Here is a 51317-nt window from a genome sequence, read left to right as displayed (position 1 = left end):
AACCCCAAGATCAACAGTCGCATGCTCATCACAGCCGGGTGCCCCTATGGTGATGGTTTTTACAGGGACCCCCCCAGTTAATGGCAGGAGTTCCAGGCATTCGGGTCACCATAAGGTGGGCTGAGCCAGCCAGTCCCCCCTGTGGGGATGGAATCTTAAGGGCCTGACGATAGCCTGAGAATTCAGCATTCCCAGAGGCTTAGGGACTGGGCCAGAGGTCGCACGCGGAGTGATCCAGGACCCAGAGGCCTCACCCAGTGGGCCCGTGACTGCTGGCCCCTGGGGGCTGTGGCGGCCTGGGGTCAGGGAGTCAGGGTGTCCAAGGGCGGCAGCGGGAAGTAGCCCATCTTCCCACCCAGGACACTTTCGCTCCCCCCTACTGCTCTAGGAGATGGGCACTTGGTCCTGTCCTGGGCAGTTGGCCCTCCTCTGGTCTCTGGCGCCCCCCTGTGGCCTGTAGCGGGGCAGGCCCCACCCCTGCCCTGCCCTGCCCCCTGAGGAGTGCCCAGAATGCTTCAGGTGACAGAACACCACCAGCCCCTGCTCCCTCCCAGGGGACAGGGGCAGTGAAGAGATCCCCAGATCTGGGTTTGAATCCTGCCTCCCTTCTGTCACCTGACTGACTTGGGTGAGACAGCCTACTCCATTTCACAGACGCAGGGCACAGGGAAGCCACAGGGCAGGTCTCCGAGGAGACCAAAGGGGAGATGAGTCAGAAAGTCCCCTGTGTATCGCCAGGGAGGCTCAGTTCAGCTCCAGAGACATTCACGGGGCGCCTCCTCCCTCAACCTGACCGTCTGGACTCCAGGAGGTCTCAGTCTGAGGGGGGAGGCAAATCCCCAAAGAGATCTTTTAATGGAAGAATTTGTTGTCTAAAGCCACTAAAATGCCCCACCCTTTGATCCCTCCTCTTGGACAGGCCCACAGTCCCATGGCGCCTGGTCCAGCCCAGCTGGAGACAGCTGGGCAGAAATCAGAAATGCCACTGGATAGAATCAGGCCCTCCCCTCAACCACCTCCTCCAGCCCAGCTTCCACCTCTCCTTGGCCCCTGTGTTCCAGGCCGGCCGCAGGCCTCGCTCTCGCCTATGCTTAAAAAGCCTGTGGTGGAGTTGCCAGCCCAGCCCCACTCCAGGGCTTCTCCATTCACCTTCGTCCTTCCCAAGCCTCAGTATGTCCATCTGCCAAATGGGTGTAACCATCCCTGCCTCGCCTACTTGCCTCCCTAGTCGGCTGTAACGACACAAATAAAATGAAATCAGAAACTAGCGAGGTTCCCCCCCTACCTCTTGCGGAGGGGATTGGGGGAGGGTGTGTGCCAAGCGCGGCCGGCATCCCAGGGAGAGAGGGGACTACAACTCCCATCCGGCTCCGGGGTCGCGGGCGTCTCCAGCCCCCTTTCCCAAGGGGTTGAGGGAAGTTGCACTGCCCCGGGCATCTCCCACCTAGGTTAGGGGCCGGCGAAAGCCCCGGTAGGGCTGGCTCTGGGGCCACGCGGAGACCTAGGTAGCCTTCCCGGCCCCGGGGGGAGACCACCCCCCTTGGCCCGGCCCAGTCAGGAGTTTACTCTTCGGGACCCGCCCCCCCACTTCCTGGCCGAGGGTTTGGCCCGCCCCCGCGCGCCTCCGCCCTCCCACCTTCACTTCCAGTCGCGTCTCCCATTGGCCGGCGCTCACCTGCCCGTCCGTCGGGGGGCGGGGCAGAGGGCGGGGCGCGACGCCCAGGTGTGGGCGCGCAGGAGGCCGCGAAGGAAGGTGACAGCGGGGAGGGCGGGAGGGGTGGGGGGAGGCCGCGCTAACGACCCGCGGACGGACGGACGGACGGACGGACGGACGGACCGACGGGCCGGCATGCGGGCGGCCCGGCTCTAGCCCGGGTGCGGGGCTCCGGCTGCAGCTATGGAGCGGCGGCTGCGCGCGCTGGAGCAGCTGGCGCGGGGTGAGGCCGGCGGTGGCCCCGGGCTCGACGGCCTCCTGGATCTGCTGCTGGGGCTGCACCACGAGCTCAGCAGCGCCCCCCTCCGGCGGGAGCGCAACGTGGCGCAGTTCCTGAGCTGGGGTGAGTGGCCCGGGCTGGACCGAGGTGGGGTGGTCCGGGGGACACCGCGCCGGGACCCTCTCCGCCCCCCCCCCCGCGCCCTTCGCCCCCAGACCCTCCCGCAGGGAGCGGCACCCCCACGGGTTCCCCGCGCAGAGCCCGCACCGGCCCTGACACGTGCCACCGGCCCCTTTGGGCCCTCCCAGCTAGCAGCACACCTTCCCCTCGCTCAGATTCACGCACACTCCTTCCCACTGACAGAGCCTGGCGTGTGTGCACAACACACAACTTACACGGACACACACAAACTTGGTCCCAAGTATAGACCCCAGACATGTGCTGCAGAGTCGCGTCAGGGACTCCTGGCTCACATGTCATATACCTCATGACCCTTGAGAACAAAGTCACACACGCAGAGCCTTGTGTGTGTCACCCACTGACACGCATGCTTCCTCAGTCTCCCACATACCACACAGACACACGCAGATACATACAGCTCAAGGAGAGATCCAGGGAGCCCCGCACTTCACCCGGAAGACCACCGGAGCCACACTGGCCATTGCATTATACACTTGCCTGCTTCCACTCACAGATCCGTAGGCACTGCACGCGTGGCAGACGTTCCCACAAACACACACTTCTATGTCTCCGCATGCAAGACCACCCCAAACGGGGCACCGGCACCAACCTCAGCCCCTTTGTCGGTCCGAGTCGCTGGCCAGGCTTCCTGAGGTCTATTTCCCAAAGCCAGGGAGGGGGGGCCCGGCTGGGGGTGGGTCTGCGCCCCTTCCTGGTCGACTCATCCGAGGCACCGGAAGTGGGTGACCTGGAGTAAACCTCAACCTAATGTGGGCACCCTCACCAGCCCCAGGCCTCCCTGGTTATGCCTGGCCAAACCCGTGGAGGAGGGCTGACGGGCCTGGCCTGGAGAGCGGGGTGAGGCAGGTGTTTGCCCAGTGGGTGACGAGCATCCGCAGAACTCCTTAGCTCTGGGCAGGTGCAAGGCCTGGCCTCGGCACGGTTGGGGGCCCGTGACACATGCCGGTGAGCTGGCCCCCAGCCCAGCCCTCTCCTCCAGGGTGAGGGCAGCCAGGAAGCCCCTGCCTCTGGTGCCTGCCACTGTCCCCGGGGACTTCTGCACCTTATTCATGTGTATCTGACAGTGTTGTCATCACCCGCTGTGACGCCCACGCGCGCGCGCGCGTGTGTGGATGTGTGTGTGTGTTTGCACACACATGTGCTCCTCCCTGCCTGCCTCTGGCATCCCTGCCTGGGACCCCAGCATGGGGGCCTGTCTGTTGACATCTCCCGAGGTAACTGGCAGGGCGGTGACTCACTCTGCCCCTGCTCCAACTTGTCCCTGCTCCTGCCCAGAGCCCCCATTCCCTGCGGCAAGGCGAGGGGACTGGGCAGCCTGTCCCGGGAGCCTGGGTCCTCCTGACTCTAGGCCCCAGGTTTTGGTTCCCGTCTGGCGGATAGGGAGCCACCCTGGCCTCAGTTCCCCCCTGGAGCCCCGCGGTCGGTTGCTGCTCCCCAGCCGCACACACAGACCTGGGAAAGAGACAATTAATTTCTGTCACGAGGTTTCCACACCACCCCTGCTGCGGGGGTTCTGCCTGATAAACCTGTGGAGCAGCTCTCTGTCCCACCCACAGACCCGCCCAGCTGGCAGGGAGTTTACCTGCCGGCAGGGGGAAACTGAGGCGGAGAGCCAGTCTGCAGCTACCCCCGCCACCCCTACCGGTCACTCTTGCCTCCCTAAGTTTCCAGGCTCCAGTTCCCTCCCCCAGGCCTGTGGCTTCTCCAGGCCTGGAAAAGGCCTGGGACTGGCCGGAGATGCCTCTAAAGGGAGTATCAGGGACTGTGAGAGGAAGAGCTTCTTGGCCAGGTGAAGACCAAGTCCAGAGAGGGAGGCAGGGCCTAGAGTTGTTGGGCTGGTCAGGCCTGGAGGAGATCTCGAGTGTTTACCCCTTCAGGTGCCAGCGTCAGGCGCCAGGGAAAGGTTTTTTTGGCTCTGTTCTTGAGTCTTGTGAGAAGCTGGGCAGACCTATTTATGCCTCCAGACTGAGAAAGCCCCACACAGGGAGCCCAAAGTGTGTCCTCCCAGGGCCCTGCAGCACCGTATCTGACCTGTCCTCTGGGGCTGCCCCAGGCCTCACTCCCAGCCAGGTACCTCTGTGCCTACAGGGTCCCAAGACCAGGGCTCACAGCTCCCCAGTGGCAGAGAAGCCTCTCTGGGGACAAGGAATGTTGCCCGTCCAGTTTCCCAAGACAGGCCCAGGCCTGGTCCTGATAGGCGCCAGGAACTGGGAGCCGAGGGTGGGAATGGTATCCCCTTCCTCCCCAGGGTGACCTGGTCAGCCAGTATCCACCTGCAGGCAGGGAGGGATTACCAGTTCCATGGGCCCCTGGGATGAGGCCGCCTAGAGTCTGGGGACAGGGGTTCAGGGAACCGTTGATTTGGGGAGGTCTGGGGGCCAGGTGGTCAGCAAAGCCCGGACCCCCACCTTCCACACTTCCTACTCATGACTGAGTGGGTTGCAGCCCCTCTCAGCCCCTTGGCCAGAGGCCACCCCTGCCCCGGTGGGGGTTGCGGCGCCCGCTTTTCCCTAGGTAAGAGAGGGAGCTGGGGCCTCCCTGTAGGTTCCCTGAGCCCCACTCTGTGTCCCCTCAGCCGGCCCCTTCGTAGCGAAGGTGAAAGAGCTGAGGCTACAGAGAGATGACTTTGAGATCTTGAAGGTGATCGGCCGAGGGGCCTTCGGGGAGGTGAGCAAAAGGCACGGGGTAGGTGGGAGGAGGGGGTTCGCACCCAGGCAGAGCTGACCCCGGTGCCCCCTGTGGCCTCAGGTCGCCGTGGTGAGGCAGAGGGACAGTGGGCAGATTTTTGCCATGAAGATGCTGCACAAGTGGGAGATGCTGAAGAGGGCCGAGGTCAGTGTGGGGTCCGATGGGACTTGCGCACCCTACGAGTGGGCGGGGGGGAGGGTGTGCTGCCAGTGGGGCGTGCAGGGCATGCTAGGGAAGGGGCCGGCCTGGCCCCCGGGACGGGAGAGGATGCAACCACCAGCCTCCCCTATTGCTTCCCCACAACAAGCCTTTCTTAGAAGCTACTGTAGTTCCCATTTTCCTTACCGTAACACTGAGGCCCGGAGCCATAAAACACAGGCCGTGGCTCACCCGGGCAACTTCTATCCAAGCTCCTAGACTTACCTAGTCTTCCTCCACCCCCTGAGCTGGTGAGGAGGGCTTCCTGGGCTCTGATCCCACCCCCGCCCCTGCTCCCCAAACCTGCTGCAGACTGCCTGTTTCCGGGAAGAGCGGGACGTTCTGGTGAAGGGGGACAGCCGCTGGGTGACCACTCTGCATTATGCCTTCCAAGACGAGGAATACTTGGTGAGGATACTCAGCGAGGGTGGGGGCTGTTGCCCGGGGACAAAGGAGGAGGGCCTTGGGTGCCAGGGGAGCTGGGTCCAAGGAGAGAGAGAGAGACCCTTCCTACAGGGACCAAGAGGCTTCCACTGGCCACCCCTTGCTGGGCCCGGAGCCCCTGCCTGAGCTCTGCTGGGAGCCAGCTGCCCTAGAGCTGCTTGCTGGGAGACGGTCTTGCCTTCCCAGAACCCCTCGGGACCACGAGGAGGTGGGTGGGAGGCAGGGCCCTGGGGCAGATGCCCCCCACCCTCCTCCCTGTCTGATTCTTGCCCCCCCGCTCCCCCCCCAATCCCATCCAGTACCTGGTGATGGACTACTATGCCGGTGGGGACCTGCTCACTCTTCTGAGCCGCTTTGAGGACCGCCTTCCGCCCGAGCTGGCCCAGTTCTACCTGGCCGAGATGGTACTGGCCATCCACTCTCTGCACCAGCTGGGCTACGTGCACAGGTGGGGCCCCCGAAGCCCCTCCTGCCCTGACCAGCCCCTGGGGAAAGCTCTAGAGACAGCTGACAGTTGTTGAGCACACTCACCAAGCCCTATGCTGGGTGCTTCATGTGCACGATGCCTTTGAATCCTCAGGCCAAAAACCTCATGTGATGGGCACTGCTCTTGTCCCCACTTTACAGATGAGAAAGTCAGGGTTAGCACCGGTAAGCACCTGGCTTGAGGTGACCCAGCCGGTGGGCGCCCGGGTCGTGGTTTGCACCAGGCAAGTCTGACTCGTGTGTCCCCCACAACATACGCTGCTGCCTCCGTGGCTCATCCTTATGGGTCCCTTTTCTCCACGAACCACCTTTTTCCCTCTTGGCACCCAGGAGGCCTGGCCACCAGCCTTCCCCCTCCCATGTACATGCACACACACTGGTCTTGTGGACTCGCAGGAACACGTGTGACAATATACACGCTGGTGTGTGCATGCGCCCATGCACTCATACCCCGGAATGTGCCAGAACACACATCTACACACACAGGTCAAGCCCCGCTCTCTCCCTGTGCTCCCTCAGGGATGTCAAGCCGGACAATGTCCTGCTGGACATGAACGGGCACATCCGCTTGGCTGACTTCGGCTCCTGTCTACGTCTCAACAACAATGGCATGGTAAGACCCCAGAGCAAGGGCTGGGGACACCCGGCCTGGAGAGCTGCCAGGGGTGGAAGGAAGAAGGCCTGGGTCTAGGCCCCAAGTGGGGTCACCGGGCCAGCTAAGCCTTAGAGAGTTGGGGTGTCAGGCCCAGGCTTGGGCCTGTGGTGAGGGGCTCTAGGGGCTCTAGCCAAGCCCAAGGTTGTTCTCGTGGCCCCCCCCACTCCTAGGTGGATTCGTCAGTGGCAGTAGGGACACCGGACTACATCTCCCCCGAGATCCTGCAAGCCATGGAGGAGGGCAAGGGCCACTATGGCCCACAGTGCGACTGGTGGTCACTGGGAGTCTGTGCCTATGAGCTGCTCTTCGGGGAGACGCCCTTCTATGCTGAATCCCTGGTGGAAACCTACGGCAAGATCATGAACCATGAGGTCTGGCCGCCAGGCTCTGGGGTTCCGGGAGGGCAGCAGAGTCCCGAGTCCGCGTGGTTGGTATGCCCGCAGCTGGGGGTGGGATCCTGTACACCCACCTGCACCCCTCCACCCCACCCCCACCCCCACCCCCCACCTACAGGACCACCTGCAATTTCCCGCGGATGCACCGGACGTGCCGGCCAGCGCCCAAGACCTGATCCGCCAATTGCTGTGCCGCCAGGAGGAGCGCCTGGGCCGCGGGGGGCTGGATGACTTCCGGAACCACCCCTTCTTTGAAGGCGTGGACTGGGAGCGGCTGGCAACCAGCACTGCCCCCTACATCCCTGAGCTTCGCGGGCCTGTGGACACCTCCAACTTCGATGTGGACGATGACACTCTCAACCATCCAGTGAGTTTGGGCCCCGCTGCAGGAGGAAAACTGCCTGCCCCTTGCTGGCTGTGGGAAACCCCCAGAGGTTCTCCAGAGCGGTTGCTGGGCATAGGATGACGCCTTCACACCCCAGAGGCTCATGGGAATTGTGGTTCACGTGGGCCAGTTCACCTCTTCGGAGGTGGGTTGTGACAGGTGAAGGTCGTTTGACCTCGAGTGTCATTCTGTGAGCCAGAAGTCTTCCAAGGAGACTCCTGGAAGCACCTGGGAGGCCATGGCCGCAAGGGCTCATGGGAGTTGTAGTCTGTTTAGGTGGGGGCCACGTCACCCACCTCGGTTCCATTCTTAGCAGGAAGAGGTTGGCACCCCCAGTCCCGGGGAGTCTCCTGGGTCTTGAGCCTCAGCCAGGAGCTATGCCTGTTGAGTCTGACGCTCCTTCCCCTCCTTCTGCAGGGGACCCTGCCCCCACCCTCCCACGGGGCCTTCTCGGGCCACCACCTGCCATTTGTGGGTTTCACCTACACTTCGGGCAGGTGAGTCTAGTCCTCGCATACCTAGTAGGAGGCTGGGGGCTGCCTGGCCTGGAACCTTGGGCAGGTAGCCCACTGGGACCCTGGGAAAGGGGCTGAATGGCCTGCCTGTTGCCTGGATGTGACAGGTGCTCAGGAAATGTGCTCTGAGTCCTCAGGAAGACAGACCCTGTGTCCTGAAATTGTGGCAAAGCCATGCCTATGCCCCCTGTGGGACCTGTCCTGCATTTGGCCCTTAGAGTACCCTCTACAGCAGGCTGAGAGTGTCATGAACTTGGAACCAGAGGCCTAGAGTTGAAAGGGCCCCTCCCAGCCCCCCAGCCACACTCTATGCCTCTGTAAAATGGGTGGGATGATCTAGTTCCATTTGAGGGGCTGGCCTGAGACCGCAGCGAGGTCTTAGGCGAGGAGGTGTTCTGAGGTGGAAGCAAATGTGTCTTGACCTGCACTCTGAGCACCCACCGTGTGCCAGGCACGGGGGTAGCTGGCCCAAATCACTAAGTTCTCTTCACTATCCTTGGAAGAGGGCCTGTTATCACCTCCAATTTCCTGTGAGGAAACTGAGGCTCAGATATGTTAGGTTCACACAGCTTAGAAGGGCCAGGGCTTGAACCTAGGTCTGGGGGACCTTGGGGTGCTGCCCACAGGTATTCCGGGGGCAGGGTCTGGTCCGGTTCGTTTGTTCCACCACAGAGCCCAGGGCTGGGTACAGAGCTGGGGCACGGTGGGTGTTTCTTGGATGAATGAATGACCGGCGCAGGAGGATGGAGGAGCCTTTGGGGGGTGGGGGGTGGGGTTTCCGCCAACATGTGTGGCCCTGCTCTCCCCAGTCCGGGCCCTGAGAGCAGCTCTGAGCAGCTGCCTGCCCTAGAGCGGAAGCTCCGTTGTCTGGAGCAGGAGAAGACGGAGCTGAGCCGGAAGCTCCAAGGTACCGGGCAACCAGCTGGAGCAGGGTGGGGTGGGTCTGACCCAGGACTAGCTACTCACCTATGGGTGCCCCCCCACCCCGCCCGCAGAGGCCCTGCAGGTGTCCTCAGACCATCGGGAGCTGGAGCGGCTACAGAAGGAAGTGCAGACTCTACGGCACAGGCTGTCAGGTACCCGGCCCCCCACGCCACCCCGTCTCTCCCCCCTCACCCCGACCCCTCCCCCCAGAGGCTGAGCTGCTTTCCCAGCACACCTGTATCCAACCCGGGTTCCAGTCCTGGCCCTACTCCGTGGATGAGGTGTGATCTTAGGGAAGTACCTTAAACTCTCCGAGCCTGCACGTAGAAAGTGAGCCAAGGAGACCTGCTCCCCGGGCTGTGGTGAGGGCTCTGGGAGATGCCGCACGCGGAGTGCCTGGCTGAGGCCGTCAATGCACGTGGGCCTCAGTGACAATTCCTGGCAGAGACGCCGAGGGGCAGCAAGGCCTCCTTATCCCAGACGGATGGTGGTAGCCCAGGCCGGGACTCGGACCTACGGCAGGAGAGAGACCGGCTCCTCCGGGTGAGGGCCTGGTGGGGTGGCTGAGCGGCCCAGGGCTCCACGGTGAGGAGGTCTGTGCCCTGACGCCAGGCCTTGCCCTCCGACCCCCCAGGAGCTGGCCGAGGCTCAGGCAGGGCTGCAGGCCCAGGCAGGGGAACTATGCAGAGCCCAGGAGCGGCAGGAGGAGCTGCTCCAGAGGCTGCGGGAGGCCCAGGAGAGAGAGGCAGCCACGGCCAGCCAGACCCAGGCTCTGAGCTCCCGGCTGGAGGAAGCCCAGGATACCAGCAGGAGGGTGAGTGATGGGGATGGGCGGGGACAGCAGCAGAACACTGCCCCTGTGAACCCCAGTGTGGCCGTTGGGGGCCCAGGGAGCTCAGTGCTCAATGCTGGCAACACCACATGCCTCTGCGCCCCCACTGGGGCTGGCTGAGGCCTGAGCGAGCGGATGAAGGTAGGGTGGGCCGGGCCAGAGCTCCCCTGCCTGCATTCCCGCTGTGCCTGGCGGGGCCCGAGAGTCTGTAGCGAGGCGGGCAGAGGGGTGGGATGGACAAAGTCAGCAGTGGCCGCCTCTGCACCTCGTCACAGCTGCAGGCCCAGGTGGCCACCCTGTGCCGGGAGGTGACACAGCTCCAGAGACAGCGGGAGCGAAGCATTGAGAAGGAATCTTTGCGGGTCAAGGTAGTGAGGTCTCACCCCCTTCCAAGTGGCGCTTCCCTTGGCCTGACCTCCTCCGGGCTCTCAGGGCCAGGCCTTTGTCCCAGGGGTAGAGTGGGCCATAGCTTCTCAGGCCCCTGCCCTGACCCCTCTCCGTGTCCCTCAAGACCATCCACGCCGCCTCTGAGACCAACGGCACGGGGCTGCCCGAGGGCGGGCCTCAGGAAGCGCAGCTGAGGAAGGAGGTGGCCGCCCTGCGTGTGCAGCTGGAGCAGGCCCGTGGCCACGGGTGAGCCGGGCAGCCCGGGCGGGGCGCGGGACGGGGGCCTGAGCTGGGGGCCATCCCGTCACTCGCTCTTCCCCAGGCTGAGTGGGAAGGAGGAGGCTCTGTGCCGGCTCCAGGAAGAGAACCAGAGGCTGAGCCTGGAGCAGGAGCGGGTGAGCAGGGCAGACGGAGGGCAGACGGACCGACGGGCCGTGGGACAGATGTGGGGAGCCGGCAGGGTGGATGGTGCAGGCCGCCAGGGTCTCAGAGCAGGCTGTGTCCCCAGCCCCGCAGCACCCGCAGGTGGCCGGCAAGCCATGGCGGGTGAACGGGGGTGGACGCGGGCGGGGCTCGGGGGTGCCGGGCCCCCGGGGGCTGACCCATCTTGCTCCCGGGCCCCAGCTGGTAGAAGAGCTGGAGAGGGAGCAGCAGAGCAAGCAGCAGCTGGAGGGTGAACGGAGGGAGACGGAGAGCAACTGGGAGGCCCAGATTGCCGACATCCTCAGCTGGTGGGTGCCCGGGGGCTGGCGGGGAGGGGCTGGGCCCAGGCAGGGCTGAGGGCTCAGGCCGTGACCCGGAGCCCCCTTCCCAACCAGGGTGAACGATGAGAAGGTCTCAAGAGGCTACCTGCAGGCCCTGGCCACCAAGATGGCCGAGGAGCTGGAGTCCCTGCGGAACGTGGGCACCCAGACGCCCCCCACCCGGCCGCTGGTGAGCCCCGGAAGAGCCCCGGGGGAGGGGCTGGCAGCAGCCTCACGTGGCAGGTGGGGACGCTGAGTCCACGGAAGATCAGTGACTCGCCTGAGCTCACAGCGGGGTCGGGGCCAGTCTAGGATCTTGAGTCTGGCCGGGTGGTGTGGACAGTCTGGCGGGAGAGGCCTCTGAGGCTGCCGGGGGGCCCCCCCCCCCCGCCCGACCTGGGGGCATCTCACGCGGGCGCCCCCTGGCCGCCAGGACCACCAGTGGAAGGCACGGCGGCTACAGAAGATGGAGGCCTCGGCCAGGCTGGAGCTGCAGTCGGCGCTGGAGGCCGAGATCCGGGCCAAGCAGAGCCTGCAGGAGCAGCTGACGCAGGTGCAGGAGGCCCGGCGGCAGGCCGACAGGTGAGGCCCGGGCCAGGCCCTGCACGAAGGGGCGCGGGACCCGCGAGGAGGCCTGTGCTGAGCCCTCAACCGGTCCCGTCCCCGCCCCGCAGCCGTCTGCAGGAGGCCGAGCAGCAGAGCCGGGGCCTGCGGCAGGAGCTGGCCGCGCTGCGGGAGGAGCTGCAGGCCCGGGGGCCGGCGGGTAAGTGGCCATCTGCATGCCAGTCCCGGAGCAAGTCCCCCACTCGAGCCTCAGGGTTCCCCAGGGGGTCCCCCGACAGCCTCGCGGGACCGTGGAGATGAGAGTTGTTGACTCTGCCGCTCACCTGGCTCTCTGTCGCCCGGCACTTACTGAGCACCCGCTGTATGCGTACCCACCGGGGCCTGCTGTCATTTCTCCATTTTACTGAGGTGGAAACTGAGGCTCCTGCCGGCCCCCAGTTCCCCAGGAACAAGCGTTAGGGCTGGGCCAGGGACCCCCACCCCCGGTGACCCGTGCTCTCTGTTTGCAGACACTAAGCCCTCAAATTCCCTGATTCCCTTCCTGTCCCTCCGGAGCTCAGAGGTAAGAGGGCCTGCAGGGGCTGGTTGGGAGGAGTCCCGGACAGAAGCCAGGGGCCTTGATTTCCACCCTTATCCTCAATCCCCAGAAGGATTCCACCAAGGATCCTGGCATCTCAGGAGAGGCCCTGAGGCCCGGTATGGAGCCCGAGCTGAAGCCAGAGGGCCGCCGCAGCCTGCGTCTGGGGGTGAGGACGGGCGGGAGTCCCGCATTTGGGGGACCGGGCCCCGCCTTCTGCCTGTGCCCCCCTCACCCGTTTGCTTGCCCCCCCCCCCCCGCCGCAGGCTGTGTTCCCCAGAGCGCCCGCTGCTGTCACCACCCCTACAGAAGTTCCTCCCGCAAAGGTCTGCACCTAGAGGGGCGGGGCGGGGTGGGGGCACCCAGCCATTCTGCCGGGTCTCCAAGGACCTGCTTGAGTCCCTCTACGTGCATTAGTCATGGCTGGCAGACCACCCTGGGGACAGCGGCAGTGGCAATGAGTCTGAGTGCTGTGACAGACTCACTGGGGCTGGGTTCACACTGCCACTGGCTCATTCTCTGGTCCCACCTGACACTTCAGGGTGGCCTCGGGGGTGGGACGCAGGGACCCGGGAGGCCGTGGTCAGGCGTGGGTAATGAGCGTGTCCCCCTGTCCCCAGCCCGGCTCACACTCGCTGCGGCCCCGGAGCTTCCCATCCCCCACCAAGTGTCTCCGCTGCACCTCGCTGATGCTGGGCCTGGGCCGCCAGGGCCTGGGCTGTGACGGTGAGACCCCCCACCCCCACCCCACCCGCACGACTGCCTCCCATGTGCCAGCGCCCAGTCCCCTGGAGGAAGGAATGAATGGCCCGGATCCTGGCACATGCAAGCTTTCCTCTTGGTCTGGGCCTCATCTCCTGTTGCTCAATTTTTGTGGTTTTTTTTCTCACTTGACGGGGAATCGGTGACAGTCCAGGAGCCACCACAGCCTCAGGGAGGCGGGAACCCGAGTCCGGGTTCCAGGCTGTCCCCACCCAGCCTCACACCATCTGCCTTTCCTGCTTTCTCCACAGCCTGTGGTTACTTCTGTCACTCAGCCTGTGCCCCCCAGGCCCCGCCCTGCCCCGTGCCCCCTGACCTCCTCCGCACGGCCCTGGGAGTGCACCCCGAAACGGGCACAGGCACGGCCTACGAGGGCTTCCTGTCGGTGAGCTGGGGCTGGGGAGGGGGAGGCTGGCGTGGGCGGGCCGAGAGCCCGGCAGACCCCCCCCATGCCTGCCTTTCCCACAGGTGCCACGGCCCTCGGGGGTCCGGCGGGGCTGGCAGCGGGTGTTCGCCGCCCTCAGTGACTCCCGCCTGCTGCTGTTTGACGCCCCTGATCCACGGCTCAGCCCGGCCAGCGGGGCCCTCCTACAGGCGCTGGATCTGAGGTGGGTGCCAGGCAGTGGCCGGGGACGAGGGATGCGGGTCAGGGGGGAGGGAGGCAGCCAGGGGCAATGTGACCTCTGACCAGCTCCACGGACCTCCCAGGGACCCTCAGTTCTCAGCCACCCCCGTCCTGGCCTCTGATGTTATTCACGCCCAGTCCCGGGACCTGCCACGCATCTTTAGGGTGAGTCCGCCTCCGTGTGGCCCTACTGCAGCCCCTTCTGTCTGTCTCCTTCTCCGTGGCTGCCCTCTTCACCCACACACACACACATATGCCACCTCCGTCACCTCCACAGGGACGGCCACGGTTGCCTCCATTCCACAGCGCGGTGCACTTTCTGTACACGAAGCTGCCCGCATCCCGCTGGCCTAGGGCCCTTCCGTGGCTTCCCGTCACCCTCAGGGTGGTCCTGACTGTGGCCTTGAGGCCTTACATTTCTGACCCTGAGCCTCTTTCTGCTCTGGACACACCTTGCTTTCTCCAGTTCCCAAAGTGCCCTGTAACCACGAGCCCCTCACATCCTGTTTCTGCTGTGCAGCCCAGGCCAGCCCCCAAGCTTCTCCCCGACCTGGATCATTCCTGGTGACTCCCCTCATCCCTTGGGCACTGGCAGAAATGTCTCTTCCCCTGGGGTCCATCTTTTACTCCTGGCCCGGGTTGGGGATGCCCCGTCCTTCTCCCGCCACGGCACTGGTTCGGGGCCTGTCTGACCACCCTACTCCGTCTGGCTTATCACCCGCTGTAAGATGGCTCCTAGCGCTGTGCCCGGCAGCTCACGTTGGTGCGAACAAGCATCATCCGGTGGAGAGCAGGAGGGGGATGTCTGGCTCTCGGCCCACAGCCCTCCAGCCTGAGTCCCTGCCCACAGGTGACGGCCTCCCAGCTGACGGTGCCCCCTGCCATGTGCACCGTGTTGCTGCTGGCAGAGAGTGAGGCTGAGCGGGAGCGCTGGCTGCAGGTGCTGGGCGAGCTGCAGCGGCTGCTTCTGGACACGCGGCCAAGGCCTCGGCCTGTGTACACGCTCAAGGAAGCCTATGACAACGGGCTGCCCCTGCTGCCCCACGCTCTCTGCGCCGCCATCATCGGTGAGCCACATGCCAAGGGGGGCATCGCCCTGGGCGTGGTTCTGTGGGCAGCCTTAGCTAGGGGGCGGGGGGCTTGGCTTCTGCCACTCCATTTCTCTGTGCCTCAGATTCTGCTTTTTCTAAATGAGTCTTGAGTGAGTTGAAAAGAGCAAAGGCTCTAGCAAGAGACAGATGAGGGTTCCAGTCCCGGTGCTCTTACCGGCAGCGGGGTGGCCACAGGGAGCCTGGAAGCAGCCGAGCCTCACGCTGTCTCCTCTGGGGAGACCTCCGTGCTGACAGCCGGAGAAGTGAGGGAGCAGTGCCTCCTGGCTTCCCCTGGCAGTGGCCGGAGCCCCGAGCCAGCGCCTGCCCTGGAGAGCTGGGGCCTCCCCCTGCACTCAGAGTGGGAGCCCCTGGAGAGACTGTGTGGCTCCTCCAGGTCCTCCGTGTCAGTCGGGAGCTGGGGGGGACGAGGGCATTTATCGAGCAGGGACCGCTGTGAGCTGAACACACCCTGCGTTGCTTCAGCCTCAGAGCAGCTCTGGGAGAAAGGAACCATTACTGTCCCCACGTTACGCGAGGAGAAGCCAAGGCTCTGAGCGGTGACATGACTTACCCCGAAGCCCACAACTCAGGGTGGGGGCCTCTCGCCTGTGGGCCTTCCTCATTAGAGCCAGCCCAGACTTTGAGAGAGAAGCGGCCGGGGATGCAGGGACAGCGGGATGGCCATCCCTGTGTCCTCAGGGGAAACTGAGGCTCGGCAAGGACAGGCGGACTGCCTGGTCTCCGGCTGCCAGATGACCTCCCTGACCCCTGATTCTCTCCCTCCCTCTACTAGACCAGGAACGGCTTGCTCTGGGCACCGAGGAGGGGCTGTTTGTGATCCACCTGCACAGCAACGGTACGGGCCAGGGTGGGCCCGGGTGGGGGTCAGCCCCGGGGGGGAGAGAGGAGGATGGGCACGGGGCTGTTGTTCACCCTGCTGGTGACGCTCTCCCTCGCCGACCCCGAAGACATCTTCCAGGTGGGCGAGTGCCGGCGGGTGCAGCGGCTGGCCGTGAGCCCCACCGCGGGCCTTCTGGTTGTGCTGTGCGGCCGTGGCCCCAGCGTGCGCCTCTTCGCCCTGGCCAAGCTGGAGAGCGCGGAGGTGGCGGGTGCCAAGATCCCCGAGTCTCGAGGCTGCCAGGTGCTGGCAGCCGGGTGCATCCTGCAGGCCCGCACGCCCGTGCTCTGCGTAGCCGTCAAGCGCCAGGTGCTCTGCTACCAGCTGGGCCCGGGCCCAGGGCCCTGGCAGCGCCGCATCCGTGAGCTTCAGGCACCGGCACCCGTGCAGAGCCTGGGGCTGCTGGGCGACCGGCTGTGCGTGGGAGCAGCCGGGACCTTCGCACTCTACCCGCTGCTCAACGAGGCCGCTCCCTTGGCCCTAGGGGCCAGTCTGGTGCCCGAGGAGCTGCCACCATCCCGCGGGGGCCTGGGCGAGGCGCTGGGCGCCGTGGAGCTCAGCCTGAGTGAGTTCCTGCTGCTGTTTGCCACGGCCGGGGTCTACGTGGACAGCGCCGGCCGCAAGTCCCGCGTCCATGAGTTGCTGTGGCCGGCAGTGCCCACGGGCTGGGGTAAGGCCTGTGGGGGGTCAGCTTGGGCGGGGCCTGGCACCTACGGTGTGTCACACGTGTCAGAGGAAGACAGGGTCCTCCCGCCTGACCACACCCTGCTCTGTCCTCAGTGGATTGAGCCGGATCTTCCTCTCCCATGTCCCTGCTCATGCTCCTCCCCCAGCCTAAACTGTCCTTTTTATACCTGGCAAACTCTTAACCAGGTCCAGCCCCAATGCCGCCTCAAGGCCTGGAGTTGGAAGGCTCTCCGTAAATGACCACCATGATTTCTGTCATCGTCATTACTGCTCTCATGCTCCCTACCCTGCCTTCCCCCCGTCTCTGGCCCTTTGTTCCTCTTTGCTCCCCCACCTCTGTGTTCAGACCTCTGCCCTGCTGCTCTTAGCACCTTCCTATAATGACTGGTTTGGTACCGGGGTGGGGGGAGACTGCAGAATGGGCTGGGCCTGGTTTCTTCATCACATCCTGCACCCAGCCCGGGGAAGCACACCCTAGGGGCTACGAATGTTTGGAGGAAAGGGCAGTGAGGGAGTCCAACACATTCACAGGTAACTGGTGTGGTGGCGTGCCGGCAGACAGGGACCAGGCTCCCTTCATGAGCGGCGGCTCTTCCGGCGCTGGGCCTGTGGATTGGGCGTAGCGCAGACGGTCTGTGGGAGTGGGAATCAGACTGCCCAGGGCCAGTTCCCAGCTCTCGCTCATCACTGGGTGACCTTGCCCATTACTTAGCTCTGGGGTTACATTCCATCATCTGTAAGTTAGGGATGATGGTCCTACCCGCCCAGAGTTGTTTGAGAAATAAAGGGGAAAAAATACGCCAAGTGGCTAGAACTATGCCCGGCATGCGAGTGCTCCAGGACTGTGATCTCTGATTTGTTGCGGAGGTTGGGTGGGGCAACCTGGAGTCTTCAGAAGAAGGTCCTCTGGTTGGGCGTGGAAGTTACTGTGCTGTGGCCGGGCACAGGGTGTTTCCGTGACACGGAGGAGGAAACAAGCCCGCGGAGGTGCCTGACTTGCCAGGGGCTGCACAGCACAGTGTCCTGCCCTGCAGGTTATGCAGCCCCCTACCTGACAGTGTTCAGCGAGAATTCCATCGACGTGTTCGATGTAAGGAAAGCAGAATGGGTCCAGACGGTGCCACTCAAGAAGGTGAGGGCCTGCCCAGATCCCCTGGCCCTGGACTGGGGGGGTGCAGTCGAGCAGCGCGGCTGACCTCCGTGCCTGCCGCCTCAGGTGCGACCCCTAAACCCAGAGGGCTCCCTGTTCCTCTTTGGCACGGAGAAGGTCCGCCTGACCTACCTCAGGAACCGGCTGGCAGGTAGGAAGTGCGTGGGCACGAGAGTACGGAGTGTGTGCGCGTTCGCGGGTGCGTGTGTGACCCTGAGCTCCAGCTGATGGGGACCCTGGGGACTTGTGAGCACCGTCCGGCTCTCTGCTCCTCCCACAGAGAAGGACGAGTTCGACATCCCCGACCTCACTGACAACAGCCGGCGCCAGCTGTTCCGCACCAAGAGCAAGCGCCACTTCTTCTTCCGCGTGTCGGAGGAGCAGCGGCAGCAGCGGCGCAGGTGCGCGTGCGCGGTGCGCCGGCGGGGCGGGGGCTCGCGAGCTGGGGACGGGGCGAGGCACGGGGGCGTGTCCGTGTCGGGAGAGGGCGGGGGAGGCGTCCCCTTCGCCGCCGCCCCTACTCTCCCTCCGCCCGCAGGGAGTTGCTGAAGGACCCCTTTGTGCGCTCCAAGCTCATCTCACCGCCCTCCAACTTCAACCACCTGGTGCACGTGGGCCCCACGGACGGGAAGCCCGGCGCCAGGGATCTGCCCCCGGTGAGTTCTCCGGGACCAATCAGAAGCGTCCCTGGTGAGGCTCAGCCAATCACCGACCTTTCCGAGACGCCTGCCCCAATCGCAGCCCCCTGCTTCCCTGGGACCCGGGACCTCCGCGCGTCTAGGCTGGGGGTCCCCTGCGGTCGCAGCCCTTCGGTGCTGTCCCCCAGCAGGCTCCAGGAGGGAAGGGCCGAGGTACCCGCGGCTCCGGCCCGCAGCGTCCCCACAGCTTCTCGGAGGCCTCGAGGCGGCCAGCCTCTGTGGGCAGCGACGGGCTCACTGGAGACGCGGACGCCAGTAAGGACAGCCCCGCTCCCGCTGCTTCCATTGCCTCGATTTCCCTCCCCAAAGTTTACACCCCCTTTGGACTCCTCAAATTTGACCTTGGATTTTTGTCCCCTTCCTCATCCTGCTCCTGGAACAGTGAAGAGGAAGCCTTGGACCTCTCTGTCCAGTGAGTCCGTGTCCTGCTCCCAGGGATCTCTGAGCCCCGCAGACTCCCTGATACAGGTGAGCCGGTGGGGGCTTTTCCCTCCTCTGTTAAAGGACAGGTAGTTCTGTTCTGTGCTAGGCCCACCTCTGGGACCTGAAGCCAGAGAACAGGCTGAGCCCATCCCCACCCTGGATCCTAAGGGAAGCAGACTCGCCCCACAGTGGGACCCCAACAGAGGCGTAGAGGCAGGTTGGCCCAGGTGGAAATTTTGGTTCTGATGTCCCAGGCATGTGGCCCTGGGCGAGATGTCCAGCCTCCCTGAGCTTATTTCACCTATAAAATGAGGTTATTATTTCAGATTATTACGTAAGTGATGGCTGTATGAGGTGATGATTACTTCAGCGGGGTGCCTGGCACATGGGGGGAGTGCCACCGAAGGGGAGCTCTTTAGAGGCCCAGCCTGAGGTGGAGAGATCAGAGGAGGGGGGAAGGGGAACAGGGGAAGGAAGACGTAAGAGGAGCTGGGAAGGCTCCCACGCACCCTCCAGCCACTTCTCCACACCAAACCACTCCGATCCCCAGGGACTTACCATATTCTTCCACACCCTCAGGCTCTTGCCCCTGCCGTCCCCCCTGCTTTGAATGTCCTTCTATTAACATTCAGGCCACCCTCAACGCTCTGTGCTAATACTGTCCTAGGGCCTCCCTAGGGCCTGTGCCCTGCTCCCTCCACCTCTCCGTGTCAGTCCTTCTGTGCTGTGGCTTTCTTCTGGATACTAGCCCTCCTCCCCCAACCGCGGGCTCCTTGAGACTGAGGTCAAGTTTGTCTTCGCCTAACATAAAGCATGTTTGTTGGTTGATGAAGAATGGAGTAAAGTAAATGAGCAAAGGGACTTCGATTTGGGCTTAAGGGATATTAAATTGGAGCTCCCCAAGTTCTTCTCATGTAGCCCTACCCCGATCTCATACCTCCTCCAAGGGCCTCCCTGCAGCAGGTGATGGGTCGGGGGAAGACCTCTGGGAGGCACTGGTCTGGTGAGGAAAGGGTCCTTCCTTCTGTTTCCCCTCCAGGTCTCAGAACGGCCCCGGAGCCTGCCCCCAGCCCCTGAATCAGAGGGTTCCCCTTGACACCCTCTGGCAGGGCCCACCCCAATCCCAGGACTGAGACACATGAGTGAGCAAAGAGCTTGAGGAATGCCATGCTCCGGCTGGCCCGGGATGTGTGGAAATTCGGACTCAGGAAGGGCCTGGGCTGGACAGCGACTCAGAGGCTGGCCTGGGTTCCCAGGACCCAGGAGACCTGACTCTGAGCCATCATCCTGCCTTTCCCCTCTGCTCCTGGCCCCTACCTTTGCTAGCCACTGGGAATAGAATGGCCCCCTTTTCTGCCCTGGGGGCCCCTCTGCCCCTGGAGTCCAGGGGTAATTGTGCCAAAGTTCTCCTTCCCAGTGTCAAGCCTCAGGAAGCCTTAAGCAAGAGTCGGGGTGGGGGTGGGTCTCTGGCGGCAATCTGGGGTCTTGGCAAGGCACTGTCCAGCCCCCAGGTGAGGCCGAGGTGGGGCATATCACGGCCTCTGCTCAAGGCTGAGGTAGGAAAGACGGACTCTGATCCAAAGGAAAGGAGGGTGGGGTGCCTGGCCGGCTCAGTCAGTAGAGCCTGCGACATCTGACCTAGGGGGTGTGAGTTCGAACCCCATGTTGGGTGTAGAGATTACTTAAAAATTTAAAAAAAAAAAACTTTTTTTTCAAAGGAAAGAAGGGTAGACAAGGAGCAGGGAACATGTAGGTGAAGGAGACTGTAGGTGAAGAAGGTGAGAGAAGGAAGTAGAAGAGACAGTGCTAGTGGCTGGCAGGAGGAGGAGGAGGAGGAGAAGGAGGGGGAGGAGGAGGAGGGGGAGGAGCGGGGAGGGGAGGAGCAGTGAAGAGGAGCAGAGAGCGGATGGGAGCTGGGAGAAGAACACTACTGATAGACTGAGGGGCCTTTCTCTCTGGGGAGGAGCTCGGTGGGGTTGGGAACAGAGAGGGGCCCTGTGAGCCAAATGACATTGCATCTAATCCGCCCGGGGTTGGGGGGGTGGGTGGGGAGATCATTCCTAGACAGGGACAGGACAGGGAGGGTATTTATAAAGGCTACTTGGTGGGCGATGGCACCTGATGGGGGCCACTGGAGGGTCTCCAGGCACACTCTGGCCCTTCCCGGAAAGGGGGATGGTCCTTTTTCCCAAAGCCTCCGCCACCTGTGTATTATGGGATCATAGGGGGCATTTTATTATCGATCACAGTCACTATTATTGTTATTATATTACTATTTTTATTAAACGTCCCTCTGCTGACAAGTGGGGGGCAAAATAAGTATTTATCTCCTCAAACGCCATATTCCCGGGAGGGATTGACCCTAACGCTCTGTGAGTCAGTACGAAACCAATAAAGACAACTTTTTAAGCTGCTGGCCTCCATGCCTGGATCTGTTCTGCTGGGGTGCAGAAAATGGGGGGGAATCAGAGACGGAGGGAGCCATGGGGATGTCGGGGGCGGTCAAAGACTGAGTTGTCTTCCCCAGATTTTCAGGAATCCTATGACACATGCAAACAGTTTAGTAGCAAAGGGACAGCTTACAAAAGTGTGGCCATGATAATGGAAACCACCGAGGAGTGGCAGGGCCCCCGAGCCCTAGCAGCGGTGGGGAGCTGTTACCACCACCGGGCCACCTGGCAGGAAGGGGCAGTGGTGTCACCTGACAGGAGCTGTGGCCCTCAGTAGAACTCGGCTACGGTTGAGCAGAAAGGCAGCAAGCCCAGGGAATAAACTCCTCGGACCTCGCTCTGCTCCCTCCCTCAGTCTCCTGCCTCCCTTCATCCAAACACCAGCAGCAACCAGAGGACCCTAGAGCTCAGTCACTGCAGCCAGTGGAGGGCAACCTTGGGGGCACAGAGCGGGGTGGAAGGAGATCTGGAGGGCACACTAAGGGTATCCAGCACCCTGTTGCCCCACCCAGGCTGGGAGGCTTGGGAGGCAAGAGGGGGCCTGGGAGGTGCCTCATTTGGTCTTAAGCTCAAGTGTCCCTCGCTGAGCAGGAGCCAGGCCTTGAGGCTGAGCCGGATGAGGAAGGAAGGTATGGCCTGGGCCCTGGGATCAGGGCAGGCCTGGGCAACTGTTGGCTTTGCCCTGAGACTCATGGCCAACCCTAAACTGGGGAAAGGCCCAAGAAGGGAACCCAGCCTCACATCTAGTGGGAGACAGGGAATTCCAGCCTTGAGAGTCAGACAGCCCGAGTTCTAGTCTAGCTGTGCATTCATGGACAAGTTACCCGACCTCCCTCAGCTTCAATATTCCCATCTGTAAGTGGGGCTCATAAAGCCCACTTCATGGGAGGTCCTGGCAAGATTCTGGCGCAATGAGTGTAAAATGCCTTCAGCCCCCTCAGGAAATGTTTGCTTCTGCCTGTTGCGATGCAGAACCCCAAAGAGAGGGCCCAGGGCAGGGACGCTGAGGGCCCTTGCAAACTAAGGCTCCCAGCCATCTTCTCCAAATTGGGGAAATGACGGCCTCCCAGACACTCAGCAATGATTTAGCCAAAAGATTGTCACGTTTTTGAAAAATTAACTTTCTCCCAGGGTGCCTGACCGGCTCAGGAGGTAGAGCATGTGACTCTTGATCTCGGGGTTGGGGGTTTGAGACCCACGTGGGCATAGAGGTTACTTAAAAAGAAAATCTTAAAAAAAAAAAATGGGCTCAGTCAGTTGAGCGTCTCAATTTTGGCTCAGGTCATGATCCCAGGGTCGTGGGATGGAGCCCCGCGTCGTCGGGCTCTGCACCGAGCATTGGAGCCTGCTTGAGATTCTCTATATCTCTCCCTCTGCCCCTTTCCCCTGCTCACGCTCTCTCTCTCCCTCTCTCTAAAATAAAATTAAAATAAAGTAATCATAAACAAAAAATAAATAATAAACATTAATTTTCTCCCCGTGTTTTATGTTGACAAATTTCAAACCTACAAGAAGATCAAAAGAATATGAGCCCCTTGGGGCACCTGGGTGGCTCAGGCAGTTGAGTGTCCGACTTCGGCTCAGGTCACGATCTCACAGTCTGTGAGTTCGAGCCCCGCGTCGGGCTCTGTGCTGACAGCTCGGAGCCTGGAGCCTGCTTCGGATTCTGTGTCTCCCCCTTTCTCTGCCCCTCCCCTGCTTGTGCTCTGTCTCTCTCTGTCTCAAAAATAAATAAAAACATTAAAAAACAAAAAGAATATGAGCCCCTTGTACTCTTCGCCTATACTCACCCATTGTTAGCATTTTGCTGCCTCTGCTTTACCTCCGTATCTATCAATATCTACATATATACACGTACATAACGTATTCTGCTACCGTTTGAAAGTAAGTTACAGACGTCTTGAACCTAAATACTTCAGGGACATCTCTTAAAAATAAGGAGCCACCAGAAGCCACTGTTATCGTCTCGAGAGTTTTCATATTGATACAACAATACCATCTAATGACAATCTGTTATGGGATATACTGTGATCCCCCCAAATTCATATGTTGAAGTCCTAACCCCAAATACCTCCATACATGACCTTCCTATGAAATACAGTCATTGAAGATGTAATGAGTTAAAATAGTTCATCAAGGTGGGCACTGATCCGACATGACTGGTATCCTTTAAAAAGAGGGGAGCTTAGGGGCGCCTGGGTGGCTCGGTCGGTTGGGCGTCCGACTTCGGCCCAAGTCATGATCTCGCAGCTCGTGAGTTCGAGCCCCACATCAGGCTCTGTGCTGACAGCTCAGAGCCTAGAGCCTGCTTTGGATTCTGTGTCTCCCTCTCTCTCTCTGCTCCTCCCCCACTCGCACTCTCTCTCTTTCTCTCAAAAAATGAAAAAACGTTAAAAAAACATTTTTTGAATAATAAAAGGGGGGAAGCTGGGGCTGCCTAGCTGGCTCAGGCAGTAAAGTATGCAAATCTTTTTTTTTTTTTCAATCTTTACTTTTGAGAGAGAGAGAGAGAGAGACAGAGAGAGAATGACAGTGTGAGAGAGGGGAGGAACAGAGAGAGAGAGGGAGACAGAATCCAAAGCAGGCTCCAGGCTCCGAGCTGTCAGCACAGAGCCTGACGTGGGGCTCGAACTCACGGACTGTGAGATCATGACCTGAGCCAAAGTCGGACGCTTAACTGACTAAGCCACCCAGGCGCCCCTAGAGTATACAACTCTTGATCTTGGGGTCATGAATTTGAGCCCAACGTTGAACACAGAGTTTATTTAAAATACAAACTTTTCTAATTAAAAAAGGGGAAACTTGGGCACAGACACACACACACAAGGAGAGGACCACGTGATGATGCAGGCAGAGATCAGGGTGATGCTTCCACAAGTCGAGGACCCCCAAAGGTTGCCAGCAAACCCCCAGCAGCCGGGGAGAGGTCTGGACCGGATTCTCCTCACAGCCTCAGAGGGAACCAGCCCTGCCCATACCTTGGCCTCAGCCGTGCAAACTCCAGATGGACAGACAAGACATTTCTGTTGTTTAAGCCGCTCGGTTCATGGTACAACCGTGGCATAAATGTTCTTTATGGACTTTTCAAAAAATCGAGGATTTAATTCTGGATCACATGTTGCATTTGGTCGTCCAGGCTCAATTTCCTTTCACGAGGAGCAACTGGCCGCCTTGTTTTTGTTGCCTCCCTGATATTAACATGGTCTTAAGGGTCCAGGCCAGTTATTTTGTACGACGGCCTGTGATTTCCATTTGTCTGATGGTTCCCCCTGAAATTCATATTTTACTTTTTTGTCAAGAATATTACCTAGATGGGGCACCTGGGAGGCTCGGTCAGTTGAGTGTCCGACTATGGTTCGTGAGTTCGAGCCCCACATCGGGCTCACTGCTGTCAGTGCAGAGCCCGCTTTGGAGCCTCTGTCCCCCTTGGTCTCTGCCCTCCCCCACCAATTCACGCTCTCTCTCAAAAATAAAGAATATTTTAAAAAAGAATATTACATAGCGGATGCTATTTTAAATCAATTTTAATTACAATACTTTTTTTTTTTTTTTTTTTTTTTGGTAAATTAGAGGTGAGTTCCCCTTTGACTCTCTCCCTTCTCCCCATAAGGTTAGGTTATGGCGTTGGGTGCCATATATATCTGTACATATGTACTGGCAGACATCAAGAGGGACCACCCTCCGTCAGCCTCCTTGCTTCCATCGGTGGAAATCAAGTGAGAGCCTCGGGACCCTTCATGCCCTTGGCAGGAAGCTCTTGCCCTCTGTGCCCTCACGCTCACACCTGGCTCCCTGGCTCACTCCTGCTTCAGGACCATCAGAACGCATCCTGCAATTCCCTCCTCTTAAAGAACACCACCACAAAAGGACCTATTGGGACCTCGTCAAGATAAAAAGCTTCTGCACAGCAAGGGAAACAATCGACAAAACTGAAAGGCAACCGACAAATGGGAGAGGATATTTGCAAACGACATATGGGATAAAGCGTTCGTAGCAAAAAATCTGTAAAGAACTTACCAAACTCCACCCCCAAAAACCAAATAATCCAGTGAAGAAAGGGGCAGAAGACATGAATGGACACTTTTCCAAAGAAGACATCCGGATGGCCAACTGACACATGAAAAGATGCTCAACGTCACTCATCATCAGGGAAAGACAAATCAAAACCACATTGAGACACCACCTCACGCGGGTCAGAGTGGCTAAAATGAACCACTTAGGAAACAACAGACGCCGGCGAGGATGCGGAGAAACGGGAACCCTCTTGCACTGTTGGTGGGAATGCAAACTGGTGCGGCCGCTCTGGAAAACAGTGTGGAGGTCCCTCAAAAAATTAAAAATAGAACTACCCTATGACTCGGCAATTGCACTCCTAGGAATTTATCCAGAGGATACAGGAGCGCTGATTCGTAGGGGCACACGTACCCCAATGTTTATAGCAGCGCTTTCAACAATAGCCAACTTATGGAAAGAGCCCAAATGTCCCTCAACTGTAGAATGGGTAAAGATGTGGCATATATATAAAATGGAATACTACTCGGTGATGAAAAATGATGAAATCTTTCCATTTGCGACAACGTGATGGAACTGGAGGGTATCATGCTGAGTGAAGAAAGTCAGTCAGAAAAAACAGATAACATATGTTTTCACTCATCTGTGGAATTTGAGAAACTTAACAGAAGACCATAGGGGAAGGGAAGGAAAAATAAGTTACGAACAGGGAGGGAGGTAAACCATAAAAGGCTCTTAAAGACAGAGAACAGGGACACCTGGGTGGCTCAGTCAGTTAAGCATCCGACTCTTGGTTTCGGCTCAGGTCATGATCTCACGGTCTTGTGGGTTTGAGCGCCGCGTCAGGCCCTGTGCTGACAGCACGGGGCCTGCTTAGGATTCTCTCTCTCTCCCTCTCTCTCTGCCCCTCCCCCCCCCACGCTGTCTCTGTCTCTCTCAAAACAAATAAACTTTAAAAAAATATTTTAACAGAAAGAGAGAACACACTGAGGGTTGATGGGGGTGGGAGGGTGGGGAAAATGGTGATGGGCACTGAGGAGGGCACTTGCGGGGATGAGCGCTGGGTGTTGTCCGTAAGTGATGAATCATGGGAATCTACTCCCAAAGCCAAGACTACACTGCCCACCCTGGATGTTAGCTAACTTGACAATAAGTTATTTAAAAAAAAAAAATACTGGTTACGTATAACAACGACAACGACGACGCAACACCCTCCTTTGACCCCCTTCCCTCCCCCCCCCGGCTGCCATCTTGTTTTTCTCCTGTCTGTGCCACAAAGCTCCCTGAAAGAGTTGAGGATTGGCACCGTCTCCAATTCCTTTCCTCTCGTTTTTCTTAAGCCCAGTAACTTCAGGCTTTTGCTCCCCAAACTGCTCTTCGTGTGGCCTTCAGGAGTTTGCCCTGAGCCACATCCAGTCAGTCTTGGCGGGCTCAGCTTGCTGACCTACGAACGGCGTCTAACACTGTCAGTCCCTACCTCTGCCTCGGTGCACGGTCTTCTGCACAGCTGCTGGTCTGGTTCGCTTCCTACCTGTCTGGCCAATCTCCTCTGCTGGTTCCTCCTGGTCTCCTAATCTCCGTATGACGAAGTATCCCAGAACTCAGTCAGTGGTGACGTCATCCCCAGCCACTCTTGGCCCAGCTCCGCCTAATGTTAACATCTGCCACAATCCAGACGCATCGATCAAACCTAACTGATAAAAACCATGAAGGAAGCTATAGGCTTTATTTAAAATTTCACCAGTAGGGTTCCCAGGTGCCCCGTTGTGTGTGTGTGTGTGTGTTTTAATGTTCATTTATTTTGAGAGAGAGAGAGTAGGGGAGGGGCAGAGAACAAGGGAGGGAAGAGAGACTCCCAAGCAGGCTCCAAGCTTGGTCAGCACAGAGCCCGACACGGGGCTTGAACTCACAGACCGTGAGATCATGACCCGAGCCGAAGTGGGACGCTCAACCGACTGAGCCACCCAGGTGCCCCGATGACTTTGACACTTTTGAAGAGTACTGGTCAGGTATTTTGTAGACTGTCCCTCAGTCTGGGTTTGCCAGATGTTTTCTCCCGATTAGGCTAAGCTTATGGATTTGGGGGGGAAATACCCACAGAGGTGAAGTCGGGCAGGAATTTGATCTGTTTTACTCACTGCTACATACCCGGTGCCTAGGGCTGAGTGCCTGGCCCACAGGCACCAAAAATCTGTTTGCTGAATGAATAAGAAAGATTCACGGATGACTCTGGAGGAATTATTTAGTATTGTTTTGAAGTTTTAAAATGTTCTTAATACAAATACTATCTTATCATCCCTATTGTTCTGTAGTATTTTCCCTCAACAATCTGCTCTGAAGATCTATTTTGGGATGCATCCAGCAACCTCACTCTTCTTTTGCCCTATGACAAATAACGATAATGGTGCTTTAGATGTTCCTCTTTGCAGATGTGTTACAGTTTCTCAAGAGCAGAACTGGGTGGCTCAGTCGGCTAAGTATCCGACTTCAGCTCAGGTCATGATCTCACGGTTCATGGGTTCGAGGCCCGCATCGGGCTCTGTGCTGACAGTTCGGGGCCTGGAGCCTGCATCATGTTGTGTGTCTCCCTCTGTCTCTGCTTCTCCCCCACTCTTACTCTGTCCGTCTCTCCCTCTCAAAGATAAATGAACATTTAAAAAATAAAAAATAAAGAGCAGAGCTAGGGAAGAATTGCTAGACATTGAGGACACACATTTTCGTGTTGATGGATACTGATAAAAATTCAACTAAAGTGGCTCGACACACAGGACTCCGTGTCAGTATTTCAAAGTACCGGTTTTCCTCGCATCTTGACGACACGTGACAACCTAAGCGCAGCGACCGCCTACGGAATGCCTGCTCACGCCCAGGACTACATCTCCCAGAATGCACCGCGGTTCACGGCCTACCTGGAGGGCGTGAAATGGAGTGACCAATCCCTGAGGATCTCAGGGGGGTGGCGCAGGCTCCACTCTTCACCTACCTCCGGGGAGCCCGGAGCGGCGGGACTACCACTCCCATAAACCACTGCGGACTGCCCGGCCCGGCCACCATTTCAAGACGCGGCAGGGCCGGGAGAGGGCCCGGGACTCCACTTCCCGGCAGGCCGTGCGGCCCAAGGGGCGGAACTCCATTTCCCAGCAGGCTCCAGGCGGCGGGCGCCGTGGTGCCTTGTGTGGGATGTAAGCGCGGAGGTGGGCGCGGGGGACCCAGGCCAGGACTCTTCTTGGCATTTGGGGGGCTTGGGCTAGGGGCGCCTTCCGGACGGACTCTGGGTGCCCGGGGGTACGGTCGTAGGGAGGGGGCGGGGCGGCCGTGGAGGGTGCTCAGCGGGGTTTTAGGGGCGCACACCCATCGGGGCCGCGGCTCCTGGGGTTGTGGGGGACGAGGAGGCCCTTACAGCCTCAGCTGAGGGGGTCTCCGACGGAAGAGGGGAAACAAATGAGCGGAGGGTCAGGGGGGCGGGGAAGTAAGAGAGTGTAGGAGATGGGGGTGTGGAACCTTGGCCGAGCCTGGGAGGGGGCTCCCCGGTCGTGCCCGCCCGACCCTCCCTCCTTCTTCTCTCCCGCAGGCCGAGGCCCGCCGCCATGGGGCTGAAGGCCGCCCAGAAGACGCTGTTCCCGCTGCGCTCCATCGACGACGTGGTGCGCCTGTTCGCTGCCGAGCTGGGCCGAGAGGAACCGGACCTGGTGCTCCTATCCTTGGTACTGGGCTTCGTGGAGCATTTCCTAGCTGTCAACCGCGTCATCCCCACCAATGTGCCCGAGCTCACCTTCCAGCCCAGCCCCGCGCCCGACCCTCCTGGCGGCCTTACCTACTTCCCCGTGGCTGACCTGTCCATCATCGCCGCGCTGTATGCCCGCTTCACCGCCCAGATCCGTGGCGCCGTCGACCTGTCTCTCTACCCGCGAGAGGGGGGTGTCTCCAGCCGAGAACTGGTGAAGAAGGTCTCCGATGTCATCTGGAACAGCCTCAGCCGCTCCTACTTCAAGGATCGGGCCCACATCCAGTCCCTCTTCAGCTTCATCACAGGTTGGAGCCCGACAGGTGGCAAAGGGCCAGAATCGTGTCTCACCTGGGAACCTTAGCCCACCTCTTCACGGCCCTGTATGGTTTGCAGAGCCCTTTAAGACCTGTAAGCCTTGGGAGGTGGGGCAGGTGTTATTACTACCCTGTGTGCAGCTAGGGAAACTAAAGCCCAGACAAGGGAAATGGCGTGCCACAGAATGGCAGGGCTGGGAGTGGACCCCAGTCGCTTGCTCTCAAGGCATTAATCCACCCTCGGCCTCCTCAGCACCCCCACCCCTGCCATTGAGCAGCTGCAGGAGTCCCTCAGCTCAGCGTGAGGCACAAAGGGCAGCAGCGGATTTGGAGAGCGAGGAGCCTACATCTGGTTCCATCTGAGACGCTTAAGTGAAAGCGAACAGATGAGGGAGGGCCTTCACCTCGAGAAGCTTAACCCTCAGGGCTCGCAAAGAACTCTCGTCTTTGCTTCAGGCCCAGTTGACTGGCAGTCGGGTCCTGGAGTGCCATGTTGAGAAGGTATCGGTGGCTGCTTTTGAGCCAAGCAGGAAGAATACAGACAGAAATTAGGAATATCTACCAGTGGGTGTGTGAAGAAAGAACATTGGCCAGAGGGTCTTGTTTTTGCTGTCCCTGTTTTAACCCAATAGGCACGATAAAACAAAGAAATCCCTAAATTATCATAACAGGTGCAGAGAAGGAGAAGGAACCAGCTCAAAGGCTGGGTGGAGCTATGTGAAAGCCAAGAAGCTCTCTTACTGGGGGATGTAAGGGGGGGCTAGGGGAAGGCTTCAAACACATAGGAGGAAAGGGATTGAGAATTGATGGGCAGAAGCATCTAAGATTTGTGCAGAGGCTTGGACGTGAGGGAGCGTGCATCACTGCGTGGCCCCTTCCCCCCCGCCTCCCCCTCCCACCCCCTCCCCACCGGGGCAGAGCTCAGAGGACCCTCTTTCATTACTTCCCCTTCCACAGGCACTAAACTGGACAGTTCTGGTGTGGCCTTTGCCGTGGTGGGGGCCTGCCAGGCTCTGGGTCTCCGGGATGTCCACCTCGCCCTGTCTGAGGACCACGCCTGGGTAGTGTTTGGGCCCAACGGAGAACAGACAGCTGAGGTCACTTGGCACGGCAAGGGCAACGAGGATCGCAGGGGCCAGACGGTCAACGCGGGTGTGGCCGAGCGGGTACTGTCCCCACCCCCTCCCCTTCACGCTCTCCTCGCCCAAGCCCCCCAAGAGGCTCTGCTTTCTCGGGCCGTACTCCCCTCTCCCTGTCACCACCTGTGTATGCCACGAAGGGGAGCGCCCCATTTCTGGCTGTCGGTCCCGGGAGTAGGCACCGGTGAGCCATCACGAGACATCTGGTCTTGTCCTCTCCCAAGAGCTGGCTGTACCTGAAAGGATCGTACATGCGCTGTGACCGCAAGATGGAGGTGGCATTTATGGTGTGTGCCATCAACCCTTCCATTGACCTGCACACCGACTCCCTGGAGCTGCTGCAGCTGCAGCAGGTGAGGGCTGCCCGCGGGGCCTTGGGCAGGGGCACCTTCCCTCCCCTTCCTCAGCTCCAGCTTCCCCTTTGGTAACACGGGTTAGTAATTCCGGGCCTGGCCTTCCCCGGGGCTCTTGGGAGAGTGGGACGGAGACACGAAAGGGCTTCGACTCCAAGAAGGGGCTGGCTCCCACCCGGTGGGAGGTCCCTGCTGGAAGTCACATCTGCCTGGTAGACTGAGGCCCTCCTCACCCCGCCCCCCAAGCTCACACCTCTCCTCTTCGGCCCTTAGAAGCTGCTCTGGCTCCTCTATGACCTGGGACATCTGGAAAGGTCAGTAGGGGAAGGTGGCCAGGCTGGGCCTCAGGGGGCTGGGAGGCAGCCTGGACTCATGACCCTTTCCCAGGTACCCCATGGCACTGGGGAACCTGGCAGATCTGGAGGAACTGGAACCCACCCCTGGCCGACCAGACCCACTCACCCTCTACCACAAGGTGGGGACGTCTCAGGAGGGTACAGAAGGGAAGCCCAGCAGTGGCTGGGGTCCCCTTCTCCCTGGGGACCGGGAGGTGGTGGGTGAGGAGAGAGGAGCTTTGTGTGTACTGGGGGCTGTCACCCACCCGTTCCCCATTTTGTGTTTATTACGTGCATGTTCGGTGCAGTCGGGGCTCTCTGAGGGGTGTTCTGGGTTCCCGGCCTGGGGGTGATAGGGCCTGAGTTTCTTCGTCAAGCCCTGCTTTTTCTGCTGCCTCTCATTGTCCTAGAGCGTAACAGAGGTCAAATGTGGTGGGAGCACTGAGGAGGGGGTGTTAATTCTGTGGGGGCGGGGCACAGGACGGACACTGGGCCGGGCTTAGAAGGCTTTGGTGTTTGTGTAGGAGTGTGTGGGAAGCCTGGGAAAATGGATGTGCCCGGGGCTTGGAGGGCGGGCCCCTCCCTTTTCCTAGGCCCAGTTCTGTGAGCGTCCCTGCCCACCACAGTGTGACCCAGGCCTCAGCAGGCAGTCCTGCAGACTCTAGGGAGGAGCATCTGGTAGAGAGGATAGAAGGTGGTGGAAGGGAGATGGGAGGTGGAACTCTCTGGGATCTTCCTATTGTTCCTTCCGGGTGTGACCCAAAAGGATCTGTGCCATCCAGGGCAACTGGGGCTGCCTCTCTGAGATCCTTCTGCTCTGTCCCCAGGGCATTGCCTCGGCCAAGACCTACTACCGTGATGAGCACATCTACCCCTACATGTACCTGGCTGGCTACCACTGTCGCAACCGCAACGTGCGCGAAGCCCTGCAGGCCTGGGCTGACACGGCCACTGTCATCCAGGAGTGAGGATCCCCCGACAGGGCCTCAGCCCGGCCTTTCGTCCCCTTCTACCTCATTTCCAACCCGCCTCATTCAGGAGTGAGGCCTGGGTCCCAAGCCCTATCCGCTTTCCATCCGGTCCCCAGGCAGCCAAGGCCACCATCACCCAGGAGGCTGGGACCTCTGATGAGCACCTCACACCTTTCCCCCCAGCCCGTGACCCCCCTCCTTCCTCTCGCTCTGGGCTGACACAGATACCACCGTTTCCGAGTAAAGACCCCAACCACTCACCAGGTCCCCGGGGGTCCCTGCCATGACCAAGACCCCACCGTGCCCTCCTGCTCTCACAGCTACAACTACTGCCGCGAGGACGAGGAGATCTACAAGGAGTTCTTTGAAGTAGCTAATGATGTCATCCCCAACCTGCTGAAGGAGGCAGCTAGCCTGCTGGAGGCCGGCGAGGAGCGGCCAGGGGAGCAGACCCAGGTGAAGAGCTAAGAGCTCTGGCCTGTGTTCCCTTGGCCACCTGAGCAGGGCTGCCCGTCACAGGACCCAGGGACTGCTGCATGGGACGGGCCCGCGAGGGGAAGGTGGCCCAGCACGGGGAGCTACATTCTCTTCTGCAGTAGCTGAGGTCCTGGGCCCGGGTGTGAGGGAACTGGGGGCATTTTAGGGGTTTCTACCCCTGTGGCTTCAGGTAAATGGGGTGGAAGCCCATCTCTTTCATGGCCAGTGCCCCTCATTCAATTGAGGGGGTGGGATATAGGGAAGGGATGTTTCTCCCCCCACACCCTGGCTAAGGACTGGTTTTATAAAAGGAAAGAGGTTCTAAGAGTTCTTTTCCCCTATGCTCTCCTTGTTTGAAGCCAGGGCTCTTTGCCCAAGCAGGGGGCCCCGACCATGCCCTGTGATAAGGGGTGATGAAGTGGGTCTGACCTGTGCCCTCCTTTCCCCGTGCCCAGGGTGCCCAGAGCCAGAGTTCCGCCCTCCAGGATCCAGAGTGCTTCGCCCACCTGCTGCGATTCTATGATGGCATCTGCAAATGGGAAGAGGGCAGCCCCACGCCCGTGCTGCACGTGGGCTGGGCCACCTTCCTCGTGCAGTCCCTAGGCCGATTTGAGGGGCAGGTGAGGGGGAGCTGCACAGGGATGCTGGCAGAGGTCAGGGGGGGACGGCAGCTACCGAGTCCGAACCTTTGAGGTCCTGAAGAGGGTTTGCTTGTCCCCTTTGGGCGCAGATGAGACTGAGGCCCGGTGACGCGATGGCCGAGGCTGGGCCTGGGGTTCCGGCCAGTGGCCTGCAACCTCCCCTCCGCGTTTCCTCCCTGCCCAGGTGCGGCAGAAGGTGCGCATAGTGAGCCGCGAGGCCGAGGCGGCCGAGGCGGAAGAGCTGTGGGGCGAGGAAGCCCGGGAAGGACGGCGGCGAGGCCCACGGCGTGAGTCCAAGCCAGAGGAGCCGCCGCCGCCTAAGAAACCGGCGCTGGACAAGGGCCCGGGCTCCGGCCAGGGTGCCACGTCAGGACCCCCGCGGAAACCCCCAGGGACAGTCCCAGGCACTGCCCGCGGCCCAGAAGGAGGCAGCGCGGCTCCAGCCCCTGCGCCCGCAGCGTCGCCACCACCGGAGGGGCCGGTGCTCACTTTCCAGAGCGAGAAGATGAAGGGCATGAAGGAGCTGCTGGTGGCCACCAAGATCAACTCGAGCGCCATCAAGCTGCAGCTCACGGCGCAGTCGCAAGTGCAGATGAAGAAGCAGAAGGTGTCTACACCTAGCGACTACACTCTTTCCTTCCTCAAGCGCCAGCGCAAAGGCCTCTGAGCCACCCCAGACTCCCTGTCAACCCTTGTGGTGGGGGGAAGAGGGCGCTCAGTCCCTGGGGGGGCCCCACCCCAGGCACCCCCCCTCCCCGCCCCGTGAGCCCTGCCTCCGCGGGGGGGGGGGGGGGGGGGAGGTGGCCTAAGCCGGTCCTCCGAGCCCCACCCCCACCCGGAACCCAGGCTGCAAGTTCTCGGAGTACAGACTACTCCAGGGCTCTGCCTGGAGTATAGATCCCATCCCCCAGAATCCCAGACGGCCAATGGGAACCTCACTTTGAGCTCCATCATTAATCCTTAAAGGTCCAAGCACTGGAAACAGGCCCCACCTCAGAACCGAGGCTCTAACCTTAGGCCAGACCAGGGTTGCTCCCGGTTGCTCCCAGCCCTACACCCAAGAAGCACAGGACCCCCCTCCAACCCGGGAACCTGGGACTCGGCTCAGCCTCTAGTAGTACATTTACGCGCTTCAGGATTCCATCCCTTGGGAACCCAACCCCGCCCCCCCCCCAACACACACACCCAAAAGAACTTCAACTTTCGGAGTTTGGAAATTCTAGCTTCTTCCCCTCTATCCTGCGAGTCTGGGACACGAAACGCAGTCTCCGGCCTGTGAATCCTGAGCCCCGCCCCCTTCCTGACCAAACTGGCCGCAGATCAGAGCAGACCTCTTTCCGACCCTCTGGGAACCTCCCCGAGGTCCAGCCCGTCTCAAGGGACTCTGGAGGAAATCTGCAGGGGTTTGCGAGTGGGTGAGGGGAGCCTGATCTCTTCCTGTTTTGTACATAGATTTATTTTTCAGTTTCAAGGAAGATGAATACATTTTGTAAAAAAAAAGAAAAAGTACACGTCCGTGTTTCATTTGGGGACTTGCGGGCGGCGCGGGTGGGATGAGAAGAGTGCCCCCTCTCCCCACTGCCTTCTGGCCTTCGGGCTCCCCACCTGTAGGGAGCAGGGGAACCGGGCGTGGGGGGGGGAGGGGGGAAGGGGGGAGATGCCGCTGGCCTGATCCCTCGGCCCCGGTCGGCTCCGCCCGGCCTCCTCGGGGCTTCCCCTCGCCTCGGAGTGCCTGTCCCGCGGGCGCCGCCTCCCGGTGGGGCGGCGGGGCATCCCCCTCTGGCCCCGCCCCGGGCCCCGGCCCCGCCTCCTCGGCCTCGGAGCCACCCGCGCCCGCCCGGCGGTGCTGCCCCGCCCCACCCCGCCCCGCGCCGCCCCGCGCCGGCTCCGCGGCTCCGCAGCTCACGACCGCCCGCCCGCCGGCCCGCCCGGCGCCGGGCAATGGCGCTGCTGCGGGACGTGTCGCTGCAGGATCCGCGGGACCGCTTCGAGCTGCTGCAGCGCGTGGGGGCCGGGACCTATGGCGACGTCTACAAGGTGCGCCGGGCAACCGGACGGGCGGGAGAGCGGCGAGGAGGGTGCAGGCTCTGCGCACTACCGCGGGATCCAGCCCCCAGCCCCGCCCCCTCCTCATCCCGCTTCACCTCCTCCGCCCCTGCAGGCCCGAGACACGGTCACGTCCGAACTGGCCGCGGTCAAGATAGTCAAGGTAGACCCAGGTGAGGGCCTGGAGGCAGGGCCTCTGCGCTGGTGGGAGGGCATAGCGCCTGGTGGCGCTGAGAGTTGACCCCCTGAGAGACAGGCCCCAGGAGGTGCTGCCACTTGGGATCTGTCTGGCCCGGATATGCCCATTTTGCAGATGAGGGCACTGAGTTAGAGCAACCCCCATACGCCCTTCCCCCATGATGCCCTGTGCTCCCCAGGGGACGACACCAGCTCCCTCCAGCAGGAAATCACCATCCTGCGTGAGTGCCGTCACCCCAATGTGGTGGCCTACATTGGCAGCTACCTCAGGTGAGGCTGTTTTATCCCCTTGCCTACCCTCAGGCAGCCCCCATGTGGCCCTGCCACGTGCCCACCCAGGTTCTGTGCCCTCGCAGGAATGACCGCCTGTGGATCTGCATGGAGTTCTGCGGAGGGGGGTCCCTGCAGGAGATATACCACGGTGAGGGCCAGGACTCCAGGCCCCAGAGGGCCACAAGCCTTTCCCCAACTCCCTCTTCCCCAACATGGGGCAGGAGAGGAGAGCTGGGGTCCTGGAGCTAGGCCCTTCTCCACTCCTAACTGGCTGTGTGACCTTGACAGAAATGGTGTCCTTTTCTGGGCTCTGAATCCCAGACTGTACGGGGAGGGGATAAGGACAACACCTCTTTCACCCAGCAGTGCCTGCTGCTTCCCCCCACACAGGGTGGCCTGGCAAGGTCAGCTTCTCCTCCAGACCTCCATGCCAGCCTTCACCCCTTCCATTTCAGCCACCGGGCCCCTGGAGGAACGACAGATTGCCTATGTCTGCCGGGAGGCACTGAAGGTAGCTGGGCCCATAAGGCTGTTCACGTTCCTAGTCCCCAGGAGTTACGGGCAGGGAGACTGGCTGCCCTGTGTGTGTGTTGTGGGGGGGGGGGGGAGTGCGGGGGGGTGGGTGGAGTACTTCAGGCAGGGCTGGCCCGAGGGGCTGTGGGTCCTGGGGGGAAAGGGGCCCCAGCCCTGTTGCCGGAAGCAGCACATTTCCCTCTTGGCTCAGCCACTTCCTGTTTGGGGAGAGGGGAGGAGGAAGCTGCTTGGGTGGGGGGCCCCAGTCCCGAGAGGGGGCTCAGCAGAGGTGGGATAGTGCTGGGTGGCTGCTCTCAGGAGCTCCTTTTTGTCCCCAGGGGCTACACCACTTGCATTCTCAGGGGAAGATCCACAGAGACATCAAGGTAGGGGTCTGGCCCAGGGCATCGTGGGAGGCAGGAGGAGGCTCTTGGGGGCACCAGACGGGATTCTCTCTCCTCCATTCCCACAGGGAGCCAATCTTCTCCTCACCCTCCAGGGAGATGTCAAGCTGGGTCAGTACCCCGGGGAAACAATCAGGGTGAGGGTTCTGTGGGAGCTCGTGGAGGCTTAGAGTCTGCGTTCAGGTGCTGGGTGTCCTTGAGCAAGTCACTTTACCACTTAACCCTCGGTTTCCCCGTTGAGACAGTAGACGAGCCCTCCTTCCCTGCCAGAAGTTGGATGTGGTTGGGTCTTTATGGATTCTAACCTGGGGCCGCGCACTTGGTCAGGGATAGAAGGTGGTTGACCCCTCCCGGAGGGGGACCTGGCCTTGCCTCGGACCTGTGGCAGTTGTGGCTGAACCTGGGCCACCTGCTCTCTGAACCCTTCAGGTGCATTCCGAGCCTGAGCCCTGGAGGTGGGTGGGGAGTGGTAGCCAGTGGGCGGATGGGAGTAGCTCTCTCTCCCCGCAGCCGACTTTGGGGTGGCAGGCGAGCTGACGGCATCTGTGGCTAAGAGGAGATCTTTCATTGGGACTCCTTACTGGTGAGGCTGTGCCTTGGGCTGGGGCTGGGGGGGGGCGGGGGCGGGCGCCACAGGTGGGGCACCTGGCCATCCCATCTGTGACCCTGCCTCTAGGATGGCCCCGGAGGTGGCCGCCGTGGAACGCAAAGGAGGCTACAACGAGCTATGTGACGTCTGGGCCCTGGGCATCACCGCCATCGAGCTGGGCGAGCTGCAGCCCCCTCTTTTCCATCTGCACCCCATGAGGTCCGCTGAACACTTACTTGCCCCTCGCCTGACCTCGAGGGCCCTGCTGACCTCGTCCCCTGACCTCGTGCTCTCCACAGGGCCCTGATGCTCATGTCGAAGAGTAGCTTCCAGCCGCCCAGGCTGCGAGACAAGACGCGCTGGTGAGGGCCCACACCCCCTGCTGGGGCCTCCTTTCCAGCAGTCTCCATGGGGGCGGAGAGCCTTCTGCCGACTCCCAGGGCACAGCCTGCGGAGCCCTGCCCTCTCAGCCTTTGTGGACCATCTGCGGGAGGGGCTTGAGCCCTGCCTCTGGGTCGGGGGACCCAGCCTGGGTCGGGAGGAAGGGCAGACGGTTAATGATGGGGGGGCTGCCGTGTCACGACGGCAGCATTGCTTAGGCCAGCCGCCCTTGGCCTCAGGCCGGCTCCTTCCTAGAGCAGACTCCCTCCTCTGGAGCGGTGGCAGGGGGCAGCTGGCAGGATGGTGCACGTGGGGGCTAACCTGGGTCTGGGGGCGGGGGGGCTCTTGTGCCCACTAGGACCCAGAATTTCCACCACTTCCTCAAGCTAGCCTTGACCAAGAACCCCAAGAAGAGGCCAACGGCAGAGAAGCTTCTGCAGGTGGGAGGCAGGGGCAGGGCAGGAGCCTGGATGCTTGAAAGCAGGGCCCTGGAGGTCAGGAACCAACCTGTGCCCCCCTCAATCTTCCAGCACCCATTCACAACCCAGCAGCTCCCTCGGGCTCTGCTCACACAGCTGCTGGACAAAGCCAATGACCCCCACCTCGGAACCCCTTCCCCTGAGGACTGTGATCTCGAGGTGAGTGAGCAGAGCTGGGGAATGGGTCCTGGCCTGGCGGTAAGAAGTGCGGAGGCGGTATGAGTCAGGGCCCTTTAACTTAAACGTTGCCAGCACCGAGAACTTTCCTCCAGGCAAGCCCGCCCATTAGAAGTCTTCCCTGGGCCCATCTTGCCCCCACCCGCCCCCCCATACCTCCCACCTGATAAATTCCCCGCCCTTGGTTCAGGCTGACCTGACCTGTGTGATCTTTGGCCAGCCACTTGCCTGTCTGTGTCGGTTTTCTCATCTTTGAAAACGAGGGTGCCGTTCAATCTTGGGATCGTCTCAGAGGATTGTGAAAACAAAACCCATCCGTGTGCAGAGAGCACTTGGTGCGAGGCGAGTGCTGGGTGTGTGTGTCGGCTGTTTGTGTTCTCTCTTAGGCTTATGACGTGTTTCCAGACACCATTCACTCCCGGGGTCAGCACGGCCCGGCCGAGAGGACCCCCTCAGAGATCCAGTGTGAGTCTGCTGGGAGGACTGTGTCTGTGGATTTGGTGGGGTGGGGGGCTGCGTGTGGGCATTTGGTGTGAGTGTCGGGGTCAGTCGGGAGCCCGCCTTCCTAACTCGGGTACCCTGGGCCCCCCAGTTCACCAGGTGAAATTTGGTGCCCCGCGCAGGAAGGAAACGGACCCACTGAACGAGCCGGTGAGGGTCTGTGCGGGGGGGGGGGGGGGGGGGCATGGCAGGGGTGCGGGGGGGGGGGGCGTCTCAGATTCCTGAAGCAGCAGCAGCCTGGTCCTCTGGCCGTGGAAAGCCCTGTGCAAGCAGGCTTGTCCCACCCAGGACAGCGAAGTCGGTGCAGGGGGAGGGGGACTTCTTCCCGGGCACAGGGACCATGCCTTTCTAACACGCGGGCCTGTCACAGACCCCGAGCCTCTCCTCCAGCTCTCTGCCGCGTCTGCATCCGAGCCTGGTCGTCCGACCCTACCTCTTGCCCTTGCGCCCTCTCCGTCCCCTTCTCTGGCCGTCAGTCCTCCTCTTGCGTAGTTTCTCTGCCTCTCGCTGTCCCCCTCGCTCACAATTCTCTGGCCTGTTTCCGTGTCATTTTCTGTCTGTGCGTCCTGTCCTTCCCGCAGTCTCTCCATCACCCGCCCACATTGCTTCTCTTGTCTCTGACTCTCTTTTGGCCTTTCTGACTCGGTTTCCCCGCAGTGGGAGGAGGAGTGGACGCTGCTGGGAAAGGAGGAGCTGAGTGGGTGAGTGAGGGAGAGGGAGGCTACAGGGAAGGGGGAGGGGCAGCAGAAAAGGCTGGCCTCTGACCTCATCCCCCTCCTGCCCAGGAGCCTGCTACAGTCAGTCGAGGAGGCCCTGGAGGAAAGGTGAGGGGCTGGGCCCGAAAGGGTGGGGGGCAGCTGGACCCGGGGCCTGGTCACATCTCACACCTTATGTCCCTCTGGTTCGTCCCCGACAGGAGCCTGACCATCCGGCCAGCCTCAGAACTCCAGGTATGGAGTGGGGGAGGGCCGGAGAGGGGGCAGTGGGGGTGGGTTACCGGTGACCCCCTAGCAGCGAGGCTCGGTCCCCTGACTCTCCTGCCAGGAGCTGGACTCCCCAGACGATGCCATGGGAACCATCAAGCGGGCCCCCTTCTTGGGGCCACCCCCTGCCGAGCCTCCAGCTGAAGACCCTCTGTCCGGCCCCCTGGGTGAGTCCAAGCTTGGGGGACCAGGAGATAGGCTCAGGGCGGGGCTAGGGCTGGAATTCACAGCCCTTCTGTGCCTGCAGGAACCCCACCCCCACCTCTCCCAGGCCCTAACAGCCCCCCACTGCTCCCCACTGCCTGGGCCACCATGAAGCACAGGGACGATCCTGAGGTGAGGGGGTGCTCCAGACGGGCTGGGAGGCTGGGAGGCTGGGGCTGTCGCCTCGGCCCTGACTTCTTCCCTCCCTTCCAGAGATCATCCTGCCACGGGCTCCCCCCCACCCCCAAGGTGCATGTAAGTGTCGGTCCCGCGGCCCTGCCACCCTGAAGCCCCCCTGCCTGCTGCCCCCTCTCCCCCCATCTTCTTCACCAGCCTCCTGCCTTCTCCCCAGATGGGCGCCTGCTTCTCCAAGGTCTTCAATGGCTGCCCCCTGCGGATCCACGCTGCTGTCACCTGGGTTCACCCTGTCACCCGCGGTAGGCTGGGGCAGGGAGGAAGCAGGAGCCTGGGAACCCGCGGCTTGGGCCAGGGGACGTGACTGACCTCCGACCCTGTGCCCAAACCCGCAGACCAGTTTCTGGTGGTGGGGGCCGAGGAAGGCATCTACACCCTCAACCTGCATGAACTGCACGAGGATACACTGGAGAAGGTGAGGCCCGGCTGGCTTTGGAGGGGAGAGGGCCTTGGGGGGGCTTGGGGGGCTGACTCCCCGTCCGTCTGTCCGTCTGTCCGCTCTGCGGCCCCTAGCTGATCTCACACCGCTGCACCTGGCTCTACTGCGTGAACAACGTGCTGCTGTCACTCTCAGGTACGGGGCGGGGCGGGGCGGGCAGGGCCCGGGGCCTGCACCCTGCCCGCCAACACTCTCTGAGCCCCTCTGTCCCTCCCCGGCAGGGAAATCCACGCACATCTGGGCGCATGACCTCCCGGGCCTGTTTGAGCAGCGACGACTACAGCAACAGGTTCCCCTCTCCATCCCCACCAACCGCCTCACGCAGCGCATCATCCCCAGGTCGGGGACCCGGGGGGGTGCAGTGGGGTGGGCAGCGGGGGGAGGCAGAGGGGGCAGAGCCAGGGTCGAATAGGGCCCTGCACGGGACTGGTGACCTCAGGCGTGTCACTTTGCCTCTCTGAGCCCAGTTTCCTCGTCCATCAGCGTCGGCGCCCCCTCCCCTTGCCCTCAGGCCTGTTGGAAAGCAAGGGGACCACGGTGTGGCAGCTGTGGTTGTTAGGGTGGGGCGCACTTGCTGTGTGCCTGGTCGTAGGCAGGCCTTGGAGACAACAAACCAAATGCATCTTTGACAGTCAGCCCCTGGCCCCCCTCAGTGACCCAGAGGGAGAGCCAGGAGGGGCGCAGGGGCCTCTGAGGGGCCAGCCACACGAGGGCCTGCAGTCGGAAAGTGCCCAGCGGGTTTCCAGGCAGATGAATTCGAGAACCGCCTTCGGGAGGGGGGGAGAGAACGTGCCAATGCACGTGGGTGACCTGGGGGAGCAGCCCGAGAGGAAGCTGCGTGGCTGGCAGAGCCCTGCCGTCGAGGCCAGGCCCAGGATCTGGGTTTGGTTCAACTGGCCGCGGCACCGCGAGCATTTTAGAAGGATCCCTCTGTATGTCGATCAGGACTCTTTCCGTAGCGGGCAAGGCAACTCACTGACTTAAGCACGGAAGGGCGGTTAGTGGTTCACGTGACTGAAAGTTCAGGAGAAGGGTTAGCTTCAGGTCCAGCTGGATCCAGGCTTACATGGCCTCGCCAGAAATCTGCCCGCGTCTCTTGGCTCCGCTGTCCTCTGTCACCTTCGTTCTCAGGTAGGCTTTCCTCTCCTCTGATGGATGCCCACGGTTCCAGGCCAGCGCTGCATTAGCTAACAGCCCTACGGTGCTAGAATCCCTGCTTCCAAGTAATTCCCACAAAATCCGGGGACCAGTTCTCTTTGGTCTAGCTTAGGTTCATGCCCACTTATGAGCCTGTGACTGTGGCCGTGGGATGAGGAGCTTGGGGTTGGGGGGGTGGAGGGGCCAGGCCGGGGTCACGTGCTGTCTCCTAGTCCTAGGGGTCAAGAGAGAGGGGCCCGTCAGACTGATGAAGGCTAGAGCCATCTGCAGGCTGTGCCGACGGCGGCAACAATGGATCGGAGGGGGCGGCCGGCGAGAGGGCACTTGGAGAAGAGGGCTGCGCAGTGGCCTGAGGCAGTGGGGCTTAGGCTGCAGGGCGGACAGACTTGAACCCTCTTCAGAAAGTGGGGCTGACGGGATCTGGGGCCTGACTGGAGTGAGCAGGAGGGAGAAGGAGGGACCGGGAGACCTCAGGGGAGCGGATGATGTCGTGTGTTTAATGAGGTGTCCAGGGGGACGTCTGAGACAGAGTCCCTTTTTAGTCATTCAGCGAGTATCTGCTGAGTACCTAGTATGTGCCTGGGGGACTCTGTGAACTAGGGTTCTCTCCTCTTCCCCAGACTTTCTCGTCACGGGAGACCGACAGCAAACGACCGACGTAAGAAAGGTGCTCTGGGGTGATGCACAGAGGGGAAGGTGGCACACGCAGAAGAGCAGGGATAAGGAGGGCCAGGAGGGGTGGGGCCTGGATTGGGGTTTTAAACAGGGTGGTCAGGAAGGCCGTGTGAGTAGAGGCTCAGAGCAAGCCTTGTTGTTACCTCTGGGGAAAGCATCTCAGGGTGGGGGTGGGGGCAGTGCAAAGGCCCTGGGGCAGGAACAGGCCTGGCCTGTTTGAGGAAGGCAAGGAGACTGGTGGAGCCAGATGGATGGAGCGTGGCGAAGATGATCTGGGAGGGCCCGGTAGCCACGGTGAGGCTTTTGGTTTTGACTCAGAACAGCCTGAGCGCCACTGCAGAAGAGTCACACGGACTGAGGTTTTCAGGCGATCCCTCTAGCCGCTGCGTTGAGGATAGACTGAAGGGGTGAGGGGAAAGCAGGGAAGCCTGCCCGGAGGGTATTGTGATCATCGGGTGAGAGGTGACGGTGGCGGCGGCGTGGGGCCCGGGTAGAAGGGAAGGAGCTGAAAAGCGGCTAGATTCGGATTTCATTTTGGAAGTTGAATCAGCAGGATTTCCCGACAGTTGGTGGACGGGAGAGAAAGAGGAGTCAGGGAGGAGTCCAGGGTTGTTGGCCTGGGTGACGGGAAGGATAGAGCCGTCGTCAGGCGTGGCTGGAGCAGGACTCCGTGTTGTCACGTGGCGTTTAAGGTGCGTAAGCGGGGCCTTCGTTGGCCGTGGGCTAGGTGAGACTGAATTCGAGGAGGGGTCTGGGCTGTGGGCTTAGACGTCCCCCTGCCCAGGTGGGTGGCGGGGAGCCGGTAGGGACAGGCCAGTGGCTACGCCCAGCTGGGAAGCCCGGGGCGCCGGCCCTTCCTGGAGCAAGCTCACTCATACGGCATCTGGAGCCCTGTGGCCCTAGGGCTTCCTGAGCTCAGTCCCCCAGCAAACCTCTGCTTTGTCCCAGGACCTGCAGGAAACAGGCCTGTCAGCACACCAGCGAGTCCCTGGCAGCTTTGGGTGCGTGTCTGGGAAACTACAGAATCGCAGTCTCCACTTCGAACGTAAAGGGCAGACAGCCAGAGTTGTCTGCAGAAATCAACAAATACAAAAATATCCGCCTCTGTCCCATCCAAAGGCCGGTTGGGGAAGAGAGTAGAGTGAGGACAGAGGGACGGGGAGAGACGGGCACGGGCCGCCTCGGCGGGGTCCCCCTGCTGGCAGAGGGCCCAGACGGGCCGCTGGGAGAAGGTGGCAGGGCTGCGGACATGTAGCCCTGTCCCCCAGAGGAAGAAACAGGCTCAGAAGGTCCCCTGAGGGCTTGGGGGACAGCCGGTAGGCAGAGCAAAGACTCCACCTCACCCCTGCCTCTGAGGCAGGCCCCCCCCCCCCCCGCTGGTCCCTGTTGGTGTAGCTTCAGCTGAGGCAGCCGAGGGGAGGGCAGGGCAGGGCAGGGAGGGCAGGCCCGGCCGTTTGTTTGCGGTTTTCTTGCAAGTCTTCATCTCCTCGGGCCTCCCTGCCTTTCTGTGACACACGACATGTGTAGCGGGGACCGCCGTGAGCGCTCTGGCAGCCTAGCAGGGCTGGAGTCTCCAGCAGCTCCCCGCCCCTCCACGCTCTCGTTTCTCCATTCATTTCTTCATGTATACCTTGCTTTCGCCTGAAAAGGATTTTCGATGACTGGAAATAGGAGGGAAAGTAAGAATTCAGAATGAAAGCCCTTTGTGAGAGTATTCTGAGTGCCAGGCTCTGCGGTAAACCCTTCTCCTGTATTCACTTGTTTTTTGTTTTTGTTTTTTAAATTTTTTTTTTCAACGTTTATTTATTTTTGGGACAGAGAGAGACAGAGCATGAACGGGGGAGGGGCAGAGAGAGAGGGAGACACAGAATCGGAAACAGGCTCCAGGCTCTGAGCCATCAGCCCAGAGCCTGACGCGGGGCTCGAACTCACAGACCACGAGATCGTGACCTGGCTGAAGTCGGACGCTTAACCGACTGCGCCACCCAGGCGCCCCTTTTTTTAAAAATTTTTTTTTTCAACGTTTATTTATTTTTGGGACAGAGAGAGAACATGAACGGGCGAGGGGCATGTTTTTGTTTTTTAAACTAGAGAGAGAGTGTGATGGAGGGAGAGGAGCAGAGGGGGAGAGAGAGAGAGAGAGAGAGAGGGAGGGAGGGAGAAAGAATCTCAAGCAGGCTCTATGCTCAGCGTGGAGCCTGACGCAGGGCTCGATCCCACAACCCTAGGAGCCAAAATCAAGAGTCGGACGCTCAACCGACTGAGCCATCCAGGTGCCCCTGTATTAACTCATTTAATCCTTACTGTGACCCTCTGAGGTCGGTGCCACTGTTACCCGCCCCCCCCCCCACCATTCTACGGATGTGGAAGTTGAGGCAGGGGGGAGGTTAAGTGACTCGCCCAGAGTTGCACAGTTAAAGGTACTTCTGTGATCCAAACCCGTGGACTGAACAGAGACACTGCAGGCTGTGGAGGGGGTGCTAGAGCCACGGGACCGGCTTCTGCTCCCGCGCCCTCCACCGCTGTGTTACCCAGGCACGTTGCTCTGCCTCTCTGAGCTTCGGTTTCTCACCTCCAGGGCCAGGAAAGCGATAGTCCCCGTTTCTTAGGGCTCCGTGGGGCCGCGGCCATGGATGGCGCCCATGACACGTGTCCTGCTTGTCACCCCTGCAGGCGCTTTGCCCTGTCCACCAAGATCCCAGACACCAAAGGCTGCCTGCAGTGTCGTGTGGGTAAGAGCTGGGCCGGGTGGGGCCAGGGAGGGCTGGGGTCCCGGGCACAGCCCGGGACCCACTGCCCGCCTCTCTCACAGTGCGGAACCCCTACACGGGCAGCACCTTCCTGCTGGCCGCCCTGCCCGCCAGCCTGCTCCTGCTGCAGTGGTACGAGCCGCTGCAGAAGTTCCTGCTGCTGAAGGTGTGGGGCGGGCGGGTGAGGCCGCGGGCCCCCCCCCCCCGGGGTGGGGGTGGTGGGCCTGGGGCGAGACGTGGAGACCTGAGCGCCCCTGCCGCCCCCAGAACTTCTCCAGCCCCTTGCCCAGCCCGGCGGGGATGCTGGAGCCACTGGTGCTGGACGGGAAGGAGCTGCCGCAGGTGTGTGTGGGGGCTGAGGGCCCCGAGGGGCCCGGCTGCCGAGTTCTGTTCCATGTCCTGCCCCTGGAGGCCGGTCTGACGCCTGACGTCCTCATACCACCTGGTGAGCCGGAGGGCCCTTTGTGTGTGTGTGTGTGTGTGTGTGTGTGTGTGTGTGTGCGTGTGTGGGACAGAGAGCTAGACAGTTGGCGAGAGAGAGAGATTGCGTGTTCCCTGCAGCGTATGGCTCCACGGGGACCAGCCTCCCTTCAGCTGGGCTTCCGTAAAAGATTTCATTAGACCAAAGGGCTCAGCAGCTAAGAGAACCCACCACTGCAGGGGCCTCAGACACGAGCCGTGTCATTCTTAGGCCTCACGACGGCCCGCGAGGTAGGCATCGTCAGGCCTGTGTTACACATGAGGGAACTGAGGCTCCGAGATTTGTGGTCCCACGGTGATGGAGTCACACGGCGTGCTTCTCCTGACTCCGGACACCCTGCCCTCCTCCCCGCCCCGGCTCCCTGGGACTCACCCCTGCCTCTGTGCGCCTGCAGGCGGGCCACTTTGCTACTCTGAGCCTCAGTTCCCCAGCCGTGCTGTGCGGGAACCCAGTGGGACTGCTGGGGGGTTGAAATGTGGTTGTGGGGACAGCTGGCTCTAGCTGTCCGCCACGTCTTCCCCTTGGGGCCAGAGCGGGGCTGGTGGCTCAGCCAGGCCGTGTCTCCCTTGTCTGCCTGCAGAGGGGCTCCCGGGCACAGCCCAGCAGGTGATCCAGGTGGACAGGGACACAGTCCTAGTCTGCTTTGACCGTGAGTGCCCCTGAGGTCAGGGTTGGGGGCAGTGGAGGGGGTTAGGGGAGGCGAGGGAAGCCTTGTGAGTGGGGGTCTGCCCCCCCCAGAAGGGAACCACCTGGTCCCCACCCGCCACCAGCCCTCTCCCTGCGCAGGCTGCGTGAGGATTGTGAACCTGCTCGGTGAGCCCACGGCCACGCTGGCGCCTGTGCTGACCTTTGACTTCCCCATTGAGACTGTGGGTGAGTGACAGATGACGACAGGGTGGGGGAGCGGATATCCCCAGCCTGGAGCAGGTGGTGTGGCCCAGGGGCCTGGGGCTGGGGGTGGGACGAGGAGGCAGGTGCCGAAGCCCCTCTCAAGGGCCACCGCGGTCTGTGAGGACCTCTGTGGCCCAAGTGTGGGCCCAGGGCGTGGCTGGGGGAGCCCCAGTGTCCTCAGGGCAGGTGCAGGGCTCATGGCAGCTGTATTCCTCCTAGTGTGTCTGCAGGACAGCGTGCTGGCCTTCTGGAGCCACGGTATGCAAGGCCGAAGCCTGGACACCAACGAGGTGAGCGGAACCCGGGAACCTGGCCTCCCCTGACCTATCTGTCCCCACCTCTTAGGAGAAGACCTGCGGGGGTGGCCTCAGAGTCCCTTTCCTTCCCAGGTGACTCAGGAGATCACAGACGAGACAAGGATCTTTCGAGTGCTCGGGGCCCACAGGTAGGACGGGGCGCCTCCCCTTTAGAGGCCCCTGAGGCCGTATGGACATGCGCACAGGCCTCAGGCCCCTGCCTTGCTCACCTCCGGTTCTGTCTCCCCTCCAGAGATATCATCCTTGAGAGCATTCCCACGGACAACCCAGGGGCTCACAGCAACCTCTACATCCTCACGGGCCATCAGAGCAGTTACTGAGAGGGTCAGGTCTGGCCGGTGGCATTGCGCCGTCCTGCCCCCAGGCCTTAGCGGCATTCCCCTTTAGGCAGTGGCGCCTCCTGGATCCGAGAGGCCCAGGCTCTGCTGGTCTGAAGGGCAGAAATAATTCTGAGAAGAGTTTCGGGGCTGTGGAGGGGAGGGGAGCCCACCCCAGGCCCCTGCGATAACTGGACCAGAGGAAGCTGCTGTCCCCTCCCCTACCCCCGTGGGCAACCCGGGCCCTGTGACAAGGGCCCCGGGCAAGGTGGGAGCAGGCCCGGGCGATCCATTCCATTTTGTTCCACGTTTCTTTTCCATTCTTCTTGCCAAGAGCCTGCCCCTGCCCCCTGTCCTGGGGAACATGGTATTTAAAAGAGAGACTATATTGGTATTAAAGCTGGTTTGATTTTACTCCACTGATCCCTCTTTGTCGGGGGTTGGGGGGGAGAGCTGAGGAGGAGGACTGGGGAGGCTTCCTCTCCCTCCTCCCGCCCTCCCTCCCTCCTTCCCTCCAGCACATCTTTCTGCGGCACCAGGTGCTATGGGTGCCCCATGGAAGGGTGGGCCACCAGTGCTCTCCGGTGGTTCCCTTAGTGGGGAGCCAGGCAGAGGTGGTGGAGAGGCCAGTGGCCCCGAAAGGCCTCTTAGGGGCACTGTCTTCCAGGGCTCCCTGCTCAGGATGAGCCCTCAGCTTTGTAATATGAGGCCTCTTTTACGGCCAAGGAATGATGCGGTTGGGGGAGGCAGGCTGAACAAAGGGACTCTCATCCCGGGCACTCCTGCCCCCTATGGGATCTCACCAGGCAGCCAGCACCCAGGGAGGGCCAGCCACTGGCAGCTCCACCCTGTGCCAGCGAGGCTTTGGTTTCTGGACACGGCCTGTCACGATCTGGATCCCCTGCCCAGGCCCGGGGCTGCCTCCCTGCCTCCCACCTGCTGCTTAGGTGTGTTCCATCAGACCAGGACTGCTAAATGTGGACTCCAGCGTCAGACTAGGCTCCGGGAAGATAAGCCTGTGTCCATTTAACAAGTTTTCCCAGGCAGCCTTCTCAGTGCTAGACCCCGGGCTCACAGAGGGGTCACTCCCAAGATGTGGACCAGCCCCCAGGGAAGGGAGCTATCCTTGCTGGAGCCTGCATCTCGAGGGTCTGTCTGTCTGCCCGTGGTTGACCTTGTGCTTTGCGTGTCATTCTCCCACTTTTCCCTCTTGGGGGGCTCCATACCCTCAGGTCAGGGAGCCCTCCCTTTGTCTCAGGCACTGACCAGGCTGCTTTTGACCAGAGCCTTTGGCCAGGTGAGGTCAAAGCGGTAGGATGGCAGCTGGCCTGGAAGGAGAGGACAGGTGCACACACAAGACCATGGGTGCATAGGGCGAGAAGGCCTTGGGTCTGGGGCCAGAGCTTGAGCAAAGGCCCAATTGTTTTTCTTCTGATAGACAAGGCAACTGTTTGAATTAAGAACTTCTCTACCAGGTTGGGTTGCTGGTATTTGATAAACGGATGCAAATGGGCGGCGGGGGGGCGGGGTAGATGGCAGCTTATGTGAAGAGCTTGCAGCAGCCCAGTCCCTAGTGCCCCTGCCAGGAGCCCAGGGTGATCCCAGGTGGGCAGAGTGTCCCCTTGTCCGCTCTCCCACAGAGCCCAGACTGCTCTGACTCCTGGGGTTTCTTGGCTGAAATGGATTTGTCAGACAGGGAAGGACACGAAGCTTCTGTGCATTGGCACTCACACCTGTGCTCTCCCTGAGACCCAAAGGAGGGGGGCAGGCACCTCCCGAGTTCTGAGAGTCTACACCTGCCTGGCTGACATGGGATGGGCCAAATGGTGGAGCGACAGGGATAGAATTCCTAACTTCCCAATCTCCCGATTTCTTGGTTTAGGTGTAGGATTAAGCTGAGGAGCGCCGGGGGTGGGGAGGTGAGCTCCCACTCCGCGGAGGCCCCTGACCCTGACCCCAGGTGCCTGGGGGGGGGTCACCCACCAAGCCGCGGTCGGCAGAGAGCGCCACCTTGTGGCGGGCCGCCCCGGCCCTCCGCTGCCACCCACGCCCGAAAAGGGGGTTTTGGTGGTAGGAGTCAAGAGTGTTAATGTGCCAAAGTGGGAGATCAGGGAAAAGCAAGGGCTTCTGATAAAATATTCACCGGCAGCACAGGCTGGCCACAAGCCAAAGAAAGCCCAGGAAGCTGGGAGTTTGCGCTGAAAGCCTAAGAGTGTTATTTTATTTATGTATTTTTAAAATAGGCCTTGTCCGTGGCACACTGTTTTTTGAAAATGCAAAATAGATACGATGAAAAGTCACCTACGAAGGTCTCCGTGACTTATGAACCCTTCGGGGAGGATTTATGCAGTTCAGTATGATATCTTCTCCCTTTTTTTCATACGTGTGCTTAATATATTCCACATACCTTTCTGTTCTTACCCTTTTAAAATCCGACCTGGAGGGTTTTCCATTATCACTGACTCCCTCTTTGTTTGCTTGTTTTATAGCTAGTGGTGTTCCATTGTAGGGGCTCCCCACAATTCCTGTTCCTTAAAGTGGTTAGATCCCTTTGGATGTAAATTTGTTTCTACTACTTTGATATTACAGACGACACTGCAATAAATATTCTTGTGCAATAAGTATTAGGCCAGTGCCACTCTACACATTCAGGTGTCCTATAGCATAAAGTCCTGGAAGCGGCATTGCTGGCTCAGAGCGGCCGTGTTTGTTCTTGCGACAGCGACTGTCCAAATTGCTTGCCCTTCTGGGCGGAAGTCTCTGAGATAGGTCAACTCGGCCTCTTGAAGCCATTCTGTGGGTAAGTGGAAGAGGCACGGGTGCCCCAGGACGTTCAGGTAACTGGCTCGTAGCCAAGTGAGGGTCAGAGGTCAAGGCGACAACCGCAACGTTGCGCTCCGGAATGGCGAGGGACGGGCCACCTTTGTGTGGCGCGTCCAGCGCCTGGTCACTGCCTGGTGCAGAGGCGGCCCTCAGACACGCTTTCTGAGTGAAGGGATGGGTGTGATGGGGGTGAAGAGGGAGGTGCTGCGGTCAGCCCTCTTGACCAGACCAGCTCGCCGAGCCGTGTCTTCCGCAGATACAGCAGATCCCAAGTCTGCCTGCAGGGCTGCTGGGGGCGGGGATTGAAAATACCGTAATAACACCACCACACAGATGCATCTCAGAGATAGAATACCGAATCAAAACAACAAATCCCACGAAACGACACACAGCACGATAGCATTTTCCAAAGCTCAAGACCCAGCAAAACGAAACCACTTATGGTCTGCTGACACACGCACAGGTTATCGATAAAACTGTCAGATCCGGGGAGGAAGAAGTACCAAATTCAAGTTGATGGTCTCCGAGAGGAGAGTGGCAGTGGGACGAGGAAGGACCCCAGGAATTTGCAAGGGTTTTGGTAAAATCTTGGTTCTCAGGTTGGGCGATGGGCTCCCAGGGCACTCAGTGTATGTCAGTTCTTTTTGTATGTTTCAAACGCTGCGTAGTAACGGGTTAAGTGTAAACATAAAAATAACCACTCAAAAAATAAAGCCCGGTAACGACTTCAGAAAGAAAAACAAAAAGCCAAGATAATCCTTCCCTACAGGACGAAATCAGTGTTGTGAGGAGAATTATGGGCAGATCCTCCCCCCTCTCTCTAGTTTTCTCTATTGTTTGTTAAAACATCTTTATTGAGAGGCGCCTGGCTGGCTCAGTCAAAAGAGCACGCAACTCTTGATCTCAGGGTCATGAGTTCGAGCTCCATGTTGGGTATAGGGATTACTTAAATAAACTGAAAAAAAAAAAACACACAAACAGCTTTATTGAGGGATAAACTGGTATCCGATACACTGCATATACTGAAAATGTACTATTTGTTGATGACGTGGAAAACCGTCACCACAGTCAAGATAACGTCCATCATCTGGCCAAGTTCCCTCTACCCCTTTGCGATCGTGCCATCCTGCTCATAATACCCACGGAGCCGCTCTCCGTCACTATAGATGAATGTGCAGTTTTCAGAATTGATCTGAATAGAATCGTCCAGTGTGCACGCCTCTTTACCTTTCACTGAGCAAATGGTTCTGTGATTCACCCATGTTGTTGCATGTACTAATAGTCGTTCTTTTTTATTGCCGAGTAATATTCCGTTTGATAGGCGTACCACAGTGTGCTTGGCTCGTCACCTGTTGGACATGTGGGCTCTTTCCGGCTCTGGACTGTTACAAATAAAACTGCTCTGAACATTCACGTATGTGTCTGCGTGTGGGCATCTCCTTTCATTTCTCTTGGGTAAATACTTCGGCGTGGGAAGTGTTGTTGAACTTTGTAAGGAACTGCCCGAGCATTTTCCAAAGTGGTTATTACCATTTGACATTCCGGCCAGCCAGGTAGGGGAATTCTAACCCCTTCGCTTCCGTGACGGCACTTGGTATGGTCGGCCTTGTTTAATTTTAGCCAAACAGATGTGTCGTGGAATCTCACGGTGGTTTTAATTTACTTTTTTCCACGACTGTACGACTTCTTGGGAAAAGAGTCTGTTTTCTGGTGCCTGGCTGGCTCGGTCGGTAGAGCACACGGCTCCCGATCTCGGGGTTGTCAGTGTGTGCCCCACGCTGGGTGCAGAGATTACTTTAAATTTTTAAAGAAAGAAAGAAAAGAGTCTGTTCAAATCTTTGGC

The 51317-nt window shown here is 60.4% G+C and overlaps 3 protein-coding genes across 9 annotated transcripts; all 3 read left to right on the top strand.

Moving 5' to 3' along the window:
• Positions 1-1814: 1814 nt before the first annotated feature.
• Positions 1815-19951, top strand: CDC42BPG (CDC42 binding protein kinase gamma). Of its 5 annotated transcripts, XM_047071277.1 has the most exons (37): positions 1815-2057; positions 4711-4802; positions 4884-4967; positions 5334-5429; positions 5765-5913; positions 6471-6564; positions 6777-6977; positions 7120-7368; positions 7804-7883; positions 8711-8808; positions 8897-8977; positions 9271-9368; positions 9460-9639; positions 9933-10025; positions 10169-10290; positions 10367-10439; positions 10669-10775; positions 10863-10977; positions 11221-11369; positions 11462-11550; positions 11861-11913; positions 11999-12097; positions 12195-12254; positions 12549-12654; positions 12942-13075; positions 13159-13298; positions 13399-13480; positions 14166-14382; positions 15200-15262; positions 15375-15974; positions 17026-17123; positions 17208-17292; positions 17422-17542; positions 17680-17797; positions 17971-18094; positions 18222-18307; positions 19302-19951. In XM_047071277.1, exons 1-37 carry the CDS (start codon positions 1898-1900, stop codon positions 19356-19358), a joined length of 4653 nt encoding a protein of 1550 aa, XP_046927233.1. In that variant the 5' UTR covers positions 1815-1897; the 3' UTR covers positions 19359-19951. The 5 variants fall into 5 exon arrangements, with proteins under 5 accessions (XP_046927233.1, XP_046927230.1, XP_046927231.1 ...); XM_047071274.1 differs by lacking the exons at positions 1815-2057; positions 4711-4802; positions 4884-4967; positions 5334-5429 and having other exon boundaries at positions 5770-5913; positions 12002-12097; positions 16939-17123; positions 17968-18094; XM_047071275.1 differs by lacking the exons at positions 1815-2057; positions 4711-4802; positions 4884-4967; positions 5334-5429 and having other exon boundaries at positions 5770-5913; positions 17968-18094.
• A 7820-nt stretch (positions 19952-27771) lies between these two features.
• Positions 27772-33451, top strand: MEN1 (menin 1). Of its 2 annotated transcripts, none has more exons than XM_047072438.1 (10): positions 27772-27905; positions 28295-28755; positions 29722-29930; positions 30128-30256; positions 30530-30570; positions 30644-30731; positions 31419-31555; positions 31883-32018; positions 32495-32659; positions 32865-33451. In XM_047072438.1, coding segments are annotated over exons 1-10 (1851 nt in total). In that variant the 5' UTR covers positions 27772-27903; the 3' UTR covers positions 33348-33451. The 2 variants fall into 2 exon arrangements, with proteins under 2 accessions (XP_046928394.1, XP_046928395.1); XM_047072439.1 differs by having other exon boundaries at positions 27772-27917.
• A 1137-nt stretch (positions 33452-34588) lies between these two features.
• Positions 34589-47065, top strand: MAP4K2 (mitogen-activated protein kinase kinase kinase kinase 2). Of its 2 annotated transcripts, none has more exons than XM_047072437.1 (32): positions 34589-34717; positions 34842-34899; positions 35104-35194; positions 35281-35345; positions 35653-35708; positions 36049-36096; positions 36183-36225; positions 36625-36697; positions 36791-36922; positions 37003-37065; positions 37443-37524; positions 37615-37722; positions 38127-38205; positions 38333-38391; positions 38899-38942; positions 39027-39065; positions 39158-39191; positions 39286-39391; positions 39496-39560; positions 39642-39683; positions 39781-39865; positions 39959-40038; positions 40137-40197; positions 40284-40401; positions 44569-44627; positions 44708-44811; positions 44913-45090; positions 45707-45775; positions 45913-45999; positions 46237-46307; positions 46407-46462; positions 46567-47065. In XM_047072437.1, exons 1-32 carry the CDS (start codon positions 34622-34624, stop codon positions 46652-46654), a joined length of 2439 nt encoding a protein of 812 aa, XP_046928393.1. In that variant the 5' UTR covers positions 34589-34621; the 3' UTR covers positions 46655-47065. The 2 variants fall into 2 exon arrangements, with proteins under 2 accessions (XP_046928393.1, XP_046928392.1); XM_047072436.1 differs by having other exon boundaries at positions 34590-34717; positions 39472-39560.
• Positions 47066-51317: the final 4252 nt, after the last annotated feature.

The sequence above is a fragment of the Lynx rufus genome, unplaced genomic scaffold (assembly GCF_022079265.1).
Source record: "Lynx rufus isolate CCGP_SWC_20201006 ecotype Redwood Valley unplaced genomic scaffold, mLynRuf1.p SCAF_9, whole genome shotgun sequence".
Classification (NCBI taxonomy): Eukaryota; Metazoa; Chordata; class Mammalia; order Carnivora; family Felidae; genus Lynx; species Lynx rufus.
The sequence above is the reverse complement of the archived record's forward strand: the minus strand, read 5'-3'. Positions and strand labels throughout refer to the sequence as shown.

What these genes read in the sequence shown, in the direction of transcription:
- CDC42BPG (XM_047071277.1), top strand. Translation starts at nt 1,898, where the DNA reads ATGGAGCGGCGGCTGCGCGCGCTGGAGCAGCTGGCGCGGGGTGAGGCC. An exon ending in CGCCCCCCACCCGGCCGCTG is followed by an intron (nt 10,978 to 11,220) that starts GTGAGCCCCGGA and finishes CCTGGCCGCCAG; the next exon opens with GACCACCAGTGGAAGGCACG. An exon ending in TCTCTGCGCCGCCATCATCG is followed by an intron (nt 14,383 to 15,199) that starts GTGAGCCACATG and finishes TCCCTCTACTAG; the next exon opens with ACCAGGAACGGCTTGCTCTG.
- MAP4K2 (XM_047072436.1), top strand. Translation starts at nt 34,622, where the DNA reads ATGGCGCTGCTGCGGGACGTGTCGCTGCAGGATCCGCGGGACCGCTTC. An exon ending in GATAGTCAAGGTAGACCCAG is followed by an intron (nt 34,900 to 35,103) that starts GTGAGGGCCTGG and finishes TGTGCTCCCCAG; the next exon opens with GGGACGACACCAGCTCCCTC. An exon ending in TACATTGGCAGCTACCTCAG is followed by an intron (nt 35,195 to 35,280) that starts GTGAGGCTGTTT and finishes GTGCCCTCGCAG; the next exon opens with GAATGACCGCCTGTGGATCT.
- MEN1 (XM_047072438.1), top strand. An exon ending in AGCTGCTGCAGCTGCAGCAG is followed by an intron (nt 30,257 to 30,529) that starts GTGAGGGCTGCC and finishes TTCGGCCCTTAG; the next exon opens with AAGCTGCTCTGGCTCCTCTA. An exon ending in GGCCAGGGGAGCAGACCCAG is followed by an intron (nt 32,019 to 32,494) that starts GTGAAGAGCTAA and finishes CCCCGTGCCCAG; the next exon opens with GGTGCCCAGAGCCAGAGTTC.